Genomic DNA, 72,089 nt, shown 5'->3' on the forward strand with positions numbered 1-72,089 from the left:
GGCTGGATGTACATGCAAGCACAACCAAGTCTTGAAGACAGTCAAAAATGGGGTGTCTACACCTCCCCTCCTTGTGTCTTGCTTGCAAGTGTAGATGGCCTAACATGTGAGCATGTATTTCTACCTTTTTGTAGCTTAATTCAAGCATATTTTAGGCTCTATTTTGACCTGTTTTAACTCTTTTTTTGGCTAATTGGGTCACTTGTTGTTTGCTTCTTACACTTGTAGTGTAATTTTGCTCACTAGCCTAACATGCCTTATGAGTTAGCCTATCATTCTAGCGTGTGTTAGCTTAACTCCAGCACATTTTTGCCATTGATTTCGAATGTTTTAACTCGGTTTTGAATGGTCTTGGTCCTTTGAGACTTGCTTTGTATAGCTATAGTGTAGTTAGCTTCACTAGCTTTGTCTTTTAAGGCCCTTAGCATGGTTTGCATGCGATGTTTGCACGTTTTGGTATCATTTAGCATGTGATTTCAGTTCTTATAACTCTGTCACATTCTCACATATTCCACTCTTTCATTGCTTTTGAGAGTTGTGCTTTGTGTCTTGTTTGTGAGCCAACATGCCAGCATGTTTTCCTTGCCTTTTGTGCCTAAGTTTCAGCATGTTTAGGTCACTGATTTGGCATGATCAAGCTCTGTTTTGAGCTGGTTTGATCACATGAACTTTGCTTTATATGCTTGTAGTGCAATTGTGCTAAATTGCCTAGCATGTGCTATTGTTTTGGCCTCTTAATATAGCCATTCTTAGCTTATTTCAAGCATGTTTTAGAACTCTATTTAGGGTGTTTTAGGACTGTGTTAGACTATTGGTCCCTTTTGAGCATTGTATTGCATGCCTCTAGTGTTGTGTCCTTCACTAGTTTCAATGCTTAAGTCTCTAACATGTTGTACATGAGTTGTTTGCATATTGTAGTGTTATTTTTCATGCCATATCAGCACTGAAAATTCTGCCACCTGCCTTATTTCTTCACTTTTCATTTGCTTTGAGGGTTGGTTGGACTTAAGGTTGTGTTTAAGCTTGAGATAGAGCTTGTGCTCAATGGCTTTAACTCTCTTTGAGGGTTTCTACTAGTCAAAGGCATGATCTCTCTCATGTTTTAAACCATCCTTTGGTTGACTCCTCTCTCATTAGAGGACACTCATCTTGGACAAATTGACTAAGGAATGACTTGGTAATGCTAAAATGAGTAAACAAACTGAATCAAGTAAAACATAGCCAAGATAAGCATGTTGTTTGCATTGCATTGTGTTCAATCGGACGTTATATTGAACACAAGGTAGATTGGTCCATTTCATACTTGAAGTGATGAAATGAGCCAATCTCCTTTGTCTCCATTGCCTTTGATTATCCATGATAAGGTAGTGGACTTGAGTCTTTGTTTTTGTGCATTTATTAAAATTGTACAACTTGGATCTTTGGCCATCATGCATTTGTGAATGCTTGATTGGTGGCTTTGGATCCAAGAGTGCCACTCCTTTGATGTTTTGAGATGATAAGAAGGGTCACAGTACAGACATGTTCTTGGAAAACCCTCCATTTTCCTCTGTTTGTGCTCTGTTGCAGAATGGTGATGCAGCACACTAGTGGCCGACAGTGCCTCACTAATGGCCGGCAAGTCTTCATCCTTGCCCGGCAGTGTACATCCTTGCCCGGCAGATGGCCGGCAGCAAGCTCTCATGGCCGGCAGGCCACTGGTGAATTCCTCAGCATGGAGTTGGTAAGACAGAGCAGAAAGTTCTTGGAGACACCAGGCAAACAGAGCCTCTCAAGAGCAAACCGGCAGGCTTTTCGGGGCGAGAAACCGAATGCATGCATGTTCAACTTCCTAGAGCAAAGCTGAAGTAGTGTAATTTAATGCTTTACTTGTTAGTTAGCATGAATTTGTAATTTAATTAATTTGTTAATTAGTTAAATGTTGTAATAATTAGTAATTAGTTTACTAGTTATTTGATTGGTTTGTAATAATTAGTCTAATTAGTTTAATTAGATTAGTTGTTTAGCTTAGCTTAGATTAGCTTAACTTGTTCATTCGGACCCTCCTTCGCGAGGGCACAATGTTGTAATAGGCGTGCGAGTGTGTGTGCATGTCTTCTAACCCCACTCCTTTCTCCCTTTTACGTAACCACTTACGATGGTTAGTTTTAGGGCACATTTTGATTAGCATACCTTATGCTTACATGCGTGCATCTTTCATTTGTCTTCCATGCACCGGACTTGACGCATCATTCAAACTGCATTGTATTTCAATACCTACTTGAGTACGTGTATCAATTGTTGCATTCATATGCCATCTTAGATAGCCGAGCCTATTTAGTTGCATTTTGCATGTGTTGCATTAGGCATTCTTTACAATTAGGATTATGCATTGTTTCTAACTAGTTTTCGGTTTTGGCTCGGAGTACACTGTAAGTGTTTATGCTTTAGCATACTTGCATGAGTGTGAGTGTTGCCATGTTTAGCATGCTTTCCATGAGGCTATTTGCTTAAATGCTTAACTGCATGAATGCTTGTGGGTGGAGGCTTGATTGCCTGAATTGGAACAATTTGGTGATTGTGAGTTTTAAGCTCACTTTGCAAAGTAGCAAATCATCATGTTTTAAAGCCCACTTGAGGGTGGCAAATCCGTGCTTTAGCCCACTTGCGAGTGGCACTTTCAAACCATTTTCGAAAACAAACATGAGTTGTTTTGTTTCAATTCTCATGATTGAGTTTGTGAGACCATGAAATATCCTTTCACATAGGTTATAGAGATCCAACGTAGAGATGAACTTTATCTTGGTAGACCTGTCAAGATGAGCTTAATCGGCGCTACCCAACCGGGGTTGTCGGCCGAAGGCACTCCGATAGTGAAGTCAATCACTTGATAAACAGAATCAAAGTCTAGAAAGTGAAGAGTGTTTGGTGTGTAGTGTAGAAAGAGATGACATGCCCCCCCTTTTATATAGATGGGGGGTCTGATATTAGTTTAGGCTGGACCCATTGTAGGCCTTATTTGGGTTAACCCCAATAAGCTGATATATATTTTTTTCTGGCTCCCACAATTGCCCCAAAACTTTCATTGTCTGTGGTAAAAGGAATAAGAGTTTTTTCTTGCCAAGTTATGCTGTTCAAATAGTTGTTAGGTTTTTTGATAAAGAACACTTTGGATAAATGAATAAAATGTATGAATGAATGACTGTATGTATGCTTGAATGTATATATAAATGTACATATGTCTTGCATGTATGTATAAATGTATATAAGTCGATCATAAGATGAGAGGGATGAGCTAAAACCTAGAAAGGAATACAAACAAATCATAACGATAGGTCGCGGTACTCTAACCCTCGGGCATGGGTGTAGGCCACAGTATTCTAACCCCCGAGCATGGGTGTAGGCCACAGTATTCTAACCCCCGGGCATGGGTGTAGGCCTTTGCTAACGGCACTCTGTGCTAAGTGCGAAGATTGCGCTGTACTCGGAGACTTCTACTGATTTTAAGTGGCAACCAAGTGCCAAAATGGCAAGGACTTTGAATAATGCATCCTATACAGAATAAGGTGGACGTGTTAATCACCAATAATATTGCCCCGCTTATATGGAATTGCCAAATAGATATTGGGCCAACTATTTAATTGCCGAGTTGCTCGATTTGCGTTTAGTCCAAGGTAGACTTGCCCCATTGCTTTCGAATGACACGTCGAAAGAAATGTAGATTCCCATTGCCCTATGTTGCAGGGAAGATTTGGCTTTGGTAAAATGACGGCGCACAACAATGTGCGAACTGCTGATTGCCAAATGTGAATTGCCAACTGCCAAGTGCTAACGGCCGACTGCCAAGTGTGTAATGTATTGCCCCAAAACTGGCGCTTGCTTGGAGCGATGTGAAAAAGAGTGGGAGTGTGTAACTCAAGTAAATGTCGTTGTAATGTTTGTACCAAGTTGGCCAAGTATGCATACATATCAAAGGTGCCGAGATGATGATCGGCTAATATCCCCAATTGGAAAGCGAAAAATTGACTAAGATGTCCCAGTGGGCAATTGTTTTTCCAAATAATGTTGTTAGGCGAATAAAGTTGCCGAATACTATGGCCAATGTTGCTGCATAAAATTTGACAATGCATAAAGTTGACAAATAATGTTGTTTAGCCGAATAAAGTTGATGCACGGCCAAATAATGATCTTAATGTTGAATTAATAATGGTGCCGAGTAATCTTGCCGAGCAAATTTGATGCACTACCAAGTAACTAGTGTCAAAACATCGGTGTCCATTTCATATATATTGTGATTTTGCCGAAAAGTTGGTCAGCTACACTTGGGTCTATGATTGTGCTAATCTTTTGGTTGACGATTTTTCTTAGCTTCGCGGTGTGTCGGCATCCCTTTGGAGTTAGATTTGCTAAGAACTTGGTTGGCAATGTTTGCCAATTTATTGAAGTTGAGTTTCTTGTCCAACATACAACGTATATTTGCCCCATTACTTTTGAATAAGATTTGTTATTCGGAAGGAATAAAATTGACTTCGGCCAAAATTGCTGAGTATGCTGATAACAATTTGAAACGGATTCTGTGGGCGAAGTGAGAGCCATTGCGCTCAATTCTTGGAATAAAATCTGCATTTTTTTATAAAAAAAAAAGTTTAATTGGCAAATTCTGACCGTATGGATGGGCTCAAAATACGTCAAATAGCTAGAAAGAACTATTAGATCGTTGTGATTAGAGTCCAGATGGCTTAGATTTTACTAAAATAGAATGAATGGTTCAGAACAACCAATTGCAACGTAACTATGATGTACATGATGATTTTCCATATGCTTGCTGGTTCTTCTTCTTCGACAAAACATTAGATTTTCTGGGCAAATTTGGATGGGTCCGTACGGCATCGTTTTAGCATCGATTTTGACGTGGTTTGTTGCGTTGGATTCGTCTCGATGAGTACTTCACATTAGGATGATCAAAACTTGATTTCAACAACTTTGAAAATTTTAGTTTTTCCAAAAATTTGGTCCATTTCGCAAAGACTACGGAATTTCGGTTACCTCTTGGCTCCTCGGATTGGTGGGTTTAGACTCCTTGAATTGACCCAAATCCACTGGTACATTCAGATGTTGATTTCGGCGAGCCGAGATGCTAGTTCTATGCCGAGATAGTATCGCCAAGCAATCTTGTACTTCTGAGAAATCATGAGGGCCTTGTTTGGTTTGTTTTCCAAAAAAATTTTTGGAAAAAATTCTCTACAAACAAATTTTCAAGAGTAATCAAACCAAACAAATTTTTTCAAAAAAAAAATCTCAAAATTTTGTTTGGTTACCTACTTTCCAAAATCACTCTCTCTCTCATATACATCAAATCAATCACTTTTTTCAAAACTCTCTCCCCAAAACAATTTTCCAAAACCATTTCTGAAAAAAGGCAAACCAAACAAGTTTTCGTACTTTTTATCTCAAAAACTACTCTACAAACACAAACCAAACAAGGCCGAGATTTTTGCCGAAAAGGAAGATAAATTAACAATTGTAGTTGTTCCGAGAATACCCAATGTTGTTGATGTATGTGTGGCTGAGTAGGCTTGTCGAGTAAGCAATGTAGCCGAGTAGGTAAGTTGCCGAAGCCGAATAAGTTGCCCAATAAGTTACCGAAGCCGAATAATGTTGCCAAAGCCAAAATATGCAGTTTGTAAATATGCAGCTGATAAGAGGCTAAATGGTATGCCGAATTACAAAGTTAAGTAATGCGGTGTCACGCCCCAAACCCGCCCCTAGAAGTTTGGGCATGACCACTTCAAAAAAACGGACACTTAACCTGTTATATATAACATATGGGGCCTGAGTGGAAGCATAAATTTTATATAATAACATGCAAGGAAAGAGCTACATCCATTGAGCGACCACTATCATGCCAGGATCACAAATAGATAGATAATAATAGTTACATACACATATACAGCCCCGCCCGTGTTTGGGCGTATAATAAAAAAAAAAACATTAGAAGTTACAACATATTATAGACAATCAGTATCTAAGCCAAAACTTCACCAAACGGGTAGGCTTCACCCAAATGCTTGGACACACAGAGGCTAACAAGGAAGACGAGCATGAAAAGTTGAGGCTGACCTCCAAACGCAGGACCTACGGAATCAGACAAAATACATAGCGAGATAACCTCAGTGAATAATAGTACGTGAATAACTCAATGTTCAACTTGAATTATAATGCAAATCAGAGTGTATACAATATAAAAGACAGGTAGTTAATCTGATTCCGTACTAACTTCAGAACGGTCTTGTTGGTTCACAAATTCACAGACTGGCCCTTGGTCTGGTGGGTTCACATATTCACAATTAGCCTTTGGCTTGATAGATTCATAATTGGGATTCATAACTTCATAACTTGGCCCTTGGCCCTTTGAATTCATAGCTTCACACGTTGGCCCTCGGCCTCATAGATTCATATTTTCACAAGTTGGTCCTCGGCCTCATAAGTTCACAAATTCACAAGTCGGCCCTCGGCCTCATAAGTTCATAGATTCATAAGTCGGCCCTTTGCCTCATAAGTTCATAGATTTCACAAATATTCATAATTTCACAAGCTGGCCCTCGGCCTCATAAGTTCACAAATTCACAAGTTGGCCCTCGGCCTCACAAGTTCATAGATTTCACAAATATTCATAATTTCACAAGCTGGCCCTCGGCCTCATAAGTCCACAAATTCACAAGTTGGCCCTTTGCCTCATAAGTTCATAGATTCATAAATATTCATAATTTTACAAGCTGGCCCTCGGCCTCATAAGTTCATAAAGAAGCACATAGTTCCTTATAATTATTCACATGAGGTAACATAGTTACGTTACGTTCAACAGAGTGCTAATAGCAACTATTACTAGATTGAACTTCATAATGCAGTCACATCCCATTTGATTGTCATGAATTACTACCTCTAGTTCACAGATAACAGAATGTTAGTACATATTAAACGAGTCCAGAGATACGCAGATACCATAATCTCGTAATACACTTACATTCCCCTTGTTCGTTATAAATTCATACAACTGACTTACAGATAACAGTGTGCTAGTATCCATTATCAATAATAAACAGAACGTAGTACCCAATAATGCTCTTAGATTTTCCCATGGTTTCTCATAAGGTGACATAATTGTCCCACAATAATAGAACAACACTATTAACAATAAACAGAAGGTAAATGCTCCATTACATTAATAAGAGTGGAGCCATTCACATCATAACGTGGGTCACATAATCGTGTTATTGACATTCAATTCTTTCTCCGGATTGAGTCATTCAGAGGTTCATCTAATATTTAACATAATTTCATAATGGTTATTAACGTACAAACAACCTGTAGTCTTATCCAATTATTCGTTTTGATGATCCACTCTAGGTAGATATCTGTATCATGTTAGTGTGTGCCAAATCCTTCAATGTTTACATAAGTTCACACTAATTCTCGTTCCACATACATGTTAACTTAATTGACCACGGGGAACAAGATGTTAATAAGAATCATTATTAACGGTAAATAATGTGCATTAGAGTACTATTACTCACAGTGCTATAACGGAGTGCTCGTCCTTCTCAGGTTATGCCCTACACATGTACACAACTTATACAGTAAGGCATCAAACACAAATTCCAGAAATACCAGAGGGTTAAGCATGTAAAACAGAGCAAACAATATTTTGCAGCATGAAGTTTCAAACCTACTTCTCCAACTCAATATATATATATATATAAGATTACTAGTCTTACAAAACACATTATGGAATTTACACCCATTCATCTTCTACTCAAAGAAAGAAAGGATTTTTATGAACATTTCCATGTTCCCCAAAACTCCTTAAATTTCTAGTGTTTTCACCAAAAACCAAGCATTTCCCCATCCCCATAAGAAATCCTATTAAATCATTCTCTTGGTTTAATAACTAAGCAAGCCCACAAATATTTAGTAAAATGATTTGGGATTAAACCCATTCTTGAAAACTTTACATTTTAGGTCACAAAAATTAATATCAACATAGTTAATATCATCCCACATAATCATCACAATTCAACATATCTCAAAAGGAATTCTTAAATTCCATTTCAACATTCCATAATCGAATTTATATCATCCACATTATCAATAAATCTTTTCCCCCAATTTCCCTTTTATTAAAACATAATTTACAATGCATTTAACAAAGTTCAATCGCAAAATTTAAACATAATTTTCAAACATAACCAAATTCCAATTAAACTTGAACACATCTAATTCAACTTACCACTTTCATGATTCAACTATCAATTTGGGCCAAATCATGGATTATCATCAAAAACCAACCTAGGGTTTCTAAGAAATCTACAAATTTCAAATACAATTTTAAATCTTCTTAACCCATTACTTTTTATTCCAAATCTTCTCATTTATTAGGCACCCTAGGTCCATAACCCATAAACCATACTCTAAACCCCATAATAGAACCCCAACATACCCCAACATACCTCAAAAATTTCGGAATTCCATTCGGTAGAAAGTGGTGATCTCCTCTTATTCTCCATCCTTGATGCAAGATTCATGGTTAATTTGTTGAGAAAAGTGGAGGAAATCAAGGTTTTGGGAGCTAGGGTTTCGGACATGGAAGAGGGAAGAAGAAGAGAGGAAAAGAAAATCTAAGAAATGACTCAAAAATCACGTTTTTGAGCTGCTGCCCCGCACATCGCCGCACGTGCGCCGCATTTCCCGCACGTGCGGTTCTGCTTCCAGCACAGATATGAAAACTTCAAACAGGCGTAACTCTCTCATCCGGACTCCGTTTTAGGTCATTCTTGTGCCCAAATTGAAGCCCCAAAAATAAGCTTTCCAATGGTTCTAACCTCACATCCAAATTCCAAGTGTGGAACAAGAAAAGGGCAAAAGAGTGACGGTTGGTCGTAAACGAATTATTCAAATTAAAGTTTTTGATCCAATCTTACTTTACCATCATATTACCACCACAATCAATAGCCCAAAATAAACTAGGGAGGTTCCAAATACACTAATAAAAAGGCCACAGATATAAATCACTTTTCACCGAAAGCAAGTAAATGCACAGAATAACAGATCGAAAATATACTAGAAACAGATATGAGGGTCGGGTTATTACACGCGGTATGATGTTTTTCCGAATATTGTATAATTCAGAGTTGATAAGAAATACCGAAGCCGAATAATGGTTTCGAAGCCGAGTCGATAACATGATATGCTGAATAAGTTGCGAATTGAATGGATCGTGGGTCATATTTTTAGTAACGTGAAATGATGATCTAAGCATCTTGAGTGTGGTGTTTGTCATCTCCTTCGTTGAATTCTTGTAGACGTTTCCCACAGACGACGCCAATTATGAGACCATGAAATATCCTCTCACATGGATTGTAGAGATCCAACGAAGAGATGAACTTTATCTTGGTAGACCTATAAAGATGAGCATGATCAGCGCCACCCAACCGGGGTTGTCGGCCGAAGGCACTCCGATGGTGAAGTCAGTCACTTGATAAACAGAATCAAAGTCTAGAAATTGTAGAGTGTTTGGTGTGTAGTGTAGAAAGAGATGACATACCTCCTCTTCTGGGATGCCCCCCTTTATATAGATGGGGGGTCTGATATTAGTTTAGGCTGGACCCATTGTAGGCCTTGTTTGGGTTAACCCCAATAAGCTGATATATATTTTTTTCTAGCTCCCATAGAGTCTATACTTGTATGCTGTGCGGATCACATAGTAAAGTTAGCTAATAACCGGATAAGAACACATGTGTTTATAAAACAACATATCATGTTTAGTAGAGGTCGATCTTTGATCGGGCGAATGGAGATGCTCATTTCAGGACGTTCCCCTCTCATACCCAAGTTCTCGAGCCGAGGCAACTTTGGTGATGACGAACACGTGGCCTTTGGCATGAGTCAGGGTTTCCTAAATTTTCCAAAAATAAAATATTTAGGTGGCGACTCTATAATCTGGCAAAACAGTCCATGTTTGGCATTTTTTATTCAAAATCGATTTTTCAAAACGATTTGCCATATTTGGACTCTTTGGTGTTAATCAGTCTCACATTGCACTTTGTGAGATTAGATTCAGAACCGTGACAGGAGTCTGAACTGTAGTAAGACCAATTCGCGCCCTCTCCAAAAAGGGGGCGTGCGAAGAAAGTCGAGTCTATAGTTTCTGGCGACTCTATTGAGGATTTAGAGAACTTAACTTGAAACTCATGATATGTTGTTTTATCTACATTTTTTTGCATTGCATTTGCGTTGGTGCGCCTAAGTCACAATGTTTGCCATCCACTATTTCTGAACGGTTTGCCGGAGGCTTGCTTGGAAAAGTGTGCCATAAGGCTGGCCAGTTGCGGGCTTTGTCACAATGGGACCTTGGATCTGGATCACCGCCGTGCCGTTTGATCCTCCTTTCACTTCTCAGTGTTAGGAGGAGAGGTATATTAGCTGGTCTTACTGAGGCACTCTTTTTCACCAATCTACCTAGTTGCATATCGAAAGCCTTAGAGACTGATCCAAACTAGGATAGGTTGCTCACCCGAGTGCAGGATTGTTTGAAACCGCATGCGTGCGTAGTGAAACCCTAGCTCCTGACGAAACTAGGACAGGGAAACCCTACCCTACCATAGGGGTGTTTTGGCTCTTACTTGCTTGATATGTGCTGTTAGGGTGTGTCTCTAATGGAATGTATGTATCAGTTGCAAGTTTGGGTATCAGTATTGGAATATCTATTTTGGAGCAGAAGTCAGTGTGGAGTACAAGCATTCAGCTGTGATCCCGTTCCAGGGAAATTAGGCTGAGATGCTGTATGTTTTCTCTTTTGTAAGGTAGTCTTGGAACCATAGCTTCAGAAGGCTCCAATATCCTCCGGGTACTCTAGACTTGTATCGATAGACTTTGTTAGGTCGGAATTGGTTCAGAAGCAACCTGTATTTACCTCACCCCTACCGGTTACAAGACGAAGGAGGTTTAGGCAGAATTCACCAGTGTAGTTTCTACAGCAGTCACCCCTCAGTTCACCCGGGTCTAGTCTGGTTTGGGAACAGTTGTCTGCATTCAGCTCAGCACGAGATCAATCACCCATTTCGATGGTTCAGTATCCCCCAGCCAGTGTGGAAGAACAGATACAACACCTGCAACAGACAATCGAGGCACTGCAGCAGGACGCAATCCATCAGGCTGAAGTCACGACTCGTCAGGCCGAAGTGATAACCCGGCTACAACGACAACAGCCACATTCGGCCGCGGCTTCTGCATCTCATACACCTCCCACGGGTAACCCAACACCCGGAGCCACTGCCCATACTGCTAATGTCCAAGAGACTCAGGGCAATCCGGCAGAGCCAATCCCAAAGTAAGCCTCTAAAGCTCCTGTCTATCAAGCCGAAGCTCCGTTTGAATTTGGGGTTGACCCAACTGCACTTCAGGTCAATAAACTGGAGAAGTTATTCAAACGAGCACAAGGAGTGAACTCCATCCCAGATTTAGAGGATGGGTATACTAAATCTGCAGTTACCTTACCGGAGAGGTTTAAAATGCCGCATATCGACTGCTTCGATGGCTCTGGAGACCCAATGGTGCATCTCCACCTGTTTTCTGATATTCTGAGGCCAATAGGTTTGACCCCAGCCCAGAAGTTGTCTATCTTTGGCCGAACCATGTCTGGGATAGTCGTAATCTGGTATGCTAAATTAGAGGACTCTGTGAAACAGAACTGGGAAGAGCTGGCTTAGGCCTTTATTGCTCAATACTCCTACAACACACAGATCGAGGTTACAACTCGTGATCTCAAAGTCACCCGCCAAGAGCCAAAGGAGGGTTTCTCAAAGTTCGTGATGAGATGGAGAGCAAAGACCTTAATGGTGACTACAAGGCCTTCCGACAAAGATCAAATCAGGATGATTGTTCAAAATCTGCATAGCAAGTTGCTACAAAAGATGATCGTCCTACCTCAATTTACCTTTCCAGACCTTCATGAAATGGGGGTTCAAATCGAGGATACCCTCAGACAAGGGATCTTTGTGGAAAATAATGAGCCTGTGAAGAAGAATGTTGTTTGCAATTCCAATGCTACTACTGATGGTGGCACAGCTACGAAATGCTCAGAAGTAGACACTATCACCATTTCCCTCAATGGCCAAAAACCAACTACTTCAACTCGGCCCTAAGCCCGAAATTTCCATCCTCTTTACATGAGTCTCTCTCAAGCTTTGAAAATGCTGCGAGGAGAAGGGTACCTAGAGCTCCTAGAACCTCAACCCCTTTCAAATCTTCTTCCACCAAAATATGACCCAGCTAAATACTGTGCCTATCATCAACAACACGGTCATGATACGAACCGTTGCATTCGCCTCCATCATAAGATTCGGGATCTTATTGACAAAGAGACCATAGCTCCACCAAAAGGACCTCGAGCTAGTACTGACCCGTCACCTTTACATCTCAATCTAATCCATACACTCCCATCCACCTACAACCCCAGCATATACATCACCCCGGCCCATCAACCCAAGCCTGAGGTGTTTATTCCAGAAAGCATGGACTTATGCATGATGGGTGCACTTGAACCCCAATCATCTCAAACCTGTGAACCCACTGCTTCTGAGCTGATGAGAATGATTAAAGATCTTTAGAGAACTGTGGCAGATTTGGCCTTTGGGATATTGGCTCCGTCATCGCCCATATCACATACCAAAAATTTCACTCCAAAAAGTTTCCAGTCTTGGGACAGGCTGCATTGGAAGAAGGCCAATCCCTTGGCAAAGTGGAGGCAAGTGGTAAGAACAAGGTAGGGGCAGGCATTGGTCCCCATGAACACCTTTTGTGGGCTGTTGAGGCTTTGAAAACCGAAGGGCTGAACAAACATCAAGTACTTGTAGTTGTTGCAAAGACTATGGATGACACTTTTGCCATTCAAAATGAGAGCAGTCTGAATCAAGAGGCAAGCCAGGAAAAGGGCTGTCGTACCAGAAACATCCCCTTCAGCTCTGATCCTACACTTGGAAGAGATCATCAAACCCAGTCAGCACTTGCCAATCCCTTTGCTGGCACATCCGGAACTACTCCGCAACCTACAAAGTACCCACCCCGAGGCCAGAGGGTCTTCAATCCCCTCCACATGACTTTGTCCAAAGCTCTCCAAATCATTATAGGACAAGGCCATCTCAAACCCCTTGAGCCTTGGCCTCTCCCGAATCCCCTTCCGGCTAAGCATGAAGCTGCCAAGTACTGTGTCTTCCATCAACAAGCCGGCCATGACACTAACATGTGTTTTCGTCTTCGCCATGAAATACAAGATATGATTGATAAAGAGGTCATCGTCGCACTAGGTCCTGCAAAATCTATCGCCACTAGATCGGTGAACTTGGGGGATAATGCAATTATGTGATCGGGGGATGAACCACCTGCTGATGGCGCTCAGTTTATTCCGGATATGGGGATGGCACGCACTATTTTGAGCAATGTGCAAATGCTGGTTATTTTACTTTCTGACTTACGTATTGGGTTAGTCTTGTTGTGTTGTATTGAGTCAGTCTTGTTGTACTGAGTCAGTCCTGTTGTGTTAATAAAAAATGGATAGATCCTTTGATTCAAGAACAATTTTAAATTACTAAGGTTTGTTTTTGATCTAGAGTCAGGTGATTTTAGGGGTGTTACCTCGGACATCACTTGCTTGTTTTGTGTTGGTCTTTTACACCATTTATTTTGCGTCTGTTTCTGTCATGGAGCCAGTTGTGCCAGAATATTTGAATGAAATGGTAGTGCTTTTCACCTACTTTTCTGTGCCTTGAAATCATTGCATTGACCTAAGTTTTTCAAAAAACTTTTTGAACACTATGTTGAAAACAAAGAGGGTGGAATTCCTCTGGATTTGCAAAATTTGATCAACTGAGAGGAAGAGAGGCATGCTAAGCCCTTAATGAATGAGATCATGTTTGTTAATGTGAGTACTGGGAAGGATCCTGGCTTGATCCAGATTGGTTCTACACTGTCTTCAGAGCGAGCGACTAGTCGCTTTCTTAAAAGATTTCAAAAAAATGTTTTGCGTGGTTCTGCGAAGACATGCGTGGAATTGATTTTGAGATTGTGCAGCATAGGATCGCTCTCGGCCTCGAGACTCGACCCCTTTTGCTTTCAAACCTTGAATTTGGATTCAGAATGTTCAACGGTCAACCACAATGTGAGGCTTGTATAGCCAAATTTGAAGCAACCCATGAACTAAGGGCAATAAGGTCGTATGACATCAAAGGAGGCCCGACAGGCCAGATTTGAAGCAACCCTCAAACTAGGGGCAAGAAAGTCAGTTCAAGAAAGATCAGATGTCATCAAAGAAAGCTTGCAAAGCTAGATCAAAAATAGCCCTCGAACTAGGGACAAAAAATGTCAGATGTGCTTGAAGAGTCAAAAATGAGTCATTTCTCAAGCCAATAAGGACTGGCAAGAAAGCCAAATCCCAGAATGGAGAAAAAAAAATTTTGTTGAAGGACAATCGAGTTCCTATCCGCAACACTAGAGGCAAATTCAGCCTCCATTTGATGGACTCCTACATCATTAGCAAACAGAAGCCATTCTCCTGGATTCAGATGGCTTCGATACCCTACGACCATTCAACATGGACATGTTACACTTTTTACCCTTGAAAGGCTCGCTGGGCCGAAAACCCGGAAGGGCGACCCAGGCAAAAGTTAGAGCAAAAAACGAAGAAAAAGAAGAAAAAAGGAAAAGAACAAAAATGAAGAAAAAGAAAAATGAAAAGAAATGAAAAGATGAAAACAAAGAAGGAAAAGATGAAAAGAAATGAAAAGAAAAGAAAAACAGAGCTCGCAAGGTTGAAAATCCAGAAGGGCGGCCTTAACAAAAGTTAGAGCACAAAAGGAGAGTGTCAACACCCAAGTGAACCTCAACCCGGAACTACGTTAGGCCTGATTCCCATGTTTGGGATACGTAGGCAACTTCATCCCGAAGTTCGGCCCAATCATTTTCAGCCTACTTGGCTCATCCATGTTGATTGGTTTATTCTTGTTCAACTCGGCTATCTTGTCCATGTGCAAATTGGCTCGTCTTCGTTCAAAATCAATTGTTTTATTCCGTTGGAAGATTCAACTGCAAGACAATTCAAATTCAGATCTGAGGTTGTGCATCTCGAGAGTAGATTCCGTGTTGGTCGAGCAGTAGCTGTTTGCAAAAATAGTTTTTGAGAATTTTTAATGAGTTAACTAATTTTCTCGAAAATTATTTCATTTTTCCAAAATTGGAATATTCCTTGGACCCAAAAAAGGAAAATTTTTAGTTCTCATAACCTGACTTGTAGGATTTCAAATCAGAAAATCGAACAAGTGTGTTAATCTAACTCTCATATTGGTCAAAATTGTTTTGACAGGAAGCAAAACAAAAAATGGTCAAAATGATGAACTAGAGGCACAGTAAAGTCAGGTTTTCTGTCTTTTCCCCCTTGTCAAACATGCTTGCCAGAAAAGGCACCATACTTGCCGGAAAGGGCACCATATTCGCCAGAAATGGCACAACTAAAGCTAACAAGCAAAGGGCCGAAAGCTCTCTCATCCTCTGAGCAGCGAGGTATCAAGCCAAGTGCGAAAAACGAACTGGAAATGGAGTAGGATATTCCACTCCCTCATCTAGACAGGTCTAATCACATCCAAACTAGCCAAGGCCATCGTCAATCGATGTTAGTTGCAAATCTGCTATACATCCAGTCGCACCACAACCCTTCTGTGGGAAAGCTCACTAGTTGTGAGAGGAAGAAGGAGAATCTAGTAGAATACTAGGGGCAAGAGCCCACAACTTCCTGTTTATCCATCAACCACCCAGGGAAGGGATAAAAACATAAGAGAGATTGAAGAATAGAGAGATGTGCGCTGAGAGAAAAGTGAGGAAAAGGCTTTTAAGAGAAAAAGAGATTGAGTGCCAGAGTGATGCGAGAATCACAAATAAGAAAGGGTGCGAAACAATACCCTGAGAAACAGGCTCTTCTTGAACCAAAAGGTCTCTCGCCTTTGTAACACATCTAAGTGTTGTGTGTGTGTTTTTGTTTGTCTCGATTATTGTTTTGAGTTGTTTTGAATGTCAATAGATGTGTTTAGGTTGTTTTGGCTTTGTTTTCCTTTGATTGAGTCGTTTTGCCTGTGGTCAGTCGTAGGCTCAATACCCCGGTTAAGAATTCATTTCTCAATTTTAAAAAATCATTTTGTGCTCAGAGTGCTGTGCCATTCTCCACATTTGTACAAAACAGGATCCATTCTTTCATGAACTGTAGGGTTCAACCCAAGGCATGTGTGAACAATAGAACCAGGACCTATCTTAAGCTATATTGGTTCCAAACTGTAAAGCAAAAGAAAAGAGGGAAAATTCGGAGCATCTTAGTATGTTTCAACTTCAGCAAATTCCAAGACTGCATTCTAGGTGCATCTTCTCAAACCTCGCCATTTCTCTGGAGTATGAGTGTATCTCGACCCTAAGTTTAAGCCTGCTTCAAGTCAGAATGGCAATTAAAGCAGCATGCAGATGTTACCCCTCGCCAATATGAACAGGGTATGTCCTTTTTAAGTTAAGCATGTTGCAAAGTCCTCTGAGAAGTAAATCGGAGGCACCAAAGTACATATTTGCCCCCCTTCTTGCATTGAATGTACATTTACATATACACTTTTATTGCATGCGTGCCATACATCGTTTATGAATCATGCATAGAATATGCTTTCAAGTTTGCATAGAATATGCTTGTCTCTTGCGTAGAATATGTTTGTTTCATGCATAGAATATGTTTTCATTTTGACATAGAACATGCTTACATGCTTTCATAGAATGTACCGTTACTTTTATATCTCGATGGTTTGTCTTCCATGGAATATGCACTCTTACTATGTCACACTTGTTAAGTGTCTTTCTTTACATACACGATATTGTACGTATGATTCATTCGAAGAGATACTGGGTTAAACCATTCCTCTCCCTTTCATCTCGTTGTTTAGAGACATTTGGGTACACCCGATGTCTACACTGACATCTCGTTGGCTAGAGACATTCGGGTACGCCCGATGTCTACACTGACATTTCGTTGGTTAGAAACATCCGGGTACGCTCGGTGTTTACACAAACACTCTGTTGAAAGCGTTTAGGTCGTATGCCCAATGCTTGTACCTTCCCCTTTAGTAAGAAATGTTTGGGACGTGTGTCCAATGCTTATGCCACTTTGCTTTGGTTAGTAGCATTGGGATGTGCTCCGATGTTTATACCACCCTTCAATGTTAGTACAGCTTCCTTTTTCCCTCTCGCGTGTGATACGCTAAGAGGTGCTTCCTTTTTTTCTCTCGCGTGTGATACGCTAAGAGGTGCTTCCTTTTCTCCTCTCGCGTGTGATACGCGTGCTTCATTTTCCCCTATCACGTGTGATACGCTAAGAGGTGTTTCCTTTTCTCCTCTCGCATGTGATACGCTAAGAGGTTCTTCCTTTTTCCCTCTCGCATGTGATATGCTAAGAGGTGCTTCCTTTTTCCCCTCTCGCGTGTGATACACTAAAAGGTGCTTCCTTTTCCCCCTCTCGCGCGTGATACGCTAAGAGGTGCTCCATTCTCTCCTCTCACGTGTGATACGCTAAGAGGTGCTTCCTTTTTCCCCTCTCGCGTGTGATACGCTAAGAGGTGCTTCCTTTTCCCCTCTCGTGTATGATACGCTAAGAAGTGCTTCCTTTTCCCCTCTCACGTGTGATACGCTAAGAGGTGCTTCCTTTTTCCCCTCTCGCGTGTGATACGCTAAGAGGTGCTTCCTTTTTTCCCTCTCGCGTGTGATACGCAAAGAGGTGCTTCCTTTTCCCCTCTCCCATGTGATACGCTAAGTTAAGAGGTGCTTCATTTTCCCCTCTCACGTGTGATAGGCTAAGAGGTGCTTCCTTTTCCCCTCTCGCGTGTGATATGCTAAGAGGTGCTTCATTTTCCCGTCTCGCGTGTGATACGCTAAGAGGTGCTTCATTTTCCCCTCTCACATGTGATGCGCTAAGAGGTGCTTCCTTTTTCCCCTCTCGCGTGTGATACGCTAAGAGGTGCTTCCTTTTTCCTTTTCCCCTCTCGCATGTGATGCGCTAAGAGGTGTTTCCTTTTCCCCTCTCACGTGTGATACGCTAAGAGGTGTTTCATTTGAGACTGGGGGTATTCCCGATAGTCGCTTGTAGCCTTTCCTGCGTGAGGCACAGTGAAAATTGCATAATTTTCATACATCCTTTCGGCATGAAATGTGGTTTAGTTCATGTTTACTTGCTTATGTACGAGTTTGTTGTAGCATTTCTTTGCATAACACTTGCTTTTAAATACTTTGTTATAGCCTCTTTGCATGATCATAAGTTATGTTCTTGCATCGTGCATATCATTTTCATTTTGCCCCGGCCTGAGGGCGCACCTTTGTATTGTAATCTTGAATGTTTGTCTAAACTTTATGGTTGTGTGCCACTCGCACTGTCTTGTGCATCGCGCTTTCTTGCGCAACCCCTTCTCCTCTCGCATGTGGTGCGTTAGGACGTCTTCGGTTTCGAACACTCGGACGCATTTCGGTGTTCATTTATTCTCTTTCTCCTCTCGCATGAGACGCGCTTGGATGTATTCACACCTCTCCTCTTGTCTAGGAGACCTTGAATCCTTTGAAGGTGCAATTTCTTTGGTGTTTTTCGTGCCCAAACAACTTCCAGTGGTCTGGTATAGCCACCTGCATGTGTTTACGGTGAGTTCCTAGGAGACCAACTAAGATGGTGGAAACTAAAGTTCGAATGGTTGATGCCTAGAACGCAAAGGTTCAAAATTTTTGAGACTAAAGTCTGGTTTAAATACCCAGGGGTGTATCCTCAGCTTGAAATCTGTATGGCAACCCCATAGGTTGGGGTAGCGGGTATGCGCCTCAATTCTGGATATTGAACCAACCTAGTCTGTCACCCTGTTGAAGAATAGGGAAAGCTACAACCATAGCCAGGGAGAAAAGTGGTACCTGTGGTTCAGAAATGCAAGATGCAGAAGGGGAAGATCCCCATCAGCATAAGGTCAATCATCACCGATTGCCCCTGTAAAGTAATTTCATTTCCTAGCTACATCATCTATTACGTCTATTGCATTGCATATAGCATTTATCGCATGCATCTACTGTATTGCCCATTTTATCGCTTGTATCATTTCCATGTTAAGCTTGGTCTGGCATGTGCCCATACTTTCCTTCGTTGAAGCATGGTTCTGTGGTAGTGTATACGCGCGTATTCCACTAAGAGAATTGTGTTCTGAGGGTGTCGGCACCTTTTCTGTGTTAGACGTGGTCTGTTTTGTGTCCGTACCTTTTCTAGGTAAAATGTGGTTTGGCCGCACTCCTTATTCACTACATTCATTGCATCCATTGCATCATATTTTATTTTGTTGCATTTCAGCATGTAGGGTCATGATCTTTCCTTAGTAGATCATTCCTCACTTATATTATCCTACCCAATTACTTGTATTCTTTCTGCGAAACACATAGTTATGCCTGTGCACACACCTATCCCACTAAGAGAGTTGTGGTTTGAGGGTTTCGGCACCTTTTCTATGTTAAACATACTTTGATTTTGCATCTCCATCCCTTTATGATATTTGTGTGGTTTTGCACTGCTTGTGGTTTGATTATTTCAATTACATTGTATATCATTTGCACTGTTTTGTTGCATTGCATATTATTTGCACTGTTTCATTACAATTGTGTATCATTTTGCATCCTACCCCTGAACTACGCTGGTTTGATTCCTTGCAAAGGGGTACGTAGGCAACCCTCGGGTTCATTTGTTACTGCATTTACATTTTATTTGTTTGTCCAAGTCTTCGGTGTTGTCAAAAATGGGTCGTCTCTGGGTTTTGACATTCACTCACGTCATTTTATGACTTCGAGCTCTGTCAAAGAGGGGCAACGGTAGACACTCCATTTTTGACCGCCCTTAAGACTCAGGCACTACTGATGGTTTAGTTTACTTGGTGATAAAAGATGTGCAGTGCAAAGGTTTGATTTCCTTGGCAAGAAGAGCTTCAAATCCTAAATTCACACCCCTTTTTGGCCTAAAATGATTTTGAGACCTTAAAACCCTCTCTTTCAAAATATTTTTGAAAAATGATTCTACGATGTTCCGAGGCTCACATTTTGTTAAATGTTGTGCTTTTCGGTAAACCGAGCAAGGACAAAGTGGAAATGAATGAAGGAGAGGTGAACTCTTTGAAAAAATCTTCAAAACACGTTATTTAGGGGTTTGGAGTTGAAGAAAATGGGAGAGGAGAGAAGAAAACTAGCTGAGGAGAAGTTGGGAATGAATCCGATTAAGATCGAAATTGAGCAGTCTTCACTCAAACAGGCATAACTTTTTGCACAGTTGGAATTTTGATGTGAGGCTGCCACCATTGGAAATAATACTTCCAAGGCTTCAATTTAGGCTCAAGAATGACATGCAAAGGAGTCCAGATGAAGGAGTTATGTCCGGTTGAAGTCGGGACCAAAAAGTAAATTTTCCTGGCCAACCAGAGGTGGAGAATGGTGGCCATAAATGGAATTTTTTGGCCATGTGCCGGCCATGAATGGCCTATGCCGGCCCCCTACCATCCAAGAGTGACCCTTGCCAGCCATGGATGATAAAGTGTCGGCCATCAATGAAGGCTTGCCAGCCATTAATGTAGAAAGTCAATTTTTGGCAGATATTTTTGTTCCAACTGTTACAGCTGTCCCTTTTGTGATATTTTTGACCTGGGCTTGTATTCTTCTATATATAGAGAGGCTTCTCTATTGTTTTGAAGGTTAGAACAATTTAGCAAAGGTTTGGGAGCCTCTCTCTCTAAAACCTCTCTCTCTAGATTTCTCTCTCTCTCTTGAGCATTTGTGCTTAAAGGCTTGCATACATCCATCTTCAACCTATCAACCCTTAACAGGAGTCATTCATCTTTGGGCTGACGTTGCTTGAAGTTCTCTTGGAGCTTCCTTGAAGCTCTTGAAGGTCATTTCGCTTGGTTTTATTGCTTAAGTGTTGTCTTCCCTACAAGAGGTATAAAACTCACCCTTTAAGCTTGTTTTCATATTTGTTTTTGCCATTCTTTTGTGTTGTTTTTGGGGTGGTTTTCAACTGTAAAAAAAATCTGTTTTTTCAGTCCTAAAAATGGCAGTTTAAGCCTATTTTGTGTTAAGGGATTGTCTCTCCCTTTTGTTCCTTAGCTTGTGTAGCTTTTTGTGCCATCTTTCATCACCTTTCAAATCAACTTTTTTGGCCTTTTAATAACCACTGAATACCAGGAGAATTTTAGTGGTGAAAACCATGTTTTGAGGTCCAAAATAGGAGGGGGTGGCCTCCCCTCCTTGTGTCTTGCTTGCAAGTGTAGATATCCTAACATGTGAGCATGTATTTCTACCTTTTTGTAGCTTAATTCAATCATATTTTAGGCTCTATTTTGACCTGCTTTAACTCTTTTTTTGGCTGATTGTGTCACTTGTTGTTTGCTGCTTACACTTGTAGTGTAATTTTGCTCACTAGCCTAACATGCCTAATGAGTTAGCCTATCATTCTAGCTTGCGTTAGCTCAACTCCAGCACATTTTTGCTACTTATTTCGCACGTTTAAATTTGTTTTGAATGGTCTTAGTCCTTTGAGACTCGCTTTGTATAGCTATAGTGTAGTTAGCTTCACTAGCTTTGTGTTTTGAGGCCCTTAGCATGCTTTGCTTGTGATTTTTGCATGTTTTGGTATCATTTAGCATGTGATTTCAATGCTTATAACTCTGTCACACTCTCACATATTCCACTCTTTCATTGCTTTTGAGAGTTGTGCTTTGTGTCTTGTTTGTGAGCCAACATGCGAGCATGTTTTTCTTGCCTTTCGTACCTAAGTTTCAGCATGTTTAGGTCACTGATTTGGCATGATCAAGCTCTGTTTTGAGCTGGTTTGATCACATGAACTTTGCTTTATATGCTTGTAGTGCAATTGTGCTGAATTGCCTAGCATGTGCTATTGTTTTGGCCTCTTAATATAGCTATTCTTAGCTTATTTCAAGCATGTTTTAGAACTCTATTTAGGGTGTTTTAGGACTGTGTTGGACCATTGGTCCCTTTTGAGCATTGTATTGCATGCCTCTAGTGTTGTGTCCTTCACTAGTTTCAATGCTTAAGTCTCTAACATGTTGTACATGAGTTGTTTGCATGTTGTAGTGTTATTTTTCATGCCATATCAGCACTGAAAATTCTGCCACCTGCCTTATTTCTTCACTTTTCATTTGCTTTGAGGGTTGGTTGGCCTTAAGGTTGTGTTTAAGCTTGAGATAGAGCTTGTGCTCAATGGCTTTAACTCTCTTTGAGGGTTTCTACTAGTCAAAGGCATGATCTCTCTCATGTTTTAAACCATCCTTTGGTTGACCCCTCTCTCATTAGAGGACACTCATCTTGGACAAATTGACTAAGGAATGACTTGGTAATGCTAAAATGAGTAAACAAACTGAATCAAGTAAAACATAGCCAAGATAAGCATGTTGTTTGCATTGCATTGTGTTCAATCGGACGTTATATTGAACACAAGGTAGATTGGTCCATTTCATACTTGAAGTGATGAAATGAGCCAATCTCCTTTGTCTCCATTGCTTTTGATTATCCATGATAAGGTAGTGGACTTGAGTCTTTGTTTTTGTGCATTTATTGAAATTGTACAACTTGGATCTTTAGCCATCATGCATTTGTGAATGCTTGATTGGTGGTTTTGGATCCAAGAGTGACACTCCTTTGATGTTTTGAGATGATAAGGAGGGGCACAGTACAGACTTGTTCTTGGAAAACCCTCCATTTTTCTCTGTTTGTGCTCTGTTGTAGAATGGTGATGCAGCACACCAGTGGCCGACAGTGCCTCACTGATGGCCGGCAAGTCTTCATCCTTGGCCGGTGTAGCACGTCCGCGAGGGGACCTTGCTGCCACAGTTCGGACTCTCGATTTGTGTCACGGTTCTAAATCCGAACCAAAGAGTCCAAATCCGGCAAATCATTTTGAGAAAATAGATTTTGAAAGAAGTGCCAAACATGGACTGCTTTGCCAGATACAGAGTCGCCACCTAAATATTTTTTAAATGGGGAAATTTAGGAAACCCTGACTCGGTGTCGAAGGCCACATGTCCGTCATCACCGGAGTTGTCTCGGCTCGGGAGCTTGGGTACGATCGGGGAAGGTCAGCTATGAGCACCCCCTTTCGCCCGGTCAGAAGACTGGCCTCTACTAACCGTGATATCCATTTTTGAAAACTTTATGTGTTCTTATTCCGGTTATTAGCCTAGAATTACTATGTTATGCGCACAGCAAACAAGTATAGACTAGATTGCCTAATTTGGAAACAAGCATTGCATATCCGTTTTGTTTTGAAAAGTGTTTTGGAATTTGCTACTCGTAAGTAGGCTAAAACACGGATTTTAATGAGTTTTTCCAATTCAAACAATCTACCCTTCACCCACGGGCATTCAAACAGTTTATCACATAAGCATTTAGTCGCATGGCAAGCATACTGTCATGGCAACACTCACACACATGCGGGATGCTAAAGCATAACTACTTACATTGTACTCCGTGCCAAAACAGTAAACTAGTTAGCAAATATGCATGTCCTAGTTCATGTCAAGAATGGGTAATGCATCGCATGCAAAAATGCAATCTAGACAGGCTCGGCTAACCTAAACATGGCACGTGAAATGCGATCAACTATCACATATTCAATTTGTGAATTGAAGTACAAATGCAGTTAGCGTGATGTACCGAGCCTAATGCATGCAATACAAATGCATGGATGCACGCATGCACAGCATAAGGTATGCTAAAAAAAAAATGCCCTAGTCTACCATCATAAGCAGGTAAATAAAAGGGAAGAAAGACGTGAGGTTGGAAGACATACACACACTCACGCACACTTATTACAACATTGCTCTCGCTCGGAGGGACCAAATAAATATTACAGTCCGAATGATAAGCGAATAAAATTATTACAGAATTTTTTATTAATTAATAAAAAGAATGCAAAGAGGAAGAAAAAGGGTGGCTGCAGCCTCTGCCTCGGGATGCGCGAATGATGCATGCTCAAAACCCGGCTCGCCTGGAAAAACCCGTACCGCATCACTGTCACCTCTGTTTACACTGCCCTGTCTTTCTGAAAATCGCCAAAACCCTAGGACAGGTTCCTTGAATGTTGCAGAGTACCACCGGCTTAACAGAATTCCCACCGGCAGCCCAGGATTTCCATCGGCACTGTTTTGATTTACCGGCCATTCAAAGATTGCCGGCCGGCACTGAATTATGCCGGTCGGCAGAAACTTCCTGCAGAAGACAGTTTTGACAGCAAACAGAGAACAGATAGTGCATGGCATGGGGTTTCAGGCATATGTGAGCATGGTCATGCTTCCCATCATGCTTTGAACTCAAAGAAGCATGACCCTCGATCCTCGAGCCATCAATGGTGCATGATAGCCCAAGGGATCAAATTTGCCACTTAATGTAAAGATGCATGCAACATACAAATGAGATCCAAAGCCTTATCATGTCGAAGTCAAAGGCCCCGGCGACCGAGAGTTAAGGCGTGTTTCATCACTTGTAGTATGAACACTCCTTAACACTCACACTTGGTTTGACACCCCAAACCAAGCAATGCAATGCATGTTATGCAAACATGGTTCAAATGCAACATGATACCAATTATTCAAGTCATGGCAAATGTTATGGAACTATCATGACAAATATGCAATGCTAAGCATGCAAAGTGCAAATGTGATGCAAACATGGACCAATTTGCCATAAAGTTAGCATAGGACTACACATTAATGAAACAATCATGCAACAAACATGAGACAAGCATGCAAGACGGCCTTAAATGGTAAAGGGGCAAACCTTCACCCACCTCAAAACAGTGGCAAAAAGTGTCCAAAAAGTGGACCAATGCTCATGCCAACAAGCCAACCAAAGGTCCTAAGGTTAAGGCACAAAAAGAGGCATTTTACTCCCACCAACATGACCACTCATGGCATGATCAAGACAAGTAAAAACAGAATTTTCACATGCAAAAATGGACTCCAAAAACCTCCTTAATATGGCAACTAAAGTAGCTCCAAAAAGGCATATGCACCAAGGCTCATGTGTAGGCATAAAAGAGCGCACCATCAAGGCATGAAAGAGACCATACATGCACACATACAAGCATAATTCTTGGGCTGAAATAAGGTCCTAAATGATGCCAAAATCATGAAGATGATTCAAGCTATACATGTTAGAGGTCGAAATGCTCAAGGCTTACAAGCCAAAACACCAAGGGATGACATCAAACCATGCAAGCATGACTGAAATGAAGGGCCAACAGACTTTAAACATGATAAAATAAAGCCAACATCTTCATGGAACCAAGCCAACACATGCAAGAATTAAGGCCCAAACACAAGACACGATTCTAGGCCAAATGGGGGAGTATGAAGCAAGTATACTAAGATGCAAAGAGCCATAGATCCGGCCAAAAACAGAGATCCCATATGACCCAAAAACACCCAAAAAGTTCTGAAATAAGGCAAAAGAACAAGCAAGCATGCATGTTACCCTTTTGGGCCAAAACTCAAGGAAACAAGACAATGAAGGGAGAGGGGTGTCCCTCCCCTATGCAAGACTTCAAACCATCTTCCTTACCACTAAAAATACACTGGTTTTCAGTGGTGAAGAGATCAAAACACTGAAGTAAACAAAGCCCTACCAAAGAGGCAACAAAAGGGGCCAAATAAGGCCTAACAAGGTGAGTTTGCACTCAAACCACAAAACAACCTTAATGAAAGTTCTAAAGCATGAAAATATAAGCCTTTTTTATGTTATACACAAGAGCTAAATCATCAAGCAAGATAGGTAAAAAATTATTGCAAGTTTGGGGAATATAAAGCAAGATGCTCACCCTTGAAGAACCTTTGAAGAACAAATGATCCAGCCCTCTTCTTTTGATCAAAATTAGTCCAAAACTCAAGAATCAACCCCCCCAAGTTCCTCAAACTCGGAGCAAGGTGTAATAGTGTGTGTAATGGTGCAAAAGTAAGGTAAAATCACACTTTTGGGCCAAATAACACACACAAAGGAGGAGAGGGAGTGAGATATAGAGATAGGATGTATCTATATCTCTAAACTCGGATTTTTGCTTCCAAGTCTCTAACCTAGATCAAAGAGGAGAGCCTTCCTCTTATAGGACTCCCTCTTGCAAAGCTTATACAACAAGCTTGCTTAGAGGGAGATCCCTCCATACACGTGTATGGAGGGAGGCAGAGTTGGTGCCAGCTATCACAGCTGGCACAAAATATCTCCATAAAGTAGATGAACAGTGGTCGGCTGCCCAAAAATGTTATTTCAACAAAATTTAGTGCCGACCGGCAACAAAATATGCCGACCAGCAACAAACAGTGCCGACCGGCAATAAAAAGTGCCGATGGAAGCAATAAACCAGCCGGTGGCCTCTAGCCACTGCCGGTGGTGGGTGGGGGATGGTCTACAAGCCCTACCCTGCCTCTCAAAGGCAAGATGTCAGTGTTTGGTGCAAAACCAGACACTAAACGGTCGAGTTCGGAGATCCTGAGGCAAGGCGCGTAGCCGAGGCCTCCGGGAACTCCAAACGAACACAAACATGGATGATCACCGAGTGTTCAAACGGTGACGTCCAAGTCTTGAGGACGGTCAAAAATGGGGTGTCTACAGCCGGCAGTGTACATCCTTGCCCGGCAGATGGCCGGCAGCAAGCTCTCATGGCCGGCAGGCCATTGGTGAATTCCTCAGCATGGAGTTGGTAAGGCAGAGCAGAAAGTTCTTGGAGACACCCTGCAAATAGAGCCTCTCAAGAGCAAACCGCTGGGCTTTTCGGGGCGAGAAACCGAATGCATGCATGTTCAACTTCCTAGAACAGAGCTGAAGTAATGTAATTTAATTCTTTACTTGTTAGTTAGCATGAATTTATAATTTAATTAATTTGTTAATTAGTTAAATGTTGTAATAATTAGTAATTAGTTTACTAGTTATTTGATTTGTTTGTAATAATTAGTCTAATTAGTTTAATTAGATTAGTTGTTTAGCTTAGCTTAGATTAGCTTAACTTATTCCTTCGGACCCTCCTTCGCGAGGGCACAATGTTGTAATAAGCGTGCGTGTGTGTGTGCATGTCTTCCAACCCCACTCGTTTCTCCCTTTTACTTAACCGCTTACGATGGTTAGTTTTAAGGCACGGTTTGATTAGCATACCTTATGCTTGCATGCGTTCATCATTCATTTGTCTTGCTTGCACCGGGCTCAACGCATCATTCAAACTGCATTGTATTTCAATACCTACTTGAATACGTGTGTCAATTGTTGCATTCATATGTGCCATCTTAGATAGTCGAGCCTGTTTAGTTGCATTTTGCATGTGTTGCATTAGGCATTCTGTATAGTTAGGATCATGCATTGTTTCTAACTAGTTTTCGGTTTTGGCTCAGAGTACACTGTAAGTGTTTACTCTTTAGCATACTTGCATAAATGTAAGTGTTGCCATGTTTAGCATGCTTTCCATAAGGCTATTTGCTTAAATGCTTAACTGCATGAATGCCTGTGGGTGGAGGCTTGATTGCCTGAATTGGAACAATTCGATGATTATGAGTTTTAAGCCCTCTTTGCGAAGTGGCAAATCATCATGTTTTAAAGCCCACTTGAGGGTGGCAAATCCGCGCTTTAGCCCACTTGCGAGTGGCACTTTCAAACCATTTTCGAAAACAAACATGAGTTGTTTTGTTCCAATTCTCGTGATTGAGTCTATACTTGTATGTTGTGCGCATCACATAGTAAAGGTAGCTAATAACCGAATAAGAACACATGCGTTTATAAAACAACATATCATGTTTAGTAGAAGCTGATCTTTGAACGGGCGAGCGGGGGTGCTCATTTCAGGACCTTCCTCTCTCGTACCCAAGTTCCCAAGATGAGGCAACTTTGGTGATGACGGACAAGTGGTCTTTGGCACGAGTCAGGATTTCCTAAATTTTTCAAAAATAAAATATTTAGGTAGCGACTCTGTAATCTGGCAAAGCAGTCCATGTTTGGCGCTTTTTATTCAAAATCGATTTTTCAAAACGATTTGCCGGATTTGGACTCTTTGGCGTTTACCAGTCTCACATTACACTTTATGAGATTAGATTCAGAACCACGATAGGAGTCCGAACTATAGTAAGACCAATTTGTGCCCTCTCCAAAAGGGGGGCGCACAAAGAAAGTCGGGTCTACAGTTTCTAGCGACTCTGCTAGGAATTTAGAGAACTTGACTCGAAGTTCATGATATGTTGTTTTTTCTACATTTATGTGTTTTAAGCCCACTTGAGAGTGGTAATTTCAAACCATTTTCAAAAACAAACATGAATTGAATTTGTTCCAAGTCTTGCGACTATTCTATACTTGCTTGTGTGCGTCACATAGTAATGTTAGCTAATAACCGGAATAAGAGCACATAATATTTATAAAACAACATATCATGATTAGTAGAGGCCGATCTTTTGATCGGGCGAGCGGGGGTGCTCATTTCAGGACCTTCCCCTCTCGTACCCAAGTTTTTGAGCCGAGGCAACTTTAGTGATGACGGACACGTGGCCTTTGGCACAAGTCAGGGTTTTCTAAATTTTCTCAAAATAAAATATTTAGGTGGCGACTCTGTATCTGGAAAAGCAGTCCAATTTTGACATTATTTGATTTAAAATCGATTTTTCAAAAAGATTTGTCGGATTAGACTCTTTGGTGATTATCAATTTCACATTGCACTTGTGAGACTAGATTCAAAACCGCGGGAGTTCAAACTGTGAGGCCTTCTTTTCAAACCCTTTCAGAAAGGCGAGGGCACAGAAAAAGGCGAGTCCACACCTTGGTTATACAGGCAGGACCATAGAAGCCACCTTAGGCTTGGTACGAGGCACAGCCCTTGTTGTGGCCCCATCCTAGGAAGTTGGGAAGTTTGTGGTTAGGCAACTAAAGGTCGGGGTGTAGCTGAGGTAAGCACAAACATGACTGATAGCAAGCTATGAAATCTTGAGATTGCATGTCTTAGCCAAACCAAACTGAAAAGGTAGGTGCAGTAGCAAGTACCACCGCTGCAAGTGCACTTGTTGATGTTCAAAATGGAAGTTGCTGAGGTATGTGCCAAACAAATAGTACAGTGGCACTTGTTGAGGTGTTCGTGCCAAACAGATAGTACATAGTACATGCAGAGGGACACGTGGCTACCTTAGTCTGGTGGTTCAAGACAAAATATCCTATGTGATCCTCAGGGACACGTGTCATCACCTTATTTGGCCACTTGGTATTCTTTAGTACCAAGGAAAAGCCAAAGGTTTAAAAGGGAACTTCTTGGGATTTAGGGGATATGCTCCCTATTTGTACGCTGTCATTTCTTTATTCTTGAACCACTTAGTCCACCCTCACCCGGCTATTCATTCTCCAGTTAACCCAGATTTGTTGGCTCATTAATATAGTTTTGCCTCTCTGATTACTCTCATAATCACCATTCACTCAAACCCCCTTCAATATTCAAGTCAACAATAAAAAATCAGGAGAATGTTTCCAAGTTTTTATTTTTATTTATTTATTTTTTTTTTAATAGAGAAACTATGTTTTCTTTTATCTTCTATGTTTTTGGTCGTGGAATTTACGAAATTTTTGACACTGAGTATCTGCATATATTTCATTTTTTTTGTATTGAGTATCTGGATAGAGATGCTGGAACCAATTTATGACGTTCAAAACTGAGTATTCGCATATATTTCATTTGTTCAAAATTGAGTATCCAAAACCATTTGTTAGTTTCAGAACTAAGTATTCACATTTCATTTGTTCGGCATTGAGTATCCGCGGATGAAGTTGGAACCAATTTATGACACATTCGGAACTGAGTAAAAGTGGTTGAGAAATAAGGATTTGTGGGATACCTCAAAATAACAACAGGTTTCAACAGAGGTAGGTTCCGATAGGTGGGCTCTGATGAGTGGGTTCCGACAGGTTGGCTCCGATGATAACTGAAAGGTTGCTCGAAGTATCACTCTAAGGACCTATTTGATTTTTGGGGTGAATTAAGTATCTCTCTAGGATTCTTGTGTATATTAAGGTATTATTTATTTGGGATGTCCAAAATAATGCAACAAATTTTAAATTTTATAATGGGTTTTACAAAGTATTAAGGTGTCTAACTGATCTTTCATGGTGCAAATAGAGCCACCCTTTTTCTACACATCTTTGAGTAATGTCATACCTACAGAAGAAAAAATTCATACATAATTTCTAAAACAAAACACCATTGAAAATACATTTATTTACAAAAATAATATTATCATATCATTCTTATGAAATTTTTTATATAAATTTTATGTATGAATAAAAAAATAAAAAAATAAAAAAATAAAAACTATGTGTACAACTCATTTGTATGCCAGGATCAAAGCATTAACATCGTGGGTAGTTACAAATATCCAAGTTCAGCCAAAACTGAAGTTTTTTATTATTATTATTATTATTATTATTATTATTTAAAGAACAAATGCATAAAATGTTTCAAAGAACTCACTGAACCACTTATTAATTCAAAGAAAAGCATTTGTATACAAACCTACTGAACAAGTGCATCAGATTTACCAATTCGATTCTTTACCCCTGGCAAAGCAATATTTTTTTCTTCAATTGTGAGAAACCCTCGCAAAATCTTTCTATTCTTTGCGAACTCTGAAGGGGATTTAGGCTGTGTTGATATTATGAATTTTGATAGGAATTTAAAAAGAGAAAAATAAAAGATAAGTGAAATGTAATAATATTTGATTCTTTCACCTATTTTTATCTCTTTTCAAATTCTACCAAAATCCATGATTAAAAGTTCAAACCCAGCCTTAATGAGTTTCACAGACAATAAGATGAGAACTCACAGCACGTCAAGGAAATTATGTATGATAGATAATGCAATCTAATCTAATCAATTTCTAAGACAAGGGAATTGAAATCACATCCATATTGAAAAACAGAAAAAGTTCTTAAGGTCACAAACATACTCAAACTCAAACTCAAACTCAAACTCAAACTCATGCACACAGATTTTGGTTGAAAGAATAAAAACTCCATACAAAGGAAGTATAAAAACTCGACATACAGAATTTCTCACAAACACAGGTGTCCACTCCCCCATCTCAGTAGAAAGTCATACCGCTTTAGACAGGCCAGATCCTCTGCAAGGTTAATATCGGTGTATGTGCGTGTGTTAAAACGTATAATATAAATATAAAAATGACACTCTCAGCAACCAACATATCCTCTCTTCTCCTTCACAACCGAACTTCTTTACCAGCAAGACTTCTTTTTCTGCTAAACATGCATTGAGAAGTAGAGCACATATCAGCCATAAGCCTCATCAAAAAGGATAACAAATTTTAATCATGCAGAAATTTTGTTTTTCATGTTATTTATCAGGAAGATGATTACTTACCCGAAACTTAGCTTCTTCTTGACTGTCAATGTAAGCAAGCAGTTCCTCCTGCCTCATTAAAGCCTCATACAAAGCCTGCTTGGGAAGAGTGCATGCTTGTTAGAATCTTATGATTCACAGTAAGATTCATACCATTCGATTAGAGTTTCAAGCAAAACAATTCAATTCAATTTGTGCAGTTGAATCTTAAATTGAGTGAATCTGACGACTCAATTGCATTTCAAGCGATTCAGTTCTATTTGCATAATGCATGAAACAATGTTGTTTTACATGTTCAGGGTTTAGGGTTTAGGGTTTAGTGTTTTCAGAGATATTATTGCATGTACATATATAAAGAGCAATCATTATAAAATGAACTTTTCGGTAAAGTTATCCATAAACCTCCCTTGTGCTACAATTAGTAGTTCAAAGCATCAGTAAGGACATGTTATTTGTCATTCTTTCTTATTTGATTTTTTTTTTTTTTTTTTTTTTTTTTTTATAACAAATTTAACTTACAACAGAATTATGGCTGTAGTTGCAGCCTTGCATTGGTTTACATGGCACATAATGTGGAACTGATATTGAAGTATATTCATGGCACAATGTAAAAATGAATCAAGAAGGTAAAATTATTTTGACTTAAGGGGCTCCCTTTACTTGGCAGACCAAAATATATGTATGTAATCCAAACTGGTGATAAATTCAGTCTCATTAGAATAGATTTTCACAATGATTGTGATTAAACATCATAAGAGCTTTATCATGTAGGGGTTCCACATCATAACGCTACTTGGTCAGAGTACTCAGGCAACATGATTATATATATGTATGTGTATTGTATATATTTTTTAAATCTATAAATGACAGCAGCAAACATAATAAAATTATAAACTAAAGTATCTATACCTTTTTAGTAGCAATTAACTCTGCTTCTAGGGCATCCACACGGCAAACAGCGGCATTCAGCAGTTCCTCTTTCTCACAAGGCATCTCAGACGGCTTTGCTTGAAGTGTGTCCACCTTCTCTTCAAGCTCCCCCAGTCTTTTCAGAACAGAAGAGAGGAGTTCTGCCTCTGAAAATGATAGAGCTGGTGAAGGGGGCCGGAACTCCTCCTTGGGTAAAGAGTCCGGAGATAGTTCATGGTTTTTTTGGTTGTGATCAGAAGAAGTGTCAGGAAGTTTTTTGGTTACACGGCTTGCTACTGAATGGAAGAGCGTGAAAAGGGTCATGAAGAAGGCCATAAACACTGCCAAGATCCGAGCCTGAAATCCTTCAGGTGTCTTTTGAGTATCAGGTAGTGGAAGTGTCCCTGCATTGGATGTTTGGAAATCAAATTCTTGGTATGCCATCACTTTCGAGAAACAACAGCAACTAACAAAAATTTTCAAAGTTAATGACTACGGTCCTCTTCTAGGCTTTTCTTGCTGCTACTTTGCACATCCATTATGTAGTACTGTATCATCAACTAGTTTAAAGCAAGAGCAAGAGGCTCCACTCATTGATTTTGTGCCACACCATTGGAATATCCAAACAATACATACTGAACAAGTTAGTTTGTAATTATCTCAAACTAAAGAGGTCTCTAAGTGACTTAACAAACATGGGGAAACACATATATGCCATATTAAGTAAATTCAGTCAGAATCAGATTAAAAATAATCCAATTGCAAGATATCAAAGTCAATAGGAAGAAGAGAATAAATGAACTCAAACCATGAGTGGTTTCATATATGTTTGTGTAAAAAATTGAAGAAAAAGATATCAGCATTCGGTAAGCTAGACTTGCTAACCTTTGGAGGCACAAGGCTTTTGATCAGATGCTTGCGTCTCCGAACCAGAGTCAACAGCCTTGTCAACCATGGGAACATATTCATCATACCCTGGCAAGCCACCAGCATAGCTTGCCTTTCCATTAACCTTAGCCTGTTTATTCATGGAAGCATATTAGTAGAGCATAAATAGCCGCCACAAAATTTAGAAACTTTGAAATAAAGTGACAATCATTGTGAACTGAAAGTCGAGAACCTACTTCTTCACGAACAGGAGTTAACCGAAGATGTGAATAACTTCTCACTGCTTTTGGCGAAGCAATATCTTCAGCTTCAGATCCAGACTCAGCAGTGGATGTATCACTGCCTTTTATCTGCTCAACAGAACAACAAAAATAAACAACATAACAATCTAAATGTAAAGCAGACATAACAAAACCTGGCTGTGTCCGAGCAACTTGAAAGCAGTCCAAGAGGTCATACCATATAGTAATTTGGCTTAGCATAAACCACCTTCCCCTCGCTGTTTAGAATTTTAACAACTTGTCTAGGACGCCGTGCTTCACCACTAACAACCATCTGCAACATAATGTCCACACAAGCTATTGTTTGTCAGTTGAAGTGAAAGCAGCTGCAATTCATGAATGAAAAGCCTATTGTAATACAGATTTTATGTCCCAAGGCATGAACCTTCAAGATTTCTGGGTTTTTCCATGGCCCTTTATCAGAACGGAGGCAACCCCCTTGATCAGCACAGGTACAGGTACCCCCAAGGAAATCTGGCAACTCACTGCAAGTCACAATTTCCAAAAAGTTAAAAAATAACAAACAGCAAAAAGGAGTTCTGATGATAAGATTATCTCAGAGTAAAAGCAGCGTGTCAACTAAATATAATAAGCCACTACCTGACATCAATAATCTCAAGCAACTTGTTCTGGAACTTGTATCCAAGAACCTAAGCAGAGATTTCAAACAGAAAGATAATGATACCAGACATGTCAACAGCCATAAGGTAATACAGAAACTGTCCAAAGAATGAAAGAAAACAATATTCACATACATGAATCTTGGAAGTTGTTTTGGGATCTAGAAAAGTCTTCACAGTATTCCACAGCAGCCTAAAACCAGGACCAGCATTGATAATAAACATTTGGTGGAGAGTCTGCAGCAATGAAGAGGACACAAAATCCAATATTTCAACTTGTCAACACTCAATTTAAACATTTGAGCACAAGATAATTTGTAAGCACAAGAAGTATGATTACTTCAGGGTAATTGTCACAATCAATCTTCTGAAGTCGCATTATAAGTTCACGTGCTCCCTTGGTTAAGTTTTTCAAACCCTGTACAATCAACAGTAAGGCCTCGTTTGTCAACTATACATTTTAGTCAAAAAGTCACTATAAGTTGTCACATCACTCTATTTTTTTCACTTCTTTTCGTAAAAAGTCAAAAAGTTACTAAAATAACTTGTTCCCAAACGAGGCCCAAGATATAATAAAAGAAGGATCAGCAAAGATATTAAGATAGTAATTAACCATATACTCTCCACAATTACAGCATGTAGCAATTGAGAAAATACACAGGAGGCCACATACCACGCCTTGAACATCTAAGATTGTTGTGCTTGAATCTATGTGCCTTTTTGCAGCAACAGTACAAGCTGGAAACTTAAATGCGAAGCTTTTCTCAAACTCCTTGACATGGTATTTTATATACCGATCCATTGTGGTAACTTGCATAAGTTTATTTGGATCAACTTTTCCCAATCTTTCAATGTAGACAGGTCGCCCCTCCTTATCCACACCATGATTACCATGTGGGTAGTACTTCAAAACTTCATTCAACTCTTCAAATTCAAAATCCTGGCCAAGACATCAACAAAATAAAGCACATATTAACTCGAATCCAGGATACCAAAACAATGTGGGGAGCCCATTGTGGCCAAATTTCCAATGTAATTACCTCCATAATGGTGTCAACACCAAATTCCTTCCTCCACTGAATCATATCAGCCCACATGTGCTTTGCCTTTTCAATATCGAACTTCCTTGCTTTTAAGAACCTGCCATTCTAATCCATTAATGAACGATTGTAAACACAAACACAACAATCTGATTTGAAAATGGAATCCTCCTGTGATAAACATATTTACAAGATACCATACAAGAGGATAAATTGGTGTAGAAAAGGAAACTGAAGAACATCAGCTCTGAAACAAACATAAAGTCGTAGAGTAAAAGAAGAAAGAAAAGCATGCTAGACAAAGAGAAAGTGAAATAAGAGCTTGGACTCTTTTTCATTTCTATATCTAAAGTATCCATCATTGACCACTTTAAATATAGTGGTACATGTAAAATTTTCTAACAAATGATACACACACACACACACACACACACACATAAATATTATTATTAACTGGAGCAGATTCTTACTAGAGCAAATTATACCACGTCCAAGGTCAATCTGTTACTAATGAATTCAATTTTGAAGCCTAAGAAGCACAAATGCAGACATGAGACACAAACCAACACAACAATTTCAAAAAATAAAAATAAAAATAAAAATAACTCAGATTTGACCCTCATAACAAATCAAAAGCTAGTTTTTTTTTTTTTTTTTTTTTCAATTTAAACCCTAATCTTTTAGAATCGGTTCAATTTAAACCATCTGTCTGTCTCCATTTAAAACCATTAACAGAAGAAATTTTTTTGCAACACAAGGCATTATCTCATTGTCTTTTCCAATTTTATCTCGGGGAATTTAGTCAAAACCCCCTCATAACAAAATTTTCATGCAATAAGGACAATAAGAGAAATTTTTCCTTGAAAAGGCCAACACACACCACTATTACCAAAATATCCTCAATGACTAATTTCATATTTCTAGCTTTAAAATGATATAACTTTTGATCTATGTGTCAGCTTTTAATAAAATTCATATTTTTAGAATTCTCTCGTCAAGATCTATTAAACAAGATTTATGTTAGCCATGAAATTCTTTAAAAAAAAAAATAATTAAAATTTTTAACATCGAAATTAACATCAATAGTAAAATTTTATTCTATTTCAAAGTAAAATTTTACTCTGATTCATAATAAATTTTACTATGAAATTTATTATTTAAATAATGAAATACTATCATCATCACTAAACACCATAATCACTATAATTGTTACCGTCACAAGTAGAAATATTTGAATAAAAGATTTATTAAAACAATGAAATGATAATGTTAATAAAGTAAAATTTTACTGTTATTAAAACAGAGTCAGCAAACAAAATAAATTACATATTGCCATAGCAAACTAGAGTAAAATTTTAATATCACTGAAATAGAGCATATTAGCCAATAAAATACAAGCCACATAACTTCTTTTTTTTTTTTTTTTTTATCAACAAAAGATTTTATTGATAAATCAAAAAAGAAACGAGAATCGTTCAAAAAAAAAAAAGGGAACGAGGACAAGGCATCCTCTTACAAAAAGAAAATGAAAGTAAGAAATACATAACCCAAACAAAGATTATCTCAAGCAAAAATCTGCATGTCACACACCAACAACCAATATCTAGCTAACAGAAATAGTGGAATTCCCTTAAAGAGAGAATTCACCAAAGCCCCAAAGGAAGTTAAGTGACAAACTTTATCCCACAACCAGTCCACTTCTCGAGATTTATCTTCAACAACCACGCATTTCTTTTCGACCATAGATCACAAAAAGTTGCAAAAATGGCACAAGACTATACAGCACTTTGGCCCTCTTCAAACCTCCCATAGCATGAAAGTCAATTAGTAGCAAATGCGCACTACCTTTTGGTGACACCCACATAACATTCCGCAAAAGAAACAGTATGTGCCATAGACTCAAAGCAATTGGACAGTGCAAAAATAAATGATCCAAGTATTCACCATCCTTACAACACATAATGCACTACTAAAGATTTAGAAAACAATTAGGTCTCCTTTTTTGTAATGTATCATTTGTCAAGATGCCTACATGAACCAAGGCCTGCATAAACACCTTCACCTTTAGAGAAACACAAGCTTTCCAAATTCTTTTGCAAAAAGGAAACTGAGGAACGTGAGAATTATCAATGATTTTATCAAAAAAGGACTTGCAAGAAAAGATACCTAATAAATGAAGATCCTAAACCCTCTTATCCTCCAAAAGAGGAACCAAAGAAAGATGATAAAGTCTTGACAACAAAGAAATCAACTGTGTAGCCTCCCTATCATTAAGATTCCTAGAAAAAATTGAAATTCTAGGAAATTGGGCCCAAAAGTGAACAAATCATGGAAGCAATAGAAGAATTATGAAACCGATCCACTCTATATAAATGTCAAAAATCGGAAGCAAGGAAAAGTGGCCTATCCAAACATCCTCCCATAAGCAAACAAGCTCCCCATTACCCACCCTCACAGGTAGATAACGAGACCAAGATGTATAGATTTGAGAAATTGATTTTCAAGGAGCACAACAGTTACCCCTCATAACCACCTGTGAATCCCTACCATTATCTTGAGTCCCATACTTGATTCTAATAACAGAATGCCATAGTGAATAACTCTCAATTGGAAATCTCCATACATCAACAAAAAAACTTTATTGATGAGAGAAAACCTTACAAGAAAGGAAGAAAGACATCAATAAAGGGAGGTGGGGGGATGGTGCAGAGGCCATTATAGTGAAACAACCTAATCCCAACTAGGTTGGCACTAAGCAGCTCACACGATTATATGACAACACTAAACCAACTGTTGGTGAGGGACCAACAGCAAAGGGATAGAAAAACAGCCAAGTATCTGATACAAAGTCAGCAGCTCAGATACACTACACCACCATATATGCACAGATACAATAGGACTCACTTGAAACAGAGCTATTAGCATAGATACACTAAAGTAACACACTTAACGGCAGAACATGATCTGACTAAGGTTGTGGACAATATCATGCATTGGGTAAGAGAAGACTGGAAGGTTGGATTTGGCCCAAAGAGCAACTCTCCATTTGACAGTATAACTCGATTCCATGAGATTAGGTTGACATCCATTGAAGATGCAATCATTCCTAATTTTCCAAATAGACCAGAGCATAGCCAATGGTACTAAAATCCAGAGCTTCATAAGAATCTTTTTCCATTTAAAACCCATTCACTAGTGTAACAAAGCCACAACTAAAGCAGGTGTTGCCCATTTAGGGTCCCACCATAGTAGCAAATCAGCCCAGGTCTTCCAAATGCCACTGCACATCAGAAAAATGTGAGTCAAGGATTCAAGTTCAGCTTTAAAAAAAGGGCAGACATTACTTGAGTTGCTGCTATGTACTCCAATTCTTTGTAGAAAATCAATGGTTTTAACTCTACCCTTCCAAACCAACTAACTCATAAATTGAACTCCAAGAGGAGCCACATTATCCCATAATAATTTAGGAATCAAAAGCTTGGGCCCATGATGAACTTCCAACCAAGCTCTTACTGAAGCAACTGTGAACTGCCCAGATGAGGACCTCTGCCTCCTAAGAGAATCTGGGAGGATTGCTCTTAGACATGGTGCCTTAGTAAGCATGAGATAGAGTCTACAGACCTCAGCTTCCTCTCAAAGCCTTAAATGCCTCCTGAAACATAAGTTCCACCCCCCTAAAAATTTCTTTCTTTGCACAAAATAATCCAAAGATTTTTCCTTCTTAGTAGACAAAATGAATAGCCTAGGGAACTCATCTTTAAGTTTAGTATTCCTCAGCCATTTATCCAGCCAGAAGTGTACTCTTTTACCATCACCCACTATGATTTCTATACTAGATATGAAAAAATCAAGTAAATCTGGATTGATCTCGACCCTAGAAAGAATTCATTTCCACACATTAGACACCCTCCCAGTAGGCTCGAGATTAGGTAGCCAACCCCCTCCTACAACTCCATACTTGCTCTTGATAACCTGCTTCCATAGTGGCTTCTCCTCCACCCCATATCTCTACCACCATTTCATTAGTAGGCTGCTATTCATTTCCCTCAACTTCACAATACCTAACCCTCCTTGCTTCTTACTGGTTGTGACACATTTCCATTTAACAAGATGCACTCTCCTTTTTTATTCAGAGCTCCCCACAAAAAGGCTGCTTGCAGTCTATCAATAGTTTTCGCCACACATTCAAGCATTTTGAATAAAGATAGATAATAACATGGGAGATTGGACAGGATAGATTTTATAAGGGTTACTCTACCAGCAAAAGAGAGCAACTTTCTTTTCCATAGGGCCAATTTTCACTTAATTTTGTCCACCACAGGTTGCCAATACTTCTTTCTTTTAGTGTTAGCACCAGGTGGTAGCCCTAAATATTTCATAGGCAATTTTTGGCACTGACAGTTGAGTTTGGTTGCAAAAACCTAGGCAAGACCTCCATCAATTCCTATTTCACACAGCACACTCTTATGAAAATTTATTTTCAAGCCCGATATAATCTCAAAGCCTCTAAGGATTTTTTTAATAGTCACCAATTCTTCCTCCTCTACTTCACAAAATAGTAAAGCATCATCACAAATTGGAGAAGCTCTAATTGGCCCACTGAGGCACCCTTAATTAGCCCATATCATTTGCTCTTTCCAACAACAAACTAAGACCCTCAACTACAATGTTAAAGAGGAAGGGGGGAAAGAGGATCCCTTTGCCTTAGCCCTCTTTTTGGTGAGAATTCATCAGTTGGAAAGCCATTAACAAGAATAGAGATTCTGGCTGAGGTCACACATTCTTTCATCAACTTAACCATAAGGCCCCAAAACCAAAGTTTGGTAGCACAGACCACAAATAGTTCCAATTTAATGAGTCATATGCTTTTTCAAAGTCAAATCTAAGAATAATCCCCTTCTTTTTGTATTTCTTCCACCAATCTATCATGATTCCATCAAAGATATGTCTTCCACCTATAAAAGTAGATTGGACTTCACTAATAATATTTGGCATCATCAAACTTAGCCTTTTTTATAGTACTTCGGATAGGATTTGTAGGCAAGGTTCAATAGGCTTATTGGTCTATAGTCAAAGAGGCTCGAAGGACTGACCATCTTGGGGATGAGGGTAATGAATGAACTATTCAGACCTTTAACTAATTTTTCATTGGAGTGAAAAACTTGCATGAATTTCAATACATCTTCCTTCATGACTTTCCAACACTTTTGGGCAGAAGCCATGTTGAAACCATCAGGCCCAGCGGCTTTGTTCCCATTACTTTCCTTCACCACTCTCCAAATTTCTTCCATGGTAAAATGAGCTTCCAGAACCTCTCTTACCTTGGATAAGCTTAGAGCCACAAAAGATCCAACTAATTTTGGTCTACAAACCCAATCTTCTGCTAAAACTGTGGAGAAATGCCTTAAAACTTCTTGTTTGATCATCATAGGGTCATCATATGTGACTCCATTAATCAACAATGAGTCCAACAAATTTCTACTTTGCCTTTTGCTTGCAATGGTATGAAAGAATTTGGTATTTTTGTCCCCATTATGTGCCCAACTCAATCTGGATTTTTTGAACCAAATCCAGACATTCCTCTATCTTAACTTCCATACTAGACTTCTAACTTCCCTTCTATTTGTTGTTTCTTGAGTATTTAGTGGTCTTGATCCTGCTAATACATCTAAAGCATAGAGATCATCTTCAGCCTTCTTTAGTTGATTCACCACATTCCCAAAGACTTCAACATTCCATTTTTTCAACTCCAGTTTCAATGCACTGAGCTTCCTCATCAGTTTATATCTATCCCATCCTTGAACAAAGGATTCAACCCAAGACTTCTCCACTGTTGCTAGGAAACTGGAATGAAGAGCCCAGGCCTTTATAAATTTAAAAGGCCTAGGACCCCAGTTTCGCATATCCGCCATTAGAAGTAGGGGACAGTGATCAGATACTCCCCTAGGTAAGCCCCAAAGTTTGAAACAAAATTTATCCAGCCATAGGAGAATGAAGTACCTGATAGGACAACATTTATGCAAGATGTTAATGACAACACATTCAAAAAGATCATGAGTGGTACATAATAGGAGAATGAGGTTTTTGGAGCTACAACAATCTGACAGTGTGAATACATCTGGATTCCATATGCATAACAGTCCACCTAACTCCCTTCAACATCCACTGCCAAAAATTCCATATCATCCCATGGCCAAACTGATTTTGCATCTGTCATGTATAGTGTTTCTCTTAGTCTCTCATATAAGTAGGATATCAATCTTTCTTTCTTTAACAACATTTTTGATTCTACAACTTTTTTCCGACCTTCTCATTCCTCTAATATTTCAGGACAGCATCTTCATTACAAACATTTACTTAGCAAGAAAGCCATCTGAATGGCCTACTAATTGCAGCCATCCGCCATCCCTCGATCGGCACCAGCTAATCTTTGTGCATCTCTATCTTCCATTTCAACCAATTTGCTCATCACTTCAGATTACTTTCCTTCAGAGTTGATGCCCAGAGACTTTCCAAGATGAATGGTAGCTTGGGCTTCATTAAGTAACTTCCTTCTTCAGCTGCTAAATCTACTTGACTGGCTTTTTTGTGAAATTGATAAGGATATAGCAGCTGCAGCAGCCTTAAAGATTGCACCCCTTTGGAAAAAATTGGGAATTGGTTGACCTTTGCAGTTAGGTCTTCTCTTCACTTTACTTCACTTCTACCTTCTGGTCCACCACTCATCATGCGGACAGAGGAGCTGATTTTGGTTCCTTAGGTAGAGCCAGAGCAATCTGCACTAGTCTGAGCTTGGGCTATATGGTTACTAATGAAGTTTGAGACGTGCTGTATAATTACTAATGGGGATGGGCACATCAGGAGGCCCAACACCACACTTCCTCTGCTAGGCTTCTCAAATAACCACCTCTAAGTTGATATTGGGCCACTCCCCTTCAGACCCATTAATACTTTTAATAAAACCTAGAGTGCAAATATCATCGTTTGGTTTTTCAAGACTATTGTCTACTGCTTCTGCTATAGTTTCTGACACCCAACATTTCTTTTCATCTTCTGCTGCTTTGGTGCTCTTTAATGTGTCCTTGTTGCAGTTGGCCACCTCATCCTCCACGCATGCACCCACCAATGCCACCTCATCACTGTTTCTTCATCCTCCTTCTAGCTCAGAGCCATGGACATCTCTTCTTTTTAGATCTCCCCCATTTTTAGATGCTCCCTCATCCACCTGCCAACAATCACATTGATGTAGGCTCCTCTCCATTACCATAGAGGAGTCAAGATTTTCGCACACTCTCACTAGGTAGTCCTTTTCTTTATTTTTCACTAGCATAACACCATTGATAAAGTCCATGCAACTGGTGATAATTCTAACCTTTCCATATTGAAAGGAGATTCCTCTGGTAATATTCTCATCAAATTGGACCACTCCTCCCCATAAAGCACCTAATCTTCTGAATGTTTCAACATTTCATAGATTAAAAGGAATGCCAAAGCAACTAATCCAAGCACACCTCTCTTGTTCGATGACTGCTCCCACTACAAGAAAAAAAAAAAACTTTTGGCGACCACGTTTTTTGAGTTGGTGGCAGATTAGTTGACTTTCAGCGACTAACATTTTTTTGGTCGCTGATGAGCTGTGTTTTTGCAACCAAATGAAATTTTGCTAGCTAATAGGTAATTTTTTGCGACTTTAAAAATATGGTCGCGGAAAGTAATGGCGGGAGAGGGAAAAAAAAGAGGGATCTCAAAACCTGTGGTGACCAATAAATTGTGGTCACATAAAGGAAAAGGCCATATTTTGTATCAAAACTCCGCAGTTTTGAATATTTCCTAATATTAATTAAATTTGTTAATATTTGAAATAACTATTAATAATCAGTTCAAAAAAAAATTATTAATAATTTAATAATAAATTATTAAGAACATAATAGTAATTAATTTTTAATAGAATTATTATTTATTGATTAAAATCATAAAATTTCTTAAATTTATTTTTTCATTCAAAATATTAATTAAACTTTAACAAAGGTAAAATTACAAACATAAATAATAAAACTTCAAAAAAAAAAAGTATAAATTAAAACAAAATTTTACTACAAAATTGTCCCAAATCCTTCTCAATATTTGAAACAAGCCCTCGAAAATTTTGCCTAAATTAAAAATCCCTCCTAAAAATTTGCCTAAATTTCTACTCCCTGCCCCCCCCCCCAAAAAAAATAAATAAATAAATAAATAGAGAAAAACTAGCTAGAGGGAGATGTGTGTGAGAGAGAGAGAGAGAGAAGACGAAGAAGAGACCATGAAGAGAGACGGAGGGAAGAGCAGTCCTTCGGAGCCAGCCATTGCTTCGCTCGTGACGGCCATTGCGTCGCTTGAGCAGCCTTTTGGAGTTACCTCCTTCGCAGCTCGATTCGTCTTCGCTTCTCCCTCCGGTTGACGAAGACACGCGAACGAAGCAAATGGAGCCGTCTCACCTCTCCCTCCGGCCGGAGTTCACGCAACTCTCCCTCCCACCACCCAATTTCAAGTGCATGTTCAGATACTAGGGTGTTGAGTTTTGATTTGAGGCTTTTCAATTTGAAAATTAGGGTTTAGGGTTTTTCAATTTCAAAATTTGGGGATTTTCAATTTGGGGTTTATTGTTTAACTTGGATGCTTGTTCTGAATGTTTAAATGGGACTTAATAATGTCAATTTACCAAGCCTCTTAACTTCAATTGGTTTTTGGTATTGATTCTTTTTAAAAAAATTATTATTATTTTTTTTTTTTTATGGCTTCTATTTTGGTGTCACTGGTATGTATCTATGAAGGTTTCAATTGCTGCCAAGACTCAATAGTGCTTCAAGAGAGAAAACACAGGTATTGTTAATGTCTAATTTACATTTATGTTATGAATTCTTACAAACATATTATTGATTGCTTTAACCAAACATTGGTTTTGTTTTTGTGATGCTATATATTTGATTTGGTTTTATCTTTTTGACTGGATTGCTTTGTCAATTTTGTTTTTCTTTAAATTTTCTTAATAAGCTCACATTAGAAAGCTTGAGGAAGAAGTGAAACTCCATAAAAAAATCCATTATTGTTTGGTTGTATGACTTGAAGCAATGTTGCTCATTGTTATTTAGAGAGATTTGATAACGAAGCAAGTTGCTATTTCTTTTGGTTGGTTGGTTGTGTAACTTGATTATACATCTCTAGAGAATTATGTCAAATAAACATAATTACATGTTTACATTAGATTTGGCTGTTGAGTGACTACAGTAATTAACTCTATTCTATGGGTCAGGAAAAAAAGTCACTTGTTGAACATTATTAATATAAGTCATTGTTCAAAATAATCTTTCATTATAACAGATTAATTAACTCTCCTATTCTAAACAGTTATAATGAAATCTAATTAATTAACAACATAATTAGATTTATTTAAGCCCACCATCATCATCATAATAATAATAATATAAGGGGTGGGGTGTATAGTTAGATCCACAGAATTTCACAAAATTAAATAGAAATGTAAGAAAAAAATATTATTATTAACAACGCTTTCTTCATTTTTATTATTATTATTTTTTTTATTGTAGATAGCTAGAGGCGTAGTCCTGTGTGTTTATGGACATGAGTTTGTCGGTGCATTAATTCTAAGTTTAGCTTATATGTGGAGTTTTTAATATATTTCACATCAGACAAATATGACACGCACTTGTATATGAATGGTTTTTGAAATCTTTGATGATTTTGTTAAATATGTTTCTGATGTGGTGAATTCATTTGTAAACTAAATGGATGCATGGATGGTTATTTCGTAAACTAAATGGATGGATGGATAGATGGTTATTTTGTCAAATATTAATGTGTTCATGTTGATAGGTGATAGTAATTAGATAGATTAACCACAAATGTTCCTAACTACAAATGTTTACCAATGGTCAAACCCCCTTTCTCCTTTGGTAACGAAACTACCTCCCAATTCACCGAATGGGCCTTCTTCCCCTCATCCTTGCCTTCCCAAAGAAAAATCCCTCATCAACTTTTCAATTGACCTTGCCACCTTCACTAGAATCTTGAACAAAGATAAAAATAAATAAATAAATAAATGGGAATATTGTTCAAAATTGTATACCCCCACGCGAAAGTAGAGCCCTACTCCACCCTTTCAGCCTCTTGCCAATCTTTTCTACAACTGGATTCCAAAAAGACTCACTCCTGGGATTACATTAACCCCCAGTGGAAGTCCCAAGTATTTGAACGGGAATGTCTCAATACCACATCCTCAAAGTGAAGCCCTTCTCTGAAGCTGATTGGGTTGCATATTAATGCCCACCACACTACTCTTCTTCAAATTAATCTTAAGCCTTGAGATTACTCCTAAAAAGTCTCAATATTGAATATAAATTAACAATCTGTCTCTCATCCCCCGAAGAGAAAAATATAGTATCATCCACATATTGCAAATGGGTCACACTAAATCTCTCCCAACCTCTAATCCCTCAAAAAGACCTACCTCTCTAGCTCAATCAACCATCCTCCCCAACAAATCAGCCCCCAAAATCACAAGAAAAGGGGATAGTGGATCCCCTTGTCGTAATCCTCGCAAAACCTTAAAATTGTCCTCTGGTTTACCATTAACTAAAACTGACAAATTACTTGTCAGCAAACACCCCCTAATCCAAGATTACCAATTCACATGGTCATATACTTTCTCAAAATCAGTCTTGAAGATAAGTCTCTCATTCCCTAGGCTACATCTAAAATTTGTCTTTCTTTACAAAAGCCCCTTGTGCCATAGACAGTGTGTGATAACCCTATCCCATATTATGCTAATTAATCTTAATTATAATTGTGATTATGTGTTTGATATGATTCTGTGTGCCATTTATATGAATATATATGGTTTTGAATTTCTATCTGCTCACTGTAGGAATATTTATTCAACTTACTGTTATAAACTAAAAATTGAAGGCCTTGTCGGCCACAGAAACCGAAATTGACAACGCCATTGTGATTAGCGTAATTTTTAGAGCCTACGGTGAAATTTAATTAAAAATTTATTCGGATCAAAATAATTAGATTCAGAGCAATTAATTAGGTACTATTAATTAGCTATAATTAAATGTGATTAGGAGAGCCTATAAATAGGCCACTATACACTCATCTTTCTCATTTTTGTTGAACTCAAAATTGAAGTCACACTCTAGAGAGAGAGTGAGAGAGGAGAGAAGAAGGAGAATTGTGTATTTGGCTCAAAGTTTGTGAAATTGGAAGGCTAGGCTCAAGATTTAACTACACTTTGTGAGAATTGAAGCCCCTAGGTGAGTAATTAAGCAAAGATTTATGAGCTTAAGTTTGTAGTTTTGTTAATTCAAGGTTTGATGGTGATCAAGAACATAAATTGAAATGAAATTGAAGAATTGAAAGCTTTTATGTACATGCATGCAAAGAATTGCTATGAATTTGCATATTTGAGCATGAATCATGTTAAACAAGGAGAATTGGGCACCAAATCTCTCATGCATGTATAATCTCCATGAGTTTCATGATTATAAGTGTTATTTGCACTAGAATTGGAGTCAAAATTGACATGCATGTTTGATTAATGGGAATATGAAGATTATATGAAGTTTGAATGCATGGGTTTCAACCATATAAGAGAAATGTTGATTAATTTGAAAGTATGATTATGGATTTTGAATAATTGGCCTCATATTGCTTACATCCTTATACTATATATTGTGTTTCCACATTTTTGGACCAAAAACATGAATGTTTGACCTTTGAATATCAAGGTTGCACTTGAAGAACAATTCTGGAAAACCCAGAAATTGGCATGTCCGCTCGAGCGGGAAAAGCGCCGCTCGAGCGTGAAATGCTAGTTCCTAGAACTTTTGCAGACATAAATGTCCGCTCGAGCGAGGAGATTCATGTTCGAGCGGGGAGCCATGTAGTGTGACTTTTAGCTCGAGCGCCCGAATTCACGCTCGAGCGTAAAAACAAGGCAACCAGCATTTTTGCAAACAATAGGGGTCCGCTCGAGCAGCCAAAACCACGCTCGAGCGGGGAGCCTTGTTTCAGAAATTTGGTAAAGTTAATTTTGTGTTTCAATTTTTGTTCTCTTCCATTTCTATGCACCCTTAGGCATACATTTAGCTGTGTAAATGAGTCAAAAGGATAAGAAAGAAGCCTAAGAGGGATGTATGAATTAAGAACGGATTGAATCGTTTGTGACCCATTATGTTCATGAAATGTGTAGGGTCAACCACAAGAGCAAATCCACCGACAGATCACTGTGAGTAATATCTTAGTAAAGATGATTTTAAGTATGCTATTTGTCCTATTGCTTATTCCTTATAAGTCTCATAAGCTTGTTAATTTGAATTGTGGACAAATATTTGTTATGCCATATGGTTGGGCCAAAGGCAGTTGGATACAATTGACTGGGCCGAAGGCCATTTGACATGAATGAATAAATGGGCTGAAGGCCGTTTTACATGAACGAATGATTGATTGGGCCAAAGGCCATTGGATACAATTGATTGGGCCAAAGGTCGTTTGACATACATGAATGATTGGGCCAAAGGCCGTTGGATACGAATGGTTGGGCCAAAGGCCGTTTGATATACATGAATGAATTGGGCCCGAGGCCGTTTGTTAAGGAACGAAGTGGGCCAAAGGCCGTTCGATACGTTCGGGCTTAAATCGCCTAATGTACCAAAATAATGCACTGAATAGAATTCTACATGGGCCCAAGGCCGTTCGATATATGTGATTCTCATTTGCGTACCTTCATTATTTGATATTATTCATTGGGCTTTCGCTCACACTCATTCATGTGTATGTAGGTGAGCAAAGAGATATCCAAACCCAGCCCCGGTGAAGTCTGTGAGAAAGGTCAAGTTTTGAAGAGTCAGCCCAAACGTCTCACGCACGAGACTTGTCTTCGCCTCTTTTGTCCTTTTGTTATAATTTGTTATGATGGCGAAAACACTGGCTCACTTTTGTATATAAACTTTGGGTTTGACTGACTTAGACTTGAATGACCCTGTACATATGGAACTATGAATTATTTTCCTTTCTGATGTGAGTTATTAATGAACATATGTGAAGTGTTATGATGTGCCACGTAAGCACAGCTCTGTGGACAAAATTTTTAAGTTGCTTCCGTTTAACCCCTTAACTCTGATAGAGCAAATTTATTTAGTTGGTTTGAGGCCGCAGGTAATCTCTTGATTATTGGCCGGTTATGATCTTAACCCATAGGGGCGGGTTCGGGTCATGACACAGTGGCTTTGTTTGGTTTGTGTTCCTCAAAAAATTTTGAGAAAAATTCTCTACAAATAAATTTTCAAAAGTAATCAAACCAAACAAATTTTTTCAAAATTTTTTTCCAAAACTTGTTTGGTTTACAAATTTTCCAAACAAATCTCTCTCATACATATCAAATCAATCACTTTTTCCAAAACTCTCTCTCAAAATAATTTTTCAAAACATCTTTTGAAAAAAAACCAAACCAAACAAATTTTCGTACTTTTTATCTCAAAACATATTTCTCAAATACAAACCAAACAAGGCCAGTGTATCCCCCAAAGATGTCCTTAGCCTTTTCGATAAGACCTTCCCTAAAATCTTGTAGAGTGATGTAACCAAACTGATGGGCCTAAAATCTCCAACTCTTACAACATTCACTTTCTTAGGAATTAAACAGATAAATGTAGCATTTGAGCTCAAATTAACAATCCCCGACTCATAAAATTCTATAAAAACTCCCAACAAACCCCCTTTCACCACCTTCCAACAGTCTTGAAAAAGGCCATGGAAAAGCCATTTGGACCTGGAACTGGCTTTTTCACAATCAAAGACTGCCTCTCAGATTTTCATTTCATCAAATGGCCTTTCAAGCCACGTTGCACTTACCTGATCAATGGGTCCCCACTCAAGTCCTACAATCCCCGGTCGAGTCACCCGGGGGCGGGGGGGGGGGGGGGCGAAAGTCACATTGTGCTTACCTGATCAATGGGTCCCCACTCAAGTCCTACAATTCCCGGTCGAGTCACCGGGAGGGTGGCGCGGGGGGGGTTGGATGAGTCATTAAGAAGAGAAAGGACCGAGTTAAGATTGAAATTGGAAGATTCGATTTTAGAGAGCAAATTTTTTGGGTTCAAAAGGCAAAAAGGTAACCATCCAGCCGTTGGATTGATCCACAATTTCATCCCCGTGCTGCACAATACCAGTAACTTACAGAAATATATTACAGAGAGCGGAAGCTTCTCCAAACAAGTTGCTACAGGAGGAGCTTGACAAACTCAGGCTTAAAAATTCATGATGGCCTCAACATCCAAGACAAGGACGGTGACCCTGCCACGAGTTACCAACCAACCACGGCCAACAACAGCAACACCTGGAGCACCACTGTTTGAAGATCAGATCAGAGAATATCGTCAAGACCAGCGACGAAATTATGTTTTGCAGAGAAGAGCAAGAAATGCACTTCAACGAATAAGGGGGCGTCCTTCAACATCAAACACTTTGGAGCAGCAAATCTCTCCAGAAGTGCAATTACAATTATCTATGGCGGAAAGAGAAAATATAGCACCAGCTGAGGTGTTATACAGGACTAGACGAGATGATGCTCATCATCGAGTTTATGTTCATCGATCTGAGGAAGCCATACTTTGCGTAGGAGAAACGCAAATCGAAAGGCCCTTCATCCAGGAAGAAAGCTATGAAGAGCTTCGGAGGAGCCATATGCAGTACATCCATCTCGGTGTAGTTCAAATCCGACTCCAAGTTTTACATCGGATAGAACAAGGGAACCTTGCTGTTCTAGTTCTACGGGACACAAGATGGACGGGAGATCAAGAAATGGTTGAAGGAATGGGATATCAACTCAAACTTTTAGACGGGAAAAGAAAAAAGTTTATCAAAAAACTGGAAGTGAGCCCAAGAGTGGTTGAGGAGAAGAAGGATCAGATTGTTAGTGGAATTTTTGACTTTTGTTCTAAGCTTTATTCAAAGGAGGAGATGAATCGACCAAAGCAAACAAAAGTAAAGTTAATATAACAATAAACAAAAACATCGTTGTTCAATTAGACTCGATAAAAAATAATCATAACAAACAAAATCCACATTGTTCAATCTTCAATCTTACTAAAAAAAAAAAAACTTTCAACAATTATTCACTCTTTCATCCATAGAAACAAACAAAATACACATATCTTGTACAGTTCAATCACAAGTTTCGATCCAAACTATCATCAAAATACAACGAATAAAGTTTGAAATATAGCAATTATCGAAGTTTTATGAGTCAATTGTAGAACTATCTTTTGCAATCTTGTAGGAATTTTCAACTTGGAATATTGAAGACGATATATATATATACACACACACACACACACAGAGAGAGAGAGAGAGACTTTACCACATTGATGGTTGAAATACGAAGAGAGAAGTAATGGAAGATAAAGGACAAAGTTAACATGATTTTTATGTCATTAATCCATGATAAATAAATTTTAAAAGACTCACTTGTCCTTTCAACACTATACAATTATATCAAGGGACTTTTAACTAAATTTCCCATTTATCTCAGTCCCATCTCTACCTTAACCACACCTAATTGCAACCATTACTATCAACCATCCTAAGCATCCATATCAACCTTACCATACACCTCATTACACTTGATTAATCCCTCTCTCCCTTTCCCCAACGATGGATCCATAAAATCAAGGACAAAACCAACAATGAAAGGGGACGAAAAGATGGATCAACCCAAGCTTTTTGTATATCAAGGACAATGGACAATGAACATTGCAGAACAAGAAAGACTACAAAAGGGGACGATGAAATCTACGACCTAGATTAAATATAGGGTGGGGGCAAATATTTTATTTTGTTGCAGTTTAATTGCCCACTGAATGCATCAGCTTCGCTTCTCTCTTACATTGAAGCTTGTGATGTGTAATAAATTGTCTTATTGGGAGAATATGAATGCCCCATTCATGAATCACTTTGGAGTGTTCGCTTTCCATCTTGTGATCTATTTGCTTCTAAGATTACATACATCCAATAAAGCATGATTTTATTACAGCTGCTTTTAAGTTTGAGGCGTCACAAGCCATAGCACACAGATCAAATACTTCCAATCAAGCATGTTTCACCTTTGATTCAATTTGTTTCATATTTAATGGATTTTACCTTTCATGTTTCACCTTCAATTGAATTGTTTCATATTTAATGGTGTTCCTTGGAAACTTGCACTGCATGGGCAGGGAGTGGGGATGGTGCTTGGAAAGGGAGGGATGAGAGATGGTGGGGTGGCTGGAATGAAGAGAAAGTGAGTGCCACTAGTGGTGCTCAGAGAGAGAAAAGAGGGCAAGAATTGCATAGACAAGATTACCCCTAATATATTGGGTAAAAGGATTAAATTATCCTTTTTCCGATCATTTAGTAAATGGAATTAAACTGATGGTTGAAATCAATACAATGTTAAAAGTTTAGGGTTTTATTTGAAAAAATTGAAAACACAATTTGATTTATTACAAGGGTCAAACCCTGAGGTTATTTATATAATTTTCATCAAAAAAAATAAAAATCAAGACACAACACAACAAGATCACAACAGAAAATAAAAATACATTTTATATGTATATATAAATTAATAATTATTTCTTCATTTTTAAATTAGAAATGTAGAATTACCTTTATATCTTATCATATAAAACTCATAAGAAACCATTTTCTACATTCTTTATTTTTTAATAGAAAAAAAAGTGTGAACAATTATTTTAGGAAACTTTATTAATAAATAAATTCATACACATTGTTTTTATTTTATCATTAAATCTTGAGTTATTTTCTTCAAATTTGCAATGTGTTTTATGTGCATCAAAGTGGCAGACACGTGTTCCCTAGATGTCCAAAACCTGTCCAATTCTAAAAATATTAAAAAATAATAAGACACATTTGGATATGCATCCCTCGACAAATATCAGTGTTTGACACGAACATGACACCTTTTTAAAAGAATGTGTGCTTCTTAGTTTGGATATTGGAGCATAATCATGTCAATCAATCAGACCATTACTAACCCTATCATTACATTGGATTCAAATTAGTTTGGACTTAGGAGCATAATCATGGCAATCAATCAGACCATTACAAACCCTACCATTACATTGGATTCAAATTGATTTTAGATCCATTAATAAATTGATCCGTTAATGCACTATTTTGCACTTGTGGGAAAATTCTTCTTATTTTTACATCTTGAAGTACTTCTTATACCTATATGCACTAATTAATCCAACATTGCTCAGATGGGATGCTTGGATCATGGATTTGAGCAGCGATTTATGCAGGAAAATGAAAAGGAAGAGGGAAAGCAACAAAAATTGAAGCTAAATTTGTCAATTTTCCCTTGCCTCTTCATTTCCCTCCACAAATTCCTGTGCAAATCCAAGATCCAAACACAACCTAAGTTCCAAATAACTTTACAGCACAATGAAAAGATAATACCATCAATAAATGTGACATTGAAGGACACATTTCATCACTGTCCCCCAAACTTTTGCATGCAAGTATATACGATAAAAAAGGATGAGGGATGCTGTACCTCAACATCATATGATAGTCATCATGTTTTTCAGGTAGCAATTCATCCAATATCAATTCTTGTCGAAATGCGTCAACAGCCCGTAGCTCCTCAACATCCCGGATATCCTCTATTGACACAGAGCTAACTCGACCATCACTCTTTCTTCTGCTCTTTTTCTTGAGAGAATGTTTGAACTTGGTTGATGCACTTAATGCTTTTTTTTTCAGTGAACCGATCCTCGTCCTTCTTTCATCCTCTGAGTTTTCAAAATCAGATTTTCTTTCTCTTCTCTCATCATTACCAGAGGATCCCTCAAAGCCTGTCACATGGTAAAGTTAATGCAGATACAGGTTAAATAAGGGAGATGTCAAACCTGAATGACATACAAATTTTCCAGAATAGGACATTAGATTCAAAAAAATTTAACTTCTCTTGCAATGTTTTCCCCCATTCAAGATTTAGACGTGGAATATATGATTCAAGGTTAAATATTACTAAAAAAAAAAATGATCAATCAGTTTGAACCTCCTCAAGAATGGATTTCTGGTAATAAGTCGAGTATCAATTCTGGTTCTTAAAAAAAAGCAGCATAAAAACAGCAAAACAAGAATCAGAAAATCAAATGCAAAAAGCTTCAATGGCAGGTAATAGTCAAACACAAAATAAACATAAAATATTAACAAGGCATAATCCAGGAGATATAACATATATCAAGCCCAGAATTTGCAAAATTGTGCACTGTTAAAGATCAAAAAGTGGGAAATCATGTAATGCTGAGGCACCATTACAATCCCATCCCATAAAACAAATGAGAGTGAAGAAAAGGAAAAGAAAATCTTGCACCATGACAATCATTGTGCATAAATCACCACTATCCTAAGAAAACTGACTAAAACCCACAGCGAGATTTCATAAAAATGTCCAAAACACAGTATGTTTGGTTTAGTCTACAAAATTTGGCTCCGTTTGGTTGTGTTTTGAAAACATAATTCTATACCTACATTTGAATATCATGTTTCGTAGAAGTTTTGGAATCAATTTTCCAAAACTCTGCAGAGAACTCTGTCTCAGGCACGCTTTTCGGAATTTTTTTTTTTTTGTAAATTTTACCTAACCGGTCATCCGGCCGGTTGACCGGAATAGCAATTTTTTTTTTTTTCTTTTACAATTGATATGTTAATTTTTATATAATCGAAAAATACATTTTCTGAATTTTTTAAAATTTTTTATGTGCTTTAAAATAATTTTGAGTTATATGTTTGGTTATGAGTTGTAAATTTTTATACCAAATATCAAATGTCACATCAACAATTCCCCAAAACTCTTTTCAAAACTCTTTACCAAACAAATTTTTCACACTCAAATCATAATTCCAAACCTCACAAACTTAAAATACAACTCATACTCTCAAATCATAATAAGAAATTTCTACCAAACGCAACCTTTGTTTTTTGAATTGTAGTTTGGAAAAATAAATAAATAAATAAAAAGCTCATCATTTTGACATGGTGTTCTCTTTTTGGGCAGAAATAATTTTTGAAAATTTAAATTAAAAAAAAAAATTGGTTTTTCTATTTTTATTTTTATTTTTTCAAATTCAAAACTAAAAGAAATCCAAATTAAAACCAGAAATTATAAAAATAATAAAAAATGGCATCAGTTAAAACTAAAAATTTCTTTACACCTCAAGAAATTTTAATTTTTTTCTTGGGTACAAAAGTTCCGTCAAACCAAACAGAAGTAATTGAAAATATAAAATTTAAATAAATAAATAAATAAATAAATCTTGAATAAAGCTCAGCATGTAGGAGCTAATTGAACATCACAACTACTTCAACCTACAATTCGAAATTCAAGAACATATATATATATATATACATATATGAGGTTCAAAGTAAAACCCTGACTAAAAGCATTGAAGTGGATCGACTAGAAAAACAGCAGAAGAGAATGCGATTAGAGAAGAGAATATAACTCACAAGGCCTCGCAAATCGATCAAGAGGACCTGACATAACTGCGTCTCTCGATTTCTGGACAATCAAGTATGAAATCTTGGAATCAACGAAGCATCCAACTGCGAAACAAACCTACATTACGATATGGAAACCCTAGAAGTCGGGTTAGAGAGATATTCGGAAAAGGAGGTGTGAAGAAAAGGCTGCGTACCTTTGAAATCACGAGGTTGATCCAACGGCAATAAATGCTTCCATCCACAGTAACGGTTCGCGGGTACGTCAAATCGCAGTAGAACGAGTAAAACTCAGATTTTATCGCAATTTAATTAGTAATTAATTATATAAATATAACTACTCGTATATATATATTTATGTATATAGAGATGTATCGCTGCTGAATTGGGCGACGGCGATGACAGAGAAAAAAAGAACGCCACAGAGAGAGAGAGAGAGGAGGGGGCTTGTTTGGTTTGTTTTTAGGAAAGTTAGTTTTGAAAAAAAATTTGGGGAGAGAGTTTAAAAAAAAAATTTAGTTTGTTTGGTTGTATATTTTGGGAGAGTTGTTTTTTTTAGAGTTTGGGATGATTTGATATTTTGAAAGAATTTGAGTATATGTGTTTGAGAGGAAAAAAATGATTGAAAATAAGAGAAGAGAGAGAAAAAATGATTGATTGATGTGTAAGAGAGAGAGAGAGTGATTTTGAAAATTTTTTTGAGAAAAACTCAAACCAAACAATTTTTTTAAAAAAAAATTTTAAAACTCATCTCCCAAATACAAGCCAAACATATTTTTTTACAATAATGTTACATTAATCAGTATATTAATAATTTATTATATAAATTATAAGTATTTAAAATTTTTAAAATTAGGTTGTGTTTTAAGAAATTAGTAAAACGTGATTATGTTTGGAATAATTTCCAAACTATAATTCTACCCCCCACACATTTTAATATGATGTTTGGATAGGATGTTCAAACTATATTTCTACAACATTTAGAAAATTTTACAGAAAACTTTATGTGATGGGCGATTTTCAAAAAAAAAAAAATTAAATTTGGCCTAACCGATCGTCCGACCAATTGATCGAAACAATGTAATTTTTTTTTTTTTGGCAATTGACGCATGTTAATTTTTATATATTCAAAAAAAATATTTTTCGAATTTTAAAAAAAAATTGTGAGCTTAATAGAATTTTGAATTGTATGTTTAGTTATGAGTTGTAAGTTTTTGTATCAAATATCACATGTCACATCAAAAATTCTTCATTCAATTCAAAAAAAATTTCAAAACTCATTCACCAAATAAATTTTCTACACTCAAATCATAATTCTAAAACTCACAAATTCAAAATATAACTCCTATTTTCAAATGATATTTAAAAAACTCGACCAAACGCAACCGTTAATTTTTTTGATTTTTTAAATTTTTTGGTAACTTTTTTAACTTAAAAAGCTAATTTTTTTGCTTAAACAAACTAATTTTTTTATGTAAAGAAATTAAAAAATTAAAAATTAGCTTTTTTTTTTTTAACAAGTTGCCAAAAAGACATCTTTGTCAAACATTATTATTCTCTATCTTAAAGAAATATTTTAAACCACTAATTAGTTGTGGATTTAATGATGTGACAATAAATTTCACCCACTGTCACAATATATTTGTACTTTTTTTTTTAATTACTACTTCACTAATAATAGATTAATAATCACTAATAATAGATTAATAATAACAAATTATTGATGTATAACATTAGTCCTCTATCTTATTGTGTTTGTGTGGTGGTGAATAGGGATGGCAATTTGAACCCGGCCCGACGGGGACCCGACCCCCGTCCCCGATAAGAGTGATTTTTCCCCGAAAAATACCCCCGACGGGCCGGGGATGGTATTCAAAAATAAATCCCCAGTGACATTCGGGCCGGGGACGGTGATACATATTTCATCCCCGACCCCGGCCCGGCCCCGGCCCCGCCCCCGCCCCGGTCAGCCCTCGATTTATATATATATATATATTATATATGTCACACTGACACGCTCTCTGCTGTATCTCTATTATATTTATATATTATATTATATTTATATATTATATTATATACCTTTCAACTCCCTATTGAATAGCTCTCTGCTCTATCTCTATTATATTTATATATTATATTATATACATTTCAACTCCTTATTGAATAGCTCTCGGCTCTATCTCACTCTCTTACAGTCGCTTTCTCTCATCTCTTCTCTTACTCTCTCTCTTCTCTTCTCTTCACACAGACACAGACGCACAGACGCAGGAGCCTCCTCCAAGCCGCCACCGCCTCCTCCTCCTCCTCTAGGCCACTGCCACCTCCTTTTCCGTCGCCACGGCAGATCTGATGGAGTGCAGCACATCGTCGATCTCTACCGCCGATCTCCTTCGCCGATCTCCACCGCCGCCCTCCTCCGTCGATATCCTCCTCTGCCGCCATCATCAGCTCAGATCTGATGGTCTGTAATTTTTTTTTTATTTGTTGATGATCTATAATTTTTTTTTTTTTGATTTGTTGTTTTTTATGTTGATCTATGTTGATGATGTTGAATGTTGAAACAGAGTTGATGGTGTTGAATGTTGGAACATATATGTTTTTTTTTATGATCTGTTATTTTTTTTTATTTTTTTTATTTTTATCTGTTGATGGTGTTGAAGTTGAATGTTGAAACAGAGTTGGATCGAGGACTTTTCGGGGTCGGGGAAACCCGATCCCCGTTGGGGACGGGGATGGGGACTGTGACAGGTTCCCCGTCGGGGATCGGGGCCGGGGACGGGGAAGTTTTGGCCATCGGGGATCGGGGACGGGATGGGTGATCCCCGGCCCCGCCCCGCCCCGTTGCCATTCCTAGTGGTGAAGGGAGGGAGGTGTGGGGTCAAGTGTGTCAGTCGGCAACACGTGGCGGGTAACGAGGGGTGTGGGCCGGGAACGAGAAATTTGCCGGGTTTTTTAATTGTGCAATGACTTGGTCACCGCCGATGATGTAGCTTGTTTGCTTGGCTCTTTCAAAGAGGGTTGGCTTTTGAATTATTAGTTTTTTAATTATTTTAGTACAGAGCTAAAAAATTTCATTTGAAAAAAAAAATTATTTTTTTAATTTTTTATTAAAAAAAATATAATAATTATAAATTAAATATAATATTTTATTTTTTTAAACTAAAAAATCTATTTTATCTTTTTGTAATGAAAATAACTTCATACCCAATGCAACTTTTCTTCCCAAACAAAGCCTTAGGAGATCCCTGGGCGTAGAACAGTTGATTAGGAGGTTGACCTCAAGGATGCCTTATCAACTACTTAGTATGGGTTTAATTCTCTCCCGTTGTGCGAGTCCTGACTTAAGCGGAGCTTGCCTTGGGAGGTTAGGACAAACTTCCAGGTTATAGTCTCTTACTCGGAACGGACAACAGGACACCCTGGTGATCTCCTCAAGGAGGCGCTGCCTTGGACCTGTGGGAGACTGGGAGGATTTTCCTGTAACAAAAAAAAAAACAAAAAAAAGCCTTAGGAGATCTAGCTCACTGTTGTGCTTCATGTATAGTGATGACTGTTGTATTATCTATAAAATTTATTTTGAATTTTATTTTAATAATTTAAACTATGTAAATTTTAAAAAATATTGAGAATAATATATTTATAAAAAAATTAAATTAATCAGATATTAATAATTTGTTCATCAAATTATATCTTTATATAAAATAAATAAATATATATGTGCTAAACTGAATATAAATATGATTTACTCAAAAATTTATTGACATTCGATTAATTTAATTTTTTATAAATATCTTATTTTTAATATTTGTTAAAATTTAAACGATTTAAATTATTAAAATACGATTTAAAATAAACCCTAGAGACCGGATAACAGTCGCTATCACGCTTCTTGAAAGAGTGTTATGGCACGTGATTGGTTTTTGGCACATGTTAATTTGAAATTTTCAAAGAAAAAAGAGAAAAGAGTTTGGCCATGTTTGGTATAGATTTATAAAAATAATTTTTTAAAAAGAGATTAGTATAAAATTTTAAAATTTGCTTGTTATATATTTTGAAAATAGTTTTAGGGTGTGTTTGGTTTGTGTTTGTAGAGTAATTTTTTAGATAAAAAGTACGAAAACTTGTTTGGCTTGCCTTTTTCAGAAATGGTTTTGAAAAATTATTTTGGGGAGAGAGTTTTAAAAAAAAGTGATTGATTTGATGTGTATGAGAGAGATAGAGTGATTTTGGAAAGTAGGCAGCTAAACAAAATTTTGAGATTTTTTTTGGAAAAATATGTTTGGTTTGATTACTCTTTAAAATTTGTTTGTAGAAAATTTTTTCCAACAATTTTTCTGAAAAACAAACCAAACAAGGCCGTAAAATTTCGAATGATTTTTTTTTTTTTTTTGTAATTGAATAGATAGATGTCGGAGAAAAACTGATTAATTAATGTGTAGGATGTGAGAGAGGAGAGAGAAAAAAAATAATTGATTGATGTATGTTTTAAACTTATTTTTTCAAAATTTTTCAACTAAATAAATTTTTAAAATTTTTTTTCAAAAATTAGACAACCCAAACAAGGCCTTTACTTCTTATGAATTTCCATTTTCTATCAAAACGCAAAAAACAATGTTACGGTCGAAAAATATATATTAAAATATATATATATATATATATATAATTTATCTCTGGGCCTAAGTTGAGGGGTGTAATTTAAGTTGAGGTGTGTTAGATATTAGGTAAAATGATCAATCTTATTTGTTACGTGTTGAAAAGTTGTTAAAAAAGTTTTTTTGATGTCAGAAAATTTGCTCAAAAGTCATCGACGAACAATGCAGTAAGTTGAGCATGTAAGTGATATTGAACAAATAAGTGTTATTGAATAGATAAGTGAATAAATATATAACATTTGTACAGATAGTGAGACATTTGAACAAAAAATTGCGCAAATAGGTGACATGTATACACATTTAAACAGGAGAGATTTGGTCAAAACCCCCTCATAATAAAATTTTAATGTATTAAAAGCAATTACAAAAAGATTTCTTTAAAAAGTCCAGCCCACACTATTATTATCAAAATATCTTTAGTGACTAATATAATATTTTAAACTTTAAAATGATATAACTTTTGATTTAGATGTCAGTTTTTAATAAAATTAATATTTTTATAATCCTCTCATCAAGTAGGATGTGAAACAGAAGAGAGAAAAAGTGATTGATTGATGTGTGTTTTAAATTTATTTTTTCAAAATTTTTCAACTAAATAAATTTTTAAATTTTTTTTTCAAAAATTAGACAACCCAAACAAGGCCTTTACCTCTTATGAATTTTCATTTTCTATCGAAAGGCAAAAAACAACGTTACGGTCGAAAAATGTATATTAAAATATATATATATATATATATAAAATTTATCTGTAAGTCCAAGTTGAGTGGTGTAATCTAAGTTGAGGAGTGTGTTAGATATTAGGTCAAATGATCAATCTTACTTGTTACGCATTGAAAAATTGTTGAAAAAATTTTTGATGTCAGAAAATTTGTCCAAAAGTCATCAACGAATAGTGCAGTGATTTGAGCATGTAAGTGATATTGAACAAATAAGCAATATTGAATAGATAAGCGAATAGATATATAATATTTGTACAAATAGTGAGACATTTGAACAAAAAATTGCACAAAGAGGTGACATGTATACACATTTAAACAGGAAAAATTTGGTCAAAACCCCCTCATAATAAAATTTTAATGTATTCAGGACAAGTATAAAAAGTTTTCTTTAAAAATTCCAGCCTACACTATTATTATCAAAATGTCCTTAGTGACTAATATAATATTTTAAACATTAAAATGATATAACTTTTTGATCTACATATCGGTTTTTATTAAAATTAATATTTTTATAATCTTCTCATCAAGATCTATCAAACAAGATCTAGATTGATTATGAAATTCTTTTAAAAAAAATTATCGCTAAAATTAACATAAACGGTAACATTTCTTCCTTTTTTTTAGATTGGAACACTTTACTCTGTTTAAGAATAACATTTTACTAGGAATGTAATCGGTTCGATACGGTCGGTATTTGGGTAACACTGTTTCTCCTATCAAACTACACCGAACCACACCAATTGAAATGGTTCAGTTTGGTGCAGTTTAATCGGTTTAAAATCTTTCAAATTTAAGTCATGTTTTAGTATAATTGATCATTTATGTAAAAATATTGAATTAGTCATTTATCAACCATTTCAAACATATGCTATCCATCCATTTAATAAATATTTTACAATTTCTAAATTAATAAATACAAACAAAAAAATAATAATAAATATTTCAAAAATAGTGAGCTAGAGCTAAGATTATATATAATAAGAGTATACTAACTGAGGCTATAGGGATGATAGGATTAATTAATTGAGATTAATAATTTATTATAGTATTAATATCATTAAATTATATATATTATAAATATTATATATGTTGAAGCGGTTGGTTTCGGCTTAATTCAGTACCTTATGTGCTTAAATCAAAACCGAACCCAAACAAAAAAAAAAAATCAAATTAAAAAATAAAACAAAACTGACCAATTCTTGTTTTAAAAAAAAGAAAAAAAAAAGGACCAAATGTGAACGGTTTGGTTCGATTCAATCAGTTTGGTCAATTTTTTATTTTATTTTTCTTACATCCCTACATTTTACTTTTTTTCACAGTAAAATGTTACTAACTATGAAAGTAACACTTTACTATTTTCTTGAACAAGGCATCAGTATTTATATATATATATATATATATAAAAACATAGCATGAACCGAAGGAAGTTTTACGAGTTCTTTCACTACAAGTTCATAAATAAATCAACAACAATCAACAAATAACAATTCAAATCAACAACTATTCAACAATAAATCAACAAGAAGGATACATATGCAATGTTATCCAACATAGGAGTAAATAGTGGCCTGTGAAAGCAATCAGTTTAAACCTCTCAAATGTGTGATCCCAATCTATGTTTGCTTATTCTTCGCCCCAGATTTGGTCACGTTGCATTATTAAGAGAAGGCTGGCCTTGCCTCCAGTCTACTATCTAAACTAAAGGGCCCAATTTGGCCCATTGGGCCTACTTTTAGACTTTTTTTTTATATAATTCAAATGGTTCACATTTTAAAATTTATTAAATACATTATTCTTATAAAAAAAATTACGTCGATCGGATAACGGATACTATGTATCCAGATCACTTTTTTTATAAACTGTTAATTTTCTGGCCGTTCGTTTTTTTTAGACAAAAGTGATCCGAATACATAATATCTGTTATCCGATTTATGTGATTTTTTATAGGAATAATATACTTAATAAATTCTAAAATGTAAACGGTTTTAATTATCGAAAAGAGATGCAAAAGTGAGCCCAATAAGCCGAACTGGACCGGACTATCCCAGACCTAGACTGGAGACCGTTTGGACTCTTAAAAGAAATTGAAAAATGAGAATAAAACATAAAATGACTTAGAGAGAGAAAAAAAGGATTTTCTTTTTGTATTATTGTGGGGTGGGCGATGGAAGAGTTCATGAACTCTACTTTGGTTCTACATTGTAATTTTCATTAGTTTGACACAATTTTTATACCATCAATCACTGAAAATTGGCTCTCATTAAGGAACTTGTTATTGGAAATTGATTCATTAAGGTCTCCTCTGGGAATATAGTATTTTAGTAATTTTTTAGTTTTTTTGTATGTTTGAGATGACTTTTTGACTTTTTATAAAAAGATGTGTAAAAAATAGAGAAAAAAATGAATCTTTGACATTTTGGTATAGTTTGTTGGTATGTTGGTTTTTTTTTAATGACTTTTTGACTTTTAGGCTAAAAGAATGAGTTGCCAAACAAGGCCTAAGTTCTTCTTCAAGAGAACAAATACTACTCTCTTTTGTTTCTAATTCATATTACAATTAGGGGTGTGCATAATACCGCCAAAACCGCTGAAACCGCCAAAACCGCACCGAACCGCACCGCCAAGGCAAATTCGTTATTATTTGCCAATAGAACCGCCGGTTTTTGGTAAGAAAAATGGCAAATTCTAGTGACACTTTTAGCAATCCGCCGGTTTCTATTTTTCTTCCAAACCGCACCGACCCGCACCGCTATTAAATCATGTTTTATAAGATTCTAAAAATTTTTTTTTACTTAAGTTTGCTTGTTGTTCTATACCTTAGAATATAGTATTACATTACTGCTCGAGGGGAATTCAAGATGTCAGTAATCCAAAATAAAGTTGGATTCCAATTCACTTTTCAATCTTTTTTTTTTTTTTTTTCTGGCCATGTTGCTACACTTGCTGCATCAGAAGAAAGTTTCGCAAGATGCTTAACATCACGGTATCTCTCGTCTTTTTTTTACTCTTTGATTTAAGTTTTGTAATTTGAATTATATTTTTTATAAACCGCCAATCCGCCCGAACCGCCAAGGCAAATCCACCATTATTTGCCAACCGAACCGCTGGTTTTTGATAAGGAAAATGGCAAATTCTAGTGACACTTTTATCAATCCGCCACCCGCCATACGGTTTCTATTTTTCTCTCAAACCGCACCGACCCGCACCGTGCACACCCCTAATTACAATTGTTTCATTGTAATCTCATACATCTCCATCAAGCTTTGTTGTTATTGAATCTCAGCTAGCTAGCAACATCATAACATGAGGTAGCAAAAGAATCAATTTGTTTTCTCAAGAAGCTCTGTTTTAACTACGAAAGCAATTTCAATGAGGTGAAGAAAGAGGTAACGCGAGAGAGAGAGAGAGAGAAAGAGAGAGAGAGAGAGAGAGTGTGTGTGTGTGCGTGTTAGGTGAGTTAGTGTTATTGAGAGACCGTAACTAATAGCAAAAAAAACATATTGGAATGGCAAGATTGTCCAAAAGGAAATAGAAAAATATTTATGTGTTCTCCATCAAGTATAGGCCTCTAGGTGAGGAGGTTATGCACGAAAAATTTATGAGTAGTCATTTTTACCAAAAAAAGGGGCCAATGGAGGTGTTTTGGCCAATTTTCCTTTAAACAAATAGTTAGACAGATAAATGACAAGTGTACATATTGTTGTATTTGAACAGATAGATAGATATTTAAGCTTTCAAACATTAGAATGTCCTTTTGAACAAATAATGTTGTTTTGGCCAAAAAAGAGTTAAGTTGGCTCAACAATTTGACTCTGCCCTGGGTGTCATAAAAAAATTTAATATTTATGAAATTTGTATAAAAATTATAAATAGTTTAATATCATATCATCATATATAATATAGGTAAAGCTATGTCGTTTAGTTAAAAGCCTTAAAAAATTGCCACTTGTATTTCCTAAACAAGTTAATATGGTGCCAAGGGTCTTTGGAAAATTAATGATCAATGCTATTTATTTTTTCCACTTCCTCTTCCATTTGTATGTTAATATGGTGCCAAGTAATTCCATTACACTGCTTTGGTCTTCACAAGTATGATATTTGTATTCATGTTTCTGTAACTAAAAAAACCTCTTATTCTCCATATATTATTTTCCTCTTATAGCGATTCTGGTATTCCCTGTTGTTTAACTGTAATCCGGACTCGGTTCCGTAGATTTGCTGTTGTCTTATCCTCATTTCTATCCTTCACTCTTTGTATATGAGTCTTGGGTCGTGTTGGGCATGTTTCAAACAGGTTGGTTGTGTTTGGAAACCAAGGGTTGATGTCTAGATTTTGGGCTTCACGCTCGAGCGGGGCTTTTGATGCTCGAGCGGACCTGTTTGTATATCAATCCGAAAAATAGCTTTTTGGATCATTTTATCGGGCCAATCTTTCTCTCTAACTTTTCAAAGCTTATGCATGATTATACTAGATTCATCTCATTAAGTAAGATACATGTACATCAAATAAAAGGTGACTAATTATTGATGAATGCACCTATATATACAATGTATAGAAGACTAATGCTAATACATTGAATGTGATGGATTCATTATGAATGAATCTTAGAGATGCATTATGTATCTATTATGAATATATGAGATATATTAATCTATTTAATGGAGTTCATTGAATGAATAACTTGAGAGGTTCTCACTCTAGACTACAACTTCTCTATAAAATACATCTAGCTCTAGTATGTTTCTAGCCTAGTTCTTTTGTAAGAAAGGTGGAGTTTGGCGTGGCCTACGTTTTGATCCGAGAAAGTTTGGGTTTGGAGCACTTTCAAGTTCTCTTCTTTTTCTCCTTTGGGTTTCTCCATTTGAGGTAGGGATTTCCTTGTTCTTTTTCAATATTTCGTCTATAGATAGACATGTGGTAGTTTTGTATTGCATGAAAATCATATCCACGTTGGATTTGTTCGAAATCATGAGAAGGAACCTAGGGTTGGTTGTTTGAAAATGGTTATTTTATCATTAATGGTTGTTTTGGGCTAATTGGAGTGTAAATTAGCATGTAATAGTTGAAAGAAGAAAAAGCCCTAATTTATATTTTGATTTGGTAAATTAAAATGAAGGGAAGTTAACCTATGTTGTAAATCTCTATTGTTAATGTGAGTTATGGCTTTATTACCACCGGAATTGGTTTTATGGAAACAAAAGGGATGGAGTTGGTTTTGTGAAAACAAAAGGAAATGGAATTTATTTTGTGAAATGAGAAATGTATCTCCGACATAAGTATGAAAATTGGATTATTGTTTCTTAAGTGTGAAATACACACACGTGAGGGTTGTATCTTTAACTACCGTGTTAATGTTGTTATTGGGTTTGTGGTCTCATAGTAATTGAGTCTTTAATAGATGTACTAAATACTTGCATCTAGAGGTTTTGTCTTTGGTCATCGGTGGAGGATGACATGGTTGTGTTGAATTATCGTGTATGCAGTATACCATTGTTGGTTGAACATTGTATGTGAGGAAGTGCTGGGATACATTGTATATGTATACTTGCTCGGGAAAAATTAATTATGTGTTCGTATACTGTAACACATTGCTTGTATCTTGATGGTTTATGTATATGTGTTATACATGTTAGTTATGCCCTGTTGTATTTTGGTTGGTGGTGTTATACCTTGCGCTAAAAATCAGAGGTACCGTGACCTTTCAGCTAGTGCCTGGAGAACTGACTGCGCTGAGAATCTAAGGTACCACACCCTTCTAGCTAGCGCCTGGTAAACTGGTATGTTGTTGTGAGAGGTGTATCTTTGGCTTACTACGCACATAGCTAGTAGAGCAAAGTTTTGTTGTTGTTGTTCCATTGTATCTGAGGATATCATGAATTTGGTTGGTTACAAGCTCGGAGGGCCAAGTTACCTCATTGGTTGATTGTATACATGCTAGTGAGTTGTTATCTCCCTTTTTATAAAGGTATGCATGTATAGTTATGATTGTGTTGGGAACGAACCAAAATGTCAATTTGTCATTTGGAAAATGGAAGAGGGTAATGGGCTTAGTGAGATTATTTCTTAAGTAATTGTTAATGTTATGAAGGATTGGAGTTAATGAAAGAAAAATGAATGATGGATCGCTTATAGCGTTGAATGAAATGGCTATTTTTGAGAAAGTTCATACCTATGTATATTTTGTATAAACTGTCACATTACTATTCTAGTATGAAATTGGGCATTCATGATCATAGCTAACTGTAAGTTGTTATTGTTGAGGGCCATGTTGAGATCCCTACTGGACTATATGTTCATCCCACGTTGTTGAATCTTTTTTAGGTGTTGAGCTGAATGTGCTGCAAGATTTGGATCTTCTTATTTGTTGGCCACGAGGCCTCTCTTGTATTGGCGGAATGCCATATGTGTAAAAGCGTTGCACCCTTCTTCTTAATTCGTTAATGATGTAAGCCCAAGGGCAATTTATTTATTATACTCATGTTGTATTTACTTGCATACGAATGAGAGCAATGTTATTCACTTCTACGAGTTGAATATACGAGTTTATTTCCGCATGTTATCTCTGAAATAGAATTAAGTAAATGAAATTGGTAATACTTCGAGTAATAAAAAGTGGGGCGTGACAACTTGGTATCAGAGCGAGCCGGGTTTGAATACTTTGGGCTCGTGGGAAGTGGTTTTTACCACAGTGGGATTACTACGTATAGTGAGGACGTTGCATATAGATATCATGAAAGTTAGGACTTGTGTGTTGCATTTATGTGAGCATGGGATTCAGTCTCTCGGGTAGTATTCATAGCCGGTGAACTTGCTTTGAGGTCCTTTCGGAAACACACCTGATCAACGTGGTTTCTGATAGGAATTCCTTGAGAGTTCCGGGATGAGTGGCTATCTTTGTGAACTTGATTCGATTATGTGTTTACATGTTTAGATGATTATATGCAATAGAGATGTATATTTTGTGACTAAGTGAGTCTTGTGACTTAATAGTAGTGGTGTGTGCCTCGGAGAAGGCTATTGTGTTGTGCACTAAGCGTGGTATTTGCTTTTGTGCTTTATAGGATGTTTGCACGAGGAAGTAGAGGACGGTTGAGTAGTAGGAGTGTCGGTAGGGGCACAACAGTTCCTTTTGCACCCGCCGTTGCAGCATCGGCTGTCGGCGAGAATGTCGCACGTGAGATTGTGAGAGCAGTGCAAGACGCCCTAGCTCGCACTGAGGGCGGCAGCGGGCATGCTCTCAAGCTTACTAAGGAGTTTTTCCGCTCTGGCCCACTAGAGTTTGTGGGGGAGGCTAAACCGTTGGAGGCAGAGAGTTGGTTGGAGCAGATTACCAAGACTCTTGATATGCTCAAAGTCGAAGAGGAGGAGTTGAGGGTTTCTTTGGCGACTTTTTAATTAAAGGGCGATGCGAGTTATTGGTGGAAGTATGCTAAGAATACCGTAGGTATCACGTGGGTTGCTTTTACCGAGGCCTTTTGGGCCAAGTATTTCCCTCCTTCTGCTCGGGAAAGGTTGAGGGATCAGTTTTTGGAGTTGCGTCAGGGTGATACTCCTGTGGCACAGTTTGAGATGCGGTTTACTAGTTTGTCGAGGTTTTGCTCCAGAGTTGGTGGCAACAGAGGAGCGTCGTTGTTATGAGTTTGAAAGGCGGTTGTGTTTCGATATTCGGGAGAAGGTAGCTAGATCCTTTTGGAAGGATTATTATAACTATGTCGAGGCAGCGGCCCATGTGGAGGCCATGGTTGTGAGTGATGGTCGGGATAAGGAAGAGACCATCTCGGTAAGTCCTTTGGTTCCTAAGCGCTCTAGGCTCAGTAAGGGGTGGAAGCGGAAACATGCTCAGTCAGGGGCTAATTCCTTTCCTTCGCCTGGGGTTTCGGACTCTTCTGTTGGGGGGTCCGGGGAGATGCAGATTTCAGGCCAGTCTTAGAGTAGGGGGTCTGGTGGTTGTTTTGTTTGTGGTCAGCTGGGCCATGGTAGACGTTTTTGTCCTTTGCGTGTAAATTCTTCGGGTGTTTCAAAACCCAGTCAGACTCAGTTGTACCCGTCCAGTCAAAGACGTTATCGGTACCAGAAACGGGCAAGCCAAGCTTCGAGAGCCTCGCGAGGGGCTACTTATTAGCTAGCCCTGTATTATTACTCTGCAGGGGGAACTTTTGTGTTGTTGACCGGTGATGTATTATATGAATCATTTTGTTGTTGACCGGTGTACTGTTGGATGTTGAGGCACCTTGTTTATGTATCGCATATGTATGCATAGTGTTGTTTATTTAATCCTCATGTATTGAGGAGTACGTATGGAATTTCGAAACCCCTATAATATCTATTGAGAAGTTGTTAATGAGATCAATGATCCTGATGTTGTTGCATGCTTGGTACTATATGTTGAGATAGTCTGGTGACGGCCTATGGGCCTTGTTCACTTTTAGAGATTATTTGTTGAGATCGGGAACCCGTGGGTGAATGTGACTGATGTGATGGTTTCGGGAGTTGTGTAGTATTGATAATTTATGTGAGAATGTTTGAGGGAATGTGAGATTTGTATCTCGGGTTAGCGGGAATGGTATCTGTATGTTGATTAGTGTTTTGGGCTTTGTTAGTTAATGAGTCCGTGGTGACCCCATCGGTTGTATAGGGGTAGTGTTCGTATTGTGATTGGCTATCAATTGTTGGGTATGGTTTGTGAGTGGATTTTGGCAGCATTCTTAAGAGGAAGAACAGGTTGTGTTCTAGGGTGACGAGAATAGCGTTGGTCAAATTGTCCTTCGTGATTGGGTTGTTGTAATCGAGGTTTACCATGTCGGTCTCCGGTCGAGAAGATGAGCAGGCTTGCTATGTTCTATAGGGGGGGATAGTGATTCCCTTAGACACAGTGTGATGTGGTTCGATTTTAGGAGATCCGTTGAGATTTCAAAATTTGGGGGTTTGTGTGGGGAACTCCGTGTTTGGGGTTAGTGGCACATCAGTGTATGGATTACTGAGTGTGGAGTTTATTGAGTTGATTAGTCAGCTTGTTGGTATCGGGTTTTGGGTTGACATCTGTCACCTTGAGGTTAGTCTCATTTGTTGTAGACTTGTATGTTGATTAGGGAAAACTGAAACTAATCGAACATGTTATGTCATTGAATCTGACGGTTGGAATAATACATCAAGTTTTGTATTGATTGATTGAACTTGTATATGATAATTGCTTATATACATTGTATTGTGTGGGAGGAGATGTGGAATGTACTCCACGGTTTATTGGAAGATGGGGGATGTACCTCTAAACCGAATTTGTTTGATTTGATACAGCACTAAAATGTATATCGTTATTAATTGTGAAGTATAGAAGTGTTTCTATGTTATATTGATACAACACCAAAATGTGTATCATTTGTGTAATAAGGAGGCATTGTTGATATGAGATGTGGTCTCTTTTAATTGTTGGCCAGGTTCTGAGCCATGTTTATGATTTTAAATTGGTTAAGTAAAGAAAGGTGAAATGAAATTGTAAAATCATGAATTTCTTATGCCTTGTGTGTTGATAGCACTGCTGTTATTTCTATTAACTATCATTATAGAATTGTTATGTTTTGTGTTGGTTTGGGCCTCACTATGTGAGTGATGGACGTTGCTAGTATTATTTTGAAAGGATATGGAAAACAAAATTTTCCTAGTGTTTGGGTCACCTAAAGGCGTTGTTGAGAAATTGATTTAATTCAAGGGTTTTGAGGAATTCCAAATGAATCTTTTTGGCAAATAAACTATGGATGGTTATATGTTTTGGATAACACCGTATTTGTGAAAAATGTTTACAAAACTTCTGAGTTTCGCATGGAAAATGCAAGGTTTATTTCGGAATGTCAACATTGAAAATTTGACTATCTTTGTGAAATGTCTCATGAACAAAAAAATGTTTTCCTTATATTAATGCAAAACATTTGCTTTGATTACCCTTTTATTGGAAATTATGGTTGTTGAGTAGTGACTTAGCTTGAAGCGCTAGTCAGGTGTTGGTAAATTGTTTCGAGAAGGTTTGGATTTATTGTAGTTTTCGTGCTTGAGTGTTATCGTTTGGAACGTGTTCCCTTGGTTAGTCTCTTCCTTGGTAAGAGTGAATCGAAGGTTTGTAGAGAGAATAGTTCCTCTCCTAGTACTCGGGTGTTGGTGTTGTGTGATCCGTTGGCCTTGTGTTTTGGCATATCCTTAATTTCGGGGACGAAATTCTTTAAGGGGGGAGGTTATAGCGATTCCGGTATTCCCTGTTGTTGTTTAACTGTAATCCGGACTCGGTTCCGTAGATTTGCTGTTGTCTTATACTCATTTCTATCCTTTACTCTTTGTATATGAGTCCTGGGTCGTGTTGGGCATGTTTCAAACAGGTTGGTTGTGTTTGGAAACCAAGGGTTAATGTCCAGATTTTGGGCTTCACGCTCAAGCGGGGCTTTTGATGCTCGAGTGGACCTGTTTGAATATCAGTCTGAAAAATAGCTTTTTGGATCATTTTATCGGGCCAATCTTTCTCTCTAACTTTTCAAAGCTTATGCATGATTATACTAGATTCATCTCATTAAGTAAGATACATGTACATCAATTAGAAGGTGACTAATTATTGATGAATGCACCTATATATACAATGTATAGAAGACTAATGCTAATACATTGAATGTGATGGATTCATTATGAATGAATCTTAGAGATGCATTATGTATCTATTATGAATATATGAGATAGATTAATCTATTTAATGGAGTTCATTGAATGAATAACTTGAGTGCTTCTCACTCTAGACTACAACTTCTCTATAAAATACATCTAGCTCTAGTGTGTTTCTAGCCTAGTTCTTTTGTAAGAAAGGTGGAGTTTAGCGTGGCCTACGTTTTGATCCGAGAAAGTTTGGGTTTGGAGCACTTTCAAGTTCTCTTCTTTTTCTCCTTTGGGTTTCTCCATTTGAGGTAAGGATTTCCTTGTTCTTTTTCAATACTTCGTCTATAGATAGACATGTGGTAGTTTTGTATTGCATGAAAATCATATCCACGTTGGATTTGTTCGAAATCATGAGAAGGAACCTAGGGTTGGTTGTTTGAAAATGGTTATTTTATCATTAATGGTTGTTTTGGGCTAATTGGAGTGTAAATTAGCATGTTATAGTAGAAAGAAGAAAAAGCCCTAAATTATATTTTGATTTGGTAAATTAAAATGGAAGGAAGTTAACCTATGTTATAAATCTCTATTGTTAATGTGAGTTATGGCTTTATTACCACTGGAATTGGTTTTGTGGAAACAAAAGGGATGGAGCTGGCTTTGTGAAAACAAAAGGAAATGGAATTTGTTTTGTGACATGAGAAATGTATCTCCGACATAAGTATGAAAATTGGATTGTTGTTTCTTGAGTGTTAAATACACACACGTGGGGGTTGTATCTTTAACTATCGTGTTAATGTTGTTATTGGGTTTGTGGTCTCATAGTAATTGAGTCTTTAATAGATGTACTAAATACTTGCATCTAGAGATTTTGTCCTTGGTCATCGGTGGAGGATGACATGGTTGTGTTGAATTGTCGTGTATGCATTATACCATTGTTGGTTGAACATTGTATATGAGGAAGTGCTGAGATACATTGTATATGTATACTTGCTCGGGGAAAATTAATTATGTGTTCGTATACTGTAACACATTGCTTGTATCTTGATGGTTTATGTATATGTGTTATACATGTTAGTTATGCTCTGTTGTATTTTGGTTGGTGGTGTTATACCTTGCACTAAAAATCAGAGGTACCGTGACCTTCCAGCTAGCGCCTGAAGAACTGACTGCGCCAAGAATCTAAGGTACCACACCCTTCTAGCTAGCGCCTGGTAAACTGGTATGTTGTTGTGAGAGGTGTATCTTTGGCTTACTACGCACATAGCTGGTAGAGCAAAGTTGTTTTGTTGTTGTTCCAT

The 72,089-nt window shown here is 37.6% G+C and overlaps 1 protein-coding gene and 1 long non-coding RNA gene across 3 annotated transcripts; both read right to left on the reverse strand.

The window, feature by feature from the left end:
- Window positions 1-5,758: 5,758 nt before the first annotated feature.
- On the reverse strand, window positions 5,759-8,983 carry LOC114307604 (uncharacterized). The gene is made up of 3 exons (XR_014364362.1): window positions 8,487-8,983; window positions 7,554-7,592; window positions 5,759-6,114 (listed from the first exon to the last, which is right to left on the reverse strand). It is a non-coding gene; the product is annotated as an uncharacterized LOC114307604 (long non-coding RNA).
- A 22,038-nt stretch (window positions 8,984-31,021) lies between these two features.
- LOC114271472 (phosphatidylinositol/phosphatidylcholine transfer protein SFH8) lies at window positions 31,022-55,364 on the reverse strand. 2 transcript variants are annotated; one of them, XM_082920478.1, is made up of 15 exons: window positions 54,988-55,364; window positions 54,800-54,895; window positions 52,839-53,139; window positions 35,225-35,324; window positions 34,858-35,124; window positions 34,525-34,602; window positions 34,320-34,421; window positions 34,165-34,214; window positions 33,950-34,049; window positions 33,743-33,838; window positions 33,520-33,633; window positions 33,281-33,413; window positions 32,396-32,799; window positions 31,508-31,582; window positions 31,022-31,383 (listed from the first exon to the last, which is right to left on the reverse strand). In XM_082920478.1, the coding sequence occupies exons 2-15, from the start codon at window positions 54,831-54,833 to the stop codon at window positions 31,363-31,365; spliced, it is 1,875 nt and encodes a 624-aa protein (XP_082776604.1). In that variant the 5' UTR covers window positions 54,834-54,895; window positions 54,988-55,364; the 3' UTR covers window positions 31,022-31,362. The 2 variants fall into 2 exon arrangements, with proteins under 2 accessions (XP_082776604.1, XP_028068889.2); XM_028213088.2 differs by lacking the exon at window positions 54,988-55,364 and having other exon boundaries at window positions 54,800-54,981.
- Between the last annotated feature and the right edge of the window lie 16,725 nt (window positions 55,365-72,089).

This window comes from Camellia sinensis, chromosome 3 (assembly GCF_055761805.1).
Source record: "Camellia sinensis isolate YWXY chromosome 3, ASM5576180v1, whole genome shotgun sequence".
Lineage (NCBI taxonomy): Eukaryota > Viridiplantae > Streptophyta > Magnoliopsida > Ericales > Theaceae > Camellia > Camellia sinensis.

Excerpts from the sequence above, each read along its gene's own strand:
- LOC114271472 (XM_082920478.1), bottom strand. The coding sequence starts at position 54,833 with ATGTCAGGTCCTCTTGATCGATTTGCGAGGCCTT. Across the intron at positions 31,583-32,395 it reads AGTTAATTGCTACTAAAAAG|GCTTTGTATGAGGCTTTAAT; the intron begins GTATAGATACTT and ends CTTCCCAAGCAG. Across the intron at positions 31,384-31,507 it reads AAGAAGAAGCTAAGTTTCGG|AAAAAGAAGTCTTGCTGGTA; the intron begins GTAAGTAATCAT and ends CATGTTTAGCAG.